Source organism: Anolis sagrei, chromosome 3, assembly GCF_037176765.1.
Source record: "Anolis sagrei isolate rAnoSag1 chromosome 3, rAnoSag1.mat, whole genome shotgun sequence".
Taxonomy (NCBI): Eukaryota; Metazoa; Chordata; class Lepidosauria; order Squamata; family Dactyloidae; genus Anolis; species Anolis sagrei.
The window spans coordinates 249,086,284-249,158,372 of NC_090023.1; the positions used below are offsets into that span (position 1 = coordinate 249,086,284).

General features: G+C 40.6%; 1 protein-coding gene across 7 annotated transcripts; it reads right to left on the bottom strand.

Annotated features, from left to right (window-relative positions):
• Positions 1–1,796: 1,796 nt before the first annotated feature.
• On the bottom strand, positions 1,797–45,662 carry SLITRK3 (SLIT and NTRK like family member 3). 7 transcript variants are annotated; one of them, XR_009631005.2, is made up of 4 exons: positions 44,920–45,662; positions 37,189–39,981; positions 24,961–25,047; positions 1,797–2,996 (listed from the first exon to the last, which is right to left on the bottom strand). XR_009631005.2 is itself a non-coding variant. In XM_060767581.2 (3 exons), the coding sequence occupies exons 2-3, from the start codon at positions 39,959–39,961 to the stop codon at positions 3,506–3,508; spliced, it is 2,808 nt and encodes a 935-aa protein (XP_060623564.1). In that variant the 5' UTR covers positions 39,962–39,981; positions 44,920–45,662; the 3' UTR covers positions 1,797–3,505. The 7 variants fall into 7 exon arrangements, 5 of the variants coding, with proteins under 5 accessions (XP_060623564.1, XP_060623567.1, XP_060623566.1 ...); XR_009631004.2 differs by having other exon boundaries at positions 1,797–3,540; XM_060767581.2 differs by lacking the exon at positions 24,961–25,047 and having other exon boundaries at positions 1,797–3,540.
• Between the last annotated feature and the right edge of the window lie 26,427 nt (positions 45,663–72,089).

Genomic DNA, 72,089 nt, shown 5'->3' on the forward strand with positions numbered 1-72,089 from the left:
GTGTCGGTATGCGTGGGGTGCCCTTTTATCCCCTGCCGGGGCTGGGCGGGGTTACCGCCAAAACTTGAAAAGTTTAAACTATAGAAGTTTCCGTTGGAGCCCGCGCAGGCGCAGTCTCTCCACAAGTGTGAATTCGCAGAGCACCACTCGAAGAAAGATGGTCACAGGTATGTAACCTACCATTCTATGTTCAGGCTTAGTTTGGGAAGACAATCAGTTTTTGTCACATAGTTGATTGACTTGTGTAGAAAACAGGGATTATGCCTCTACCTTTCTTCCTCTTAAAAGCCTTTTTATACAATTTGTCTTAGTAAATTTTAGGATATTCTTTCTGACCTTATGACAGGGGCACGATTTAAGAGAGGTTGAGCTCTACCCCACAGGGTCACTTTCTGTCATTGAATCACAGCCTTTCTGTGGTGAAGAACATTTATATTAGGAGCATGCTAAGTGCAGCCTAGGGACAGTTTCCCAATTAAGAAAAACTCATGATTTTTTTTTAATGGCGAGTTGTCCCTAAATGCTCCAGGGCATGTGGGGGGCAATTTTGTCACATCCTCTTGAACCAAAAGTAATATCTAAATTTACATCTAGTAATCCCAAAATTAAAACCCTATATCTAAAATAGCCCAAAGAGTACTGAAAAACTGTGAAATTGTATTTCATGGTCCCAACTAATCTTGGGACACTTCTAGAGCAAAATGTATTTTTCAGGAGCTGTGATCTGGAGATGCAGCTTTCCAGGGCATGCTGAGGAGGTCATGTATCACCAGACCCCAACAATTGCTGCCAATATCTGTGTTATCTCTGGGTTAGGACACTGTTTTATTCATGTAGGGCACTGAACTGACATAACAGTGAAATTCCACATCTCTCTTTCCATTTGAAATTCCAGTCAGATTTCAAAAGCTGGAAAATACCCCAGAATAAGTCTTCACAGTCATTTACTGACCCACTGCCAACCAGTTTGAAAGACAATCAGTTTGAAAGACAATCATACTTGACCACAAGTGATTGTCCATGACTCCACTACTATCTAGTGGTCATCTGTGAGTACATTTGCATGCAGGAGCCAAGCAGACATTACCTCTCACATGTACTGCCATGACAAGAGTACCAGCAGCACCAACTATACATACAAGAGCCAATGTGATTCAAATCCAACTGGTATTTTCTATTCCCTAGGAAAATGTTAGCTACAGGTATCTGTCATGCACAGCATTTGGAACACTTTCTACTTTTGTTGGACAATTTGTTAAACTAAAGGTGAGCAGAACTACAGATGATGAACCAGTTCAATCTTTCTTCTCTTTGACTGAAAACTTGAATGGGTTTAGTGATCCAGATCACTACTGTTCTCTTTGGTCTCACCCTACATGATACTTGGCTTACAGAAGTTGCATAATGAAGCCAGATAACCAGATTGCATGTAATAGGTATTGGCAATCCCAATGTGTCACTTTTTAATGTTCACTCTAGCTAGTAACTCCTACATTGTTATTTTGAATTGTTGCTATTGATTGAACAGAAGCACTGTTAGAATGAAAAAGAATAAACTTGTTTTTGGAGTGCTAAAATAATGAAGCTTGTAATTTGTTTATTGGCACAATTGTTTTACCTTTAATTTCATCTCACTGTCAAACCATAGAAAATTGATTGTGAATAAGTTACAGTTATTAGTACTAGACACACCTGTGAGACATGATTCTGAGTATCCATAAGCAGAGTTAAATTTAGAGAGCTAACTTCAGTCCTAATGAAATTGGTTCACTGCTGTGAATGATGCTACCAAAACATGCAAAAAAGAAGTTTATTGGGGAGGATCTTCTAATTTCCAATCAGTCAAGTTTCTCTCTTTTCTGTTTCCTGCAAGAGGATTTCTTACACTGACCCAGATCAAGATTTATGTCACTTCTTCCCAAATTTAATTCAGAGGAAGATGCAGTTTTCTGTTAATCCATGATCTTTCCATATGTGACGTTCTGATTGGGCCCTGAACAGATGAAAGAAAATTGCAATACTTGCAGACAGTAAGACAAAAATAGTATGGTACTGTTTTAATTCATAGGTCAATGTTTTCAACTGAAAGGAAATACTGTGCAAGCAGATCAGGGTTCCTCCGTCTTCCCAAGAATGCTTGTAAACATTGAGCCATTTCTTAATTGAGACAAATACCTAAGAGATATCACTTATTTTCTTCCTATAATCACTGATACCTTTAAATGTGGATAGGAATCCCAAGGGATCCAAACATTGGTCATATATAAATAAATATTTTAAAAGATATTACAATAATTATGGCCACCCATTGAGTAGTGAAATGACCATCGACGAGACTGGGTGACTTCAGATTGTCATTCTTTTCTAGAACTTGCTCAAATTACTTCTGAAGATCATGTGAAATGCAGTGATGTTACAATCATGAGCCACATTCACTTATCATTGCAGTGCACACATGCCACCAATGAGAGTCCAGAAGTCAGGCAGCTATTTTGATTCATGTACAAAAATCTGTTCTATTTTATCTCTATCAGGTATTGTCTAAAATTTGGGATTCAGGGTACTCACATTCCTCTCCTTTATCTATGTTTTGGGATCAGGTGTAGGAAATTGCAGCCCTTAGTTCATGTACAGACCCTAAACATGCATCCATTAATTCCAATTTTTATATTTTTCAAAGGCTAGGATTTTTTACACAAAAACATTGCCAGAAAGATTTGAGGGTAGGTCAAATCTACCTTAAAAAGCAATTGTAATTTGCCCTCAGACCTTCCACCCCCTCATTGATGGAGAAGTACCCAAAATGACACTAAAAGTAATGTTACCTCATTTCCTGCTTTTGTTTGTGTGAGGGATCATGGTAGATCATTGAGAGGCTCAGGGAGAGGGAGTTGTTTCCCACTCCAGCTTAGTATGTTCATCCCTCTCTTAGTTTCTGGCAATTAAAAAGCATCTGTGTTTCATCCTTGTAAACTTCAGGTTCCCTTGCATCACAGCTGAGATGTAAGAAACAAGAACATACTTTTAAAAATCAGTGAGAAAAAACTTGGGAAAGAGACTTTGATTCTTGAAAAGTCACAATTGTCTTAGAAGATGTTTGCCAAGGGATTACCTGAGCTTCTTTCTCATTGCCAATGGGGAAAAAACAGTATTTTGGGATCTCCCTTTTCTGAGTGTTTTGAATATTACCATTTGTGGTGATGGAAGATAACATACATTTTTTGTTTTTCCTATTGATTGTAAAAATCTGTTTTAGGGAGCTTATCAGCAATTAGCCAAAGAGATTGATATTGTTCAGGGACATCAGCTCCATGCAGATTTGGTATTATTAACTTTAATTACAAGTTGCTTTGAGGGCAATTTGTAACAAATGGCACAACAAAAAAGAAATAGAAATGAGTACATATTAATTTTTGAACTGAGAGGCAACATGGTTCAGTGCATAGGAAGTTTGAATCAGATTCAAATCCCTTTTCATCCAAAAGTTCACACGGCATATCCTTGGTCAGCTTGTTCCCCTTTCAACCTCATGTCCATCATCTGTGAAAACAGGAATAAGGATTGCTTACTACAGCAAGAAATACTGTGTGCATCCAGCCTGCCAAAGTTTATTGCAATTGTGCCAGTAACAGAAGCTACAGGGACTTGCAGTTCTACATGTAGCTCACTCCTATGCAGAACCTGAAATGCTACTCAAAGTAACTTTTCCAAGCTGAATGTCATATGCACTTCACAACTATTACAGTACTCTACCCTTTCGTGCTGCTCATTAGCTATTCTTAATTTCCATGATTATCAAGCTACTTGTTTAGTCTATGCATAACAAAAAATAGATGGCTGTCTATGCACTACCAAAAATGAGGACAGAGAGGATTAGGATTAGCACAAAATCTGAATATCCTACTTTATATGCATATCTGCAAACTCAAAATAATACAGGTTGTGCATCCCTTACCCAAAATTCCAAAATCCAAAGTGCTCCAGAATCCTAAATTGTCCACATGGCTGATAAAGTGACATCTTTGATTTCTGATAGTTCAGTGTACACAAATGTACTTTTATACACAAAAGTATTAAAATATCATATAAAAATACCTTCAGGCTATTTGCATAAGGTGTATACAAATCATAAATCAATTTTGTGTTTAGACTTGGGTGCCATCTCCAAGATACATTATTTAGCACATATACCCTAGCAATGTTCTGTGAGTTTGCTGAAAACTGAACCAGGACAACCTTCCCCAGTATGGTACAACAATGCATGTGAAAAATATCTTGGAGTCTTTGTAGACATCAAACCGAACATGAGCCAACAGTGTGATGCAGCAGCTAAAAAGGCCAGTGGGATTTTGGGCTACATCAAAAAGAGAATAGTGTCTACATTGAGGGAAGTCATGATGCCTTTGCATACTGCATTGGTTAAACCTCACATGGAATTCCATGTCCAATTCTGGGCACCACAGTTCAAAAGATATATTGGCAAGCTGGAAGGTGTCCAGAGGAGGGCAACTATAATGATGAAAAGTCTGGAGACCATGCCCTGTGAGGAGCATCTTAAAGAACTGGGCATGTTTAGCCTGCAGACGAGAAGGTTAAGAAGTGAGATTATAGCCATGTATAATATGTGAAAGGGTGTCATAGAAAAGAGAGAGAAAGTTTGTTTTCTGCTGCCCTTAAAACTAGGACTCAGAGCAATGGGTTCAAATTACAGGAAAGGAGATTCCGCCTGAACATTAGGAAGAACTTCCAGGCCGTATGAGTTGTTCAACAGTAGAACTCTCTGCCTTGGAGTGTGGTGGATGCTCCTTCCTTTGAAACTTTAAACAGGGGCAGGATGACCATTTGTCAAATATACTTTGAGTGTGCTTTTCCTGCATAGCAGGAAAGGAAGGAGGGAGGGAGGGAGAGAAGGAAGGAAGGAAGGAAGGAAGGAAGGAAAGAAGGAAGGGAGAAAAGAAAGAAAGAAAGAAAGAAAGAAAGAAAGAGAGGAAGGAAGGGAGGGAGGAATTGGAAAGGGGAAAGGTATGAGGGGAAGAAAGGAAAGGAAGATGAAAGAATGAAGGAAGGAATCAAAACAATGGAAAGGAAGGAAGAGAAAGGAAAGAAGGAAAGAGGAAAGTGTATGAGGGGGGAAAGGGCAGAAGGAAAGAAAGAAAGAAAGAAAAGAGAAGGAGAAAGTGTATGAGGGCAATGGAGGAAGGCAAGAAAGAGGCACAAAGAGAGCCTGCCCAAAGAGCCTTGTGGTAGGTCCTCTCTCGTTATAGTAACAACATGTAACAAATCACTCTTTAGAAACACTTTAGAAATGAATCACCAGTGTCCCCCAATTTTCTAATTATTTTTGAAACTTTTTTTAAATTTATCACACAGTCCTAGCGTATAACCTAAAGAGACCCTAATTGATATCAGATTTGGGATGGTAGTTAAATCTCTCCTATTCACTGGGATGAGATGAGAGGGAGAAGAGAAGAAGGATATATTCTCCCCCAATCTAGTAAATATGCAATGTTTTGTATTTGATAATACATCTACTATAGAATGCCATTCTCCATCAGAATAAATCTTTCAAAGGAAAATGTCAAGGTACATCTCTTCCTTTGGAAAGCATTTGGCAGAGTGTGACCAAAAGCCAAGTAATTTAATAAGACACAGCACTATTTTAAAGAAGAATTATGTCTTATTAGAATGAATTAGAATGTCTACAGCTGAAATTAACATCAGTTTCCTTGACTGTGATGACTATTATTACTGCGGGTCAGGAATATTCTGTTTTGTATTCCAAATCTTAGAATGGTGGGGAAGCGAATCAATGATGAGCATTCATTCCCATGAGTACAGTGCTTTTTTTTTGGTGAATGGTAAAGCAGTTTAAGTATTTGCTTTTCCTTCTAAATCCTAAGGAAGATGTCTTCAGAGGAGTAAGCAAATTTATCTACACTTAAATCATTATCATCCAGAAATTATACATTGATTTAAAGCATTATAATTAAAATGTGGGATGGGGGAGGAAAATGTGACAAGTGAGATTTATATTGCATGTGTGTGCATGGGTGATATACCTCCCACCAGCCAACCCAAGAAGACACTCACACAAAGATTTGGGATAAACCATGGCCACAACTCATTACTGATTCCAGGAACAAGGGTTGGCAGCCATGCATGGGTCCTGGATCAGGATCAGGCAGCCTGTTGCTGTCCAATCCCGCATAACACGCCAGGGTACCGCTAACACAATACCAGGCCAACGTAAACTTGGCACCCCTGTGACCACCAGACATCCTCCCTTCTTCTGGGGGGCATAAACAAGCCAGATTCAGGGCCCTGGCCACACACCACAAAAGGGGGGTAGGGTTCCCACCCACCCCCTTGCCGCCAACTCTGGTTAGCTGCACCCAATAAAGGAATAACCCCATTTGATAGAACCGTCAATCTCCAAAGTCCTGTGCTGTATCCAGATTCCTGCTTGCTCCCAAATGCCTTGGAGCTGAAGCTGAAAGAGGCCAGGTAAGCCCCAGTCCTCCTGAAATCCATCCATTCATGCATGCCGCAGCCGTCAAACTGTGCCCTCAGCTTTTATCCTCAGCAGCTTGACGCCTGGTTGCAGCTGTTCTGTGCCTGTTCTGTGTGCCAGGGGTTCCACTCCCGGTCCTCCTTTCCTTCTTGCCCATAGTTGCCATGTGGGTGTAAAAAGAAGAACAACCGGCAGTCTAGATTCCCTCTAGGAGAAGTCCTGGCCTGATATAAGAGGCATATGCCGAGGATATCCAGTGCCCCATGGCCTTGATTATGTCCACGGGGACACCACCCGCAGCAGCTGTGGTAGCTGCTCCAATCTTGAATGAGTGCCCTCCAAATTCAGCCTTTGGGAAGGCCAAATCCTGAAGGGATCTGTGGAAAATGGCCATAAACTGGTACCGGGTGAGGGGCCTTCCATCTCGGTGCATGAACAGTAGGCCTGGGGTTGGGCCCCAAATGCTAAGGAACTTGGAAAGGATCCAGACCGGGCACAGATGCCCTGACTCCAAGCTCTGGATGGAAAGTGAAACCCCCTTTCCCCTTTGGTCTGTTTTGGACTTGCAGACCCTGAGGGCCAGAGAGTTGGCCTGAATGGATACATTGCAGAGCTGCAGGGGCCTACCTGAGGTGTCCTTCTTAGAATAGGAAACAATCTCCCCCAGACGAAGAGGTGAAAGCAACAGGAAGCTACCTGGAAGCTGCCCAAGGAGGCCTGGTGGGGAGAGGGGAGAAAGAGGACAAGACCAAAGGAATCAAGGGCACAGGCCCGGGAGCAAACCCCCAAGTTGTTGCCACCACTGAGGTTGCTGCTAAAGGCATCGCCACCACGGCTGCCGCCAAAGACGCTGCTGCTCCTCCAAGCTCCTGCTGCCTCTAAATCAGCTGATTGCAATCAGCCAAAGCAGGCATAGTGCCTGCCGGGGAGTCTAAGGCAGCCTTAAATAGGCTGCCCGAGAAGAAGTAGAGGCCGGTGCCGGCCTTTCCAGCAGTGGGTCTGGGCCAGCTGGCCATTGGCTGGCTGGCCAAGTGGTGGGAAACTTTCCTACCGCCCAGAAGCCCCCTGTGGCCAAAATGGTGGTGGAGGATGCCCCACGCTTCAAAGTTTCTGGCCCGGTAAATCAGGCCATGCCTTTTATCTGACAAATACTAATGGATATGTGTTTTTGGTTTGGAGATCTTTATCTATGGGAACTGGAAAATAAATGGATCTCAAAGCAAATCCTGAAAAATGAGCACTGATATTTTGAGCTCCAAATTTGACATACTAAATTACAGTAGGAATTTCTTGCAGTGAATCCATATCATCTGATAATAATGGCAGTCGGTCATACATTATTTGGGATTCATACTATACTATGTCCTATCCCAGAAGCATTTGACAAATTAATATCTGTTGAAATACATAACAAGTCAACATTTAAAATAGCATATCATGTTAATCCAGTGGTCCTCAACCTGTCGTCCTTCGGGTGTTTTGGACTTCAGTCCCACAATTCCTAACAGCTGGTAAGCTGGCTGGGATTTTTGGGAGTTGATGTCCAAAACAACTCGAGTACCAAAGGTTGGGAACCACTGTGCTATTTCCACAAATACTTTCTACAAGTCTACACCTTCATGAGAATAAGCGAAGGGTAGGAAAGGGCTTGTCTATGACTTGTTTTTGTTGTTATATATGTTTTCTTTAAACTCCCTGAATCATTGGGGTCACTGCTCTACCCATTTGATTACAATTTTCGGGGTCACTGCTCTATCCATTTGATTACAATCTTCTAAAAACCTCCAGGAATGGTAGCTTTCTATGCATCCACTTTAATTTTTCAGAGTAGATTTCAGACCACTTCAGATTTGGTTTGGCTTTATTTTTTAATGCATTTTGGCACTCTCACAGGCAGAAAATTGGCTCCTGGAACTGCTGGCATTGCCTACTCTTGCTCCATGTACAATGTTTTTTGACTTTGGTGTTCTTTCTCACAACCCAGCACAGATGGAGGATATACATTAGCAAACAGTGAATAAAAAAGAAAAAAAAGGATACACTATTGCTTCAGCTTGGGGGGGGGGGGGGGCGTGTTATAATCAGAATTTCAACACTAGTGAATTTTTCTCACAGTGAAAAGAGATACTTCAGTTTTGGAAATTACAATAGTAGTTTTAAAAATCTGAAAGATAAGAAGTTAGCTTACAACACTGCAGGGTATGTAGTACGTTAGTTCATTTTTCCTGAATGCACGTCAGCATGGAGCTAGTGCTTTGAGATCTTTAAAAAGAGCTCTTTGCGTCAACATGCAGTTATAGCCTTCTACTATCACAGAGTGGCATGGGCTATTGTTCTATTGTTCCTGGCTGTGTTACAGCATATTTTGTCTCTTTCTCAACTTGTGTTGTTGGCAGTGGGCATAAAGAATAAAATCAAGGAATGAGAGGGGGTATGATTTGATGAGTGCCAACAGGTTTAAGTGTAATCAACAGATGGTTGCTGAGGGAATAATCCAAATGGAATAAGAACAATGCTTCCATTGGTATTTTCACACAATGTTTTGGATTATTTTTAGGATTAATTACAAGATGAGCTCACTACCTACATAAGGTTCCTCCCTTCTATGTCCCTGAATAATGCAGGCTAGTGGGAGGAACCAATGAAAGAATTGTGGCTGTCAAGTGAAATGCTGGAAATGGCTGGGAAGAAGCTTTTAAATGTTATCAGCAAAGACCAAATCTATTACAATTGGAATGTTTAGTGAGTGCTCTTAGTGATGGTATGTGAAAAAAAGTACTTATGTTCTTTCAGCCTCATACATTCCTTCCATGAAGAACTCTATCTCTTTGTCATGAAGTTTCACTCTACCTTTTTGCTTCCGGTGTGAGAGTATTGGCCATCTGCAAGGATGTTGCCCAAGGGTCACCCGGATGTTTTACCATCCTGTGGGAGGGTTCTCTCATGTTCCTGCAGGAGAAACTAGAGCTAATAGCTCACCTTGCCCCCCAGATTCAAACTGCCAACCTTTTGGTCAGGAGTCCTGCTGGCACAAGGGTTTAATCCATTGTGCCACCGGGAGCTCTAGAAGCAATTTGCAGTTTCTCAAGTCACTCCTGACATGAAAAAAGAAAATTCTATCTTTTGGCAAGCTTTAACACTCTCTGAGCAAGGAAACTTTTCTTAGAAAAGGCTTAAATTTGCATAGGTATGCAAGTATTTTCTTACTCCCCCACTTTGAATTTTCACAATAGTGTAAGGTGTAAATGAAGCTGGAATTTACTGCTCTGCACACAAGAACAAACTTCCCCCAAAAGTAAAGATGGAATAGGATTAGATTGGATCACAGAGATTTAATAAAATAGAACACATCCACAACACAAGGGAACTATATATGATATGATGAATGTGGACACCAGAACCTAGTCTTGCAATTCTGCTTAGTTGTGGATTCACCGAGTGGCTTCAATTAAGAAATCATCACATGGAAGAGCTTTGGGAAGGAATTATTTAGGATCTCAGAAGAATAAGTAGAAAGACCCTTAGTCACCTTCAGGCTAGTTTGCCACATTTAAGGGAAGTAATCTTTACCATCTAAAGATGATGTCTTTCTGCTATAAGGAGATGAAATTAATTGTGAAATTATCATAATTAACATTGATAAGGATTGTGGGTGCCCATCTAGAATCATAGAATCATAGAATCAAAGAGTTGGAAGAGACCTCATGGGCCATCCAGTCCAACCCCCTGCCAAGAAGCAGGAATATTGCATTCAAATCACCCCTGACAGATGGCCATCCAGCCTCTGCTTAAAAGCTTCCAAAGAAGGAGCCTCCACCACACTCCGGGGCAGAGAGTTCCACTGCTGAACGGCTCTCACAGTCAGGAAGTTCTTCCTAATGTTCAGATGGAATCTCCTCTCTTGTAGTTTGAAGCCATTGTTCCGCGTCCTAGTCTCCAAGGAAGCAGAAAACAAGCTTGCTCCCTCCTCCCTCCTTCCTTCAACGTGGAGTGAAGGAATCTACTTCCTTCACTCCACGTTGCCATAACAGTTTTTCATTATGTTCAGGTATAAAGGCCGCATAAAGCCCTTTTTAGAACTATGGTATGATTATAATAGGGAATGTGACTTCCGAAGCCCTGCTCTACCAATTTGATTACAATTATTTGATTCTAATAGATCTTTAATGACAAAGAAAATAACCATAGCAGCTTCAGGGCTGGTTTAGACTGTTCTTTCATTCTAGGGGCATGTGTGAAGGATGGAGGCGGGGGGGGGGGGGCATCTGGTACACCCAAGGGCCTCCCTGGAAACTCTCTGAGTGTCTCCATCCTGCCCTAGGAACCACTAGAGTTGTAGCTATAGTGGAATTTCCTAATGCTGGTCAAATGAAGGTTTCTATAGTACAAATGACTCTTTGTGGGTAAACATCTCTATCTCCTCCCACAGGGGATGGCAGTCACAGTATTGAATGACTCCTTAAACACTCAATCAGGAATGATAAATTTGCTCCCTGGATCAAGAATTATCTAAGTATTCAGTTTCTTGTCTATAAAATGGAAATGTGACTGCATATTTCTGAGAATATGTAGTGCTGTAGAATTTGTTTCCACTTTAAAAAATAGGGCACACAGTGAATGATATGTTTCAGCGATTTCATAGTTTGTTCATATATAGCCAAGTACAGCTACAATTTCCACATCTCACTTGTGATGTCCTCTTTAGCAGTTCATTTTTTAAAAAGACATTTGCGTGTGGGTAGGTGTGTGGCGTGGGAAGGAACTAGAGTTCTAAAATCTCCTCTTGGATATATTTAAGGTTAGCATCATGCATAAATGAGGAACTTCTGGCCCTTGGATTACAAGTCACATCATGTATCAGTATTAGATATTATTAGATTGCAAGCCAAATTCTTTACCAATCGCTGAATATGCCACTCAGAGCTGATAACAATTGCAGTCCAACGTCTAGAGAACCACACATTCCCCAGACCTACTTTACAGGTCTACTCAACAATTAATAAGCTTATCAATAACATTTGATTATGAACTGAATGGAGTCTCCATTTAAAGATGAAATATATTGTGCAGTAGAAGGTACTGGAAAAAGCAACATGGATAGTATGATGCTTACCTGATAATTCCTTCATGGTTTAATTTTATGTGTACAATTTATTATGTTTTCATAAACTTATTGGACATTTATACTTCACTTAAAACAAATATCACTATATGTATTCTTTAAAAGGTTCACCATCCCACTACCAACAGCGCTGAAGTGTATTTACCTAAATATGGGTGTCAGAGACCAATCCCACTGCTCAAGTCATCCTTTCTGAGCTAGACGGGGTGGTCTCAGAGTTGGCATTGGAGTGTCAGCAGCTAATAGTGTTGGGAGACTTCAACATCCATGCTGAGACTGCCCTGTCAGGAGTAGCTCAGGGCTTCATGGCACCTATGACAACCATGGGTCTGTCCCAAATGGTGTCTTGCCCTACCCATGCTGCTGGACACACTTGGGACCTTGTTTTCTCTGCAGGATGGGATGATGGTGTGGTGATGTGGAGGAACTAGTCACAGTTCTGTTGTCATGAACTGATCACTACCTGGTCAGATTGAGACTTTCTGGGACTCCACATCTCTGCAGGGGTGGAGAAATGTATAAGATGTTCCGCCCTAGGAGACTTGTGGATCCGGATGGATTTCTGACGGCTGTTGGGGATATTCCTGTCTCCTTGGCAGGTGATTCGGTCAAAGCTCTGGCTGACCACTTGAATGAGAAAATGGCCAGGGTGGTGGACACAGAGCCCTTTGGTTTTCCAAGGAGTTGGCAGTGATGAAGCAAGTGAGATGTAGACTAGAGTAACATTGGAGAAGAACTTGAAGTGAATCTGACTAAGCATATTTTAAAGCCTGCTCCACAGCAATGGAGGCAGCAGAGAAATTGCTGCTACCATTGCATCTGCACAGAACTGCCCATCTGAGCTGTTTGAATGGTCAGTGGGCTACTACATAGTGGTTGTCAAGGAGACATACCTGACCATTTGGCAGCTTGCTGTGAAGAATTTACATGGCATTTTGCATATAAAGTTGCTCAGATCCATTTTAACTTGGATGCTGTTATTGATACAGTACCAAATGATGTAACTTTGACTTCTGCTTGCCCAGTGTTGATGGATACCTTTCAATGTATTGTCGATGCCTTTCAATTTGCGTAACCTGAATATGTGGACAGGATCCTTGGAGAAGTGACAGTTACCACATATATTCTAGATCCTTGCCCTTCCATGCTGATCAAACAGGCCAGAGGGGGACTGGTAGAGTGGGTAAAGGTGGTGCCAATGCCTCTTTAGAACAAGACAAAATTCCAACTTGCCTAAAGGAGGCAGTTGTGAGATCTATATTTAAAAAGCCATCCCTGAACCCCTCTAATATGGACAAGTAATGGCCAGAATCCAACCTTCCCTTTCTGAGCAAGGTCTTAAAGTATATGGTGACCTCCCAACTCTAGGGATTTCTGGATGAAACAGATTGTGTAGATCCATTTCAATCAGGTTTCAGGCCTGGCTATGGAACAGAGACACCTTTGGTCACCTTGGTGGATGACCTCTGCAGAGAACTAGACAGGGAGAGTGTGTCCATGTTGGTTCTCCTGGATCTCTCAGTGGCTTTCGATACCATCAACCATGGTATTCTTCTGGGTCATCTTGCTGGGATGGGACTGGGAGACACTGTCTTACAGTGGCTCTGGTTCTTCCTGGTGTTGGGGGACTCCTGTTTGAACCCCTGACTATTGACCTCTGAGGTTACTTAGGGTTCCATGTTGTCCCCCATGCTGTTTAACATATACATGAAACTGCTGGGGGAGGTCACCCAGAGTTTTGCAGTATGGGGCAAAACTATATGCAGATGACCCAACTTTACTACTCCCTTCCACCTAATGCCAAGGTGGTCCTGACCCTAAACCAGTGTCTGTCATCCATAATGGACTGGATGAGGGTGAACAATTTGAAACCTGATCCAAGCAAGACAGGTATTTCTGGTCAGTCGGAAGGCAGACCAGGGAATCAGGATCCAGCCTGTGCTGGATGGTGATGCAGGTTCTCAGTTTGAGGGTCCTCATGGACTCAGTGCTGTACATGGAGCCTAAGGTATATGAAGTGGTCAGGAGGGCTTTTGCACAAATAAAACTTGTGCACCAAGTGTGTCAGTTCCTTGAGGAACCAGATCTGGCCATGGTGGTACATGCCTTCATTACATCCCATCTGGTTTATTGTAACAAACGCTACGTGGGAATGCCTCTGAAGAATGCTTGGAAAATTCAGCTGGTCCAAAGAGGAACAGCCAGGTTGCTAACTGGGGTTGGCTGCAGGTAGTGGACAATCCCTTGTTGAAGTAGCTCTACTGGCTACCAGTCTATTACTGGGCACAATACAAAATGCTGGTGATGATATTTAATGCCCTAGACAGTTCGGGTCCAGCTTATTTGGCAGACCGCATCCCCTTGTACAAAACTGCCTGGGCCTTGAGATCTTCAGGAGGGACCCTTCTCTCAGTCCCACATCCATCTCAAGCTCGGTTGGTGGGAACAAGAGAAAGGGCCTTCTCAGTGGCTGCCCTTTGACTCTGAAACTGCCTGCCCAGGGAATCCAAAATGCCCCTCTCCCTGCTGTCATTCTGGTGGCAGGCTAAAACCCTTTTTTTTCAGGCAGGCTTTTAAAAATGAAGGTGTCTAAGATCTAGTCAGGGGGTGCTGTGGTTTTTAACTGATTTTTATGATTTAACTTTGAATGTTTAATGCTTCCTGTGTTTAATTCTATTTTATTATTTACATATTTTAAATTGTATGTTAATGTTTTTATGTCAAGCCACTTTGAGTCCCCTTTGGAGAGATTAAGCGGAGTATACAAATATATATTATAAAAATTAAATAATAATAAAAGATTATCTTTTTTCCCTTACTTCAATGATTATTTATCCATTCTATTTTAATATAGAGCCCCTGGTGGCACAGTGGGTTAAACCACTGAGCTGCTGAAATTGCTTACCGAAGGGTCACAGGTTCGAATCCAGGGAGCGGCATGAGCTCCCGCTTTTAGCCCCAGCTTTTGCAAACCTAGCAGTTCGAAAACAAGCAAATATGAGTAGATCAATAGGTACCACTCCAGTGGGAAGGTAACGGCACTCCATGCAGTTATGCTGGCCACATGACCTTGGAGGTGTCTATGGACAATGCTGGCTCTTTGGCTTAGCAATGGAGATGAGCACCAACCCCCCAGAGTTGGACACAACTGGAATTAATGTCAGGGGAAAACCTTTACCTTTACTTAATTTAATATACATAACAAATAACTCATCAATAGCTCTCTTTAAGTATGAGATATTGAGAATAACACATAAAAGCAGTATGTTGAGAGTTCTTTTAAAATGGTAGCTACAAAAATAGAAATGAAATTTCCTACAAAAGCTTACCTTGGCACTATATATGCTATCTACTTTCAGCACATTCTCTGCATAAAAATGTCTGACATTTGTAAGGAAGTGACCTTTGTTTTCCTTGGATATGTCTGCCGAATATCACATTTATGCAAGAAGAAGAAGAGGAAAAAGTGTGGAAGGCAGCAGTTTGCAAGCATGAAAATCAACTGTTGGCAGATGATGTGTTAGCTCCTTTTTTGTTCATTCAAGCCTTATCCTTTTTCACAGGGTGATGTAGCTTAATGGTTGTCTTTGTGTAATTGAGAACCAATGATACTGCAAGGCATAGCCTTCAGGATATCACAAGGGATTATGGGGTTCTGGGTGGGAAGCTGAAGGACTGTTATTTTATCTCTCCTTTCATTTAAAGGATACTTCACAGGGAGGGACAGAAGAATAGTATAGGTGAACAATTGACTTCCCAGATAGTACTGCCAGGAATGATGTGGTTTCTTAGACCATGATCTGTGGTTTCATGAAGATGAGCTTCTGGCAAGTGATGAGTTGCATCTTACATCAATTGACAGGGATGTTTTTGCTAAGAGGCTCAGAAACCTGATCAGGAGGACTTTAAACTGAATTATGTGGAGAAAGGAAGCAGTATTCTTAAGGGCAGGAGTTCATCAGGTGCTGGAGATGAATGTTATCAAAAACTAGACAAATAGTATAAGCATACAACAGTGGGAGAAAAAAAATCAAATCTTAAATAAACAGCTAAGAGAAATAACCCATGGTATTAGGTGACACTACTCAAATGCACAGAGCATGGGAAAAACACAAGATGAACTCTGAACGCAGCAAACAAATATGATATAACAGGAATTTCTGAAACCTGGTGGGGTTTGTTTCATAATAAAGAATGTACTTATAGGAGGCATAAACCTGACCCAACAGGAAAGTAAGAGATGTAATATAGCATGCCAAATATATTTACATGTGTGAAGAGATCCATGACTCAAATCCTGAAAGTCACATTGAGAGCTTTTGTGTAAAACTTAAAGAGAGAAAACAGTAATACCATTGTGGAGGTTCACTGTAGATCACAAAGTGAGACTAAAGACTTGGCTGATACTTTCCTAGAACAGATGACCAAATATTCAGAAAGGAGAGATATGGTAGTAATAGGTAATTTCAATTAGCCTGACAATTTGTTGGAAGTCACTCTACTAAAATATCAGCAAACTCTGCTAAAAATATCCAAAAAAATTCCTCACTTCCCTTGCCTAGAAGATAGAAGATACAACAAGGGGATTGGCCATTTTAGATCTCATCTTAACCAACAGTGATGATCTGGCTAATGGGGTGGAAGTGGCAGAATTCTTAGGTGGAAATGGTCATACTATATTGTGGAAAGGAGGAGCCAGGCATAGTCAAACACGCATTTTAGACTTTAAGAAAATTGATTTCAGTTAATTTTGGGAAACACTGGGTGTGATCCCATATCTAAAAATTCTAATAGAGGTCATGATGAGTAGGAGTTCATTAAAAGTGACAAAATGAAGGCACAATTCCAAATTGTTCCAAGAAGGAAATATAAGGGGTGTGTATAGTAATCAGAATGCCTGTCTAAAGAACCTTAAGCTGAGGTAAGATTTGGAAGAGACATGTACAAGAGATGTTCTGGGCATCACAATTCAAGAAGGATATTGACAAGCTGGAAGTGTCCAGAGGAAGGCAACCGGCACTGTAAAAGAGCTGAAAACCATGACATATGAGGAGCAGCTTAGAGAATTGGTTATGTTTTTCATGGAAAAGAAAATATGAAAAGGAAACTTAATAGTCAATATTTAAATATTTCAATGTATGTTATATTGCAGATAGGGACCCCTGGTGGTGCAATGGGTTAAACTCTTGTGCTGGCAGGACTGAAGACTGACAGGTCACAGGTTCAAATCCAGGGACAGCATGGATGAGCTCCCTCTGTCAGCACTGACTCCCCATGCGGGGGCATGAGAGAAGCCTCCCACAATGATAGTAAAACATCACAAAACATCCAGGCGTCCCCTGGGCAACTTCCTTGCAGACATCCAATTCTCTCACACCAGAAGTGACTTGCAGTTTCTCAAGTTGCTCATGAAACACACACACACACAAAATATATTGAAGATGAAGCATGTTTGTTTTCTCTTGTTCCAGAAACTAGGAACCTCATCAGATGGGGTTTGGGAAGTATCCTAGAATGCTTCCCCGTCAATTCAGCAATAGATGGGCACATTGTCCATCCCGCAATGTCACTGGACTTCTGGCGGAGGCCTCATCCACAATTGGAGTGGAAGTACCATACAACACTTCCCTCCCAACATGGAAGACTGCCCATGTTCTGCTGGTTCTTTGCAGCTTGGGTGATGGGGAAAGAGTTGCTGCAAGGAAGAGGCACAAGGAGCAAAGGATTCACCTCCCTTCCCCTCTTTTTCTTCAGTGAAGCCAGGCAAAGCAAGACTCTCCTCCTGGCTCATGTGATAAGGTTGTAGGACAAGGGGCAATTGATTCAAATTGTAGGAAAAGAGATTCCACTTAAACATTAGGAAGAACTTTGTGAAGTTAAGATCTGTTCAACAGTGAACTATGCTACCTCAGATTGTGGTGGAGTCTCCTTCTCTGGCAGTTTTTAAATAGTGGCTGAATGGCCATCTGCTGTTTTGATTATGAATGCCTGCATAGCAGGGAGTTGGATTGGGAGGTTCTTATAGTTTCTTTTAATTCTATGATTGAAATTTATAAAGACACAATAAAGAAGAGTTACGACAGAAATGTACATTTCCAAGGTGGAAAAAATGAAGACATTTCAAACAAAGCCACATGGTGACCTTTGTTCAAGATTATCTCAAACAAACCATTAAAAAAAGATTAGTAATGAATCAACTGGAGATTTAGACTGTGATGCAGCTATAGGGGAGCTAAAAAAGGGCATTGCCCCATAGGAATTCTGCCCAATCAGTGAAATATTCCTACAGTCCATAGCATTTCAGTGTCACAAAACTAATTGCACATTTAGTTTGGGCATGCAGATAAAATAAATATTAAGAATTTTAAGTTTGGATGATTTTCAATATCTCACCATCTGTAATGTTGGAAACTTGGGGCCTGAGGGGAAAATTCATTATGAAGTAGAACCCTTATTGGCAATGGCTTTTCTCCCATAGCTACATCCCTGGGGATAGAAAAAAAGTTTCTGGCAAGTCTAACATCTATGTTTCTCAGACAAAATTTCCAAGTCTGACTAAGGACCATTTTTATACAGGACAGTTTTTAAGGAGTCAGATTCTTTCTTTGAAACCACTGCTATACAGATCAGGACATTCCTGGCCCTAGCAGAACAATCAGAGTTGTAGTCAACAAAAAGCTATATTGCCAACTTCTTCTTTTTTGTGAACAAAAGCTATATAGCAAATTCAACACTTAGAAGCATAGCAAATATAATGCACACTAATAAATGTTTTAAAAGCAAAGGGTGATGCATTTCACAATAGCAAAAGTTAGAAGATGATCAAAAGGGCTTGGAGCCAAAGGACATCAACCAGAGTAAGACTTTCCTAAGAACAGTATTATGCTGGCTGGTTGCCCTCAGTGAAAATGCTATTTTCTCCACTAGCATTGGCTTAACTTCAGTCTCTGATTAAGTATACAGGCAGGTTCATGTGGGATCTACTGATCCTTCAGTTAATCCAAGCCTAAAGCCTTTTAGAACTTAAAAGACTTGCATAAGTGGTTCTAATTGCTTTTATAAAGGACCAGGAAATATGAAAGTTATTGACTGCAGAATTTTACTCGCTGGAGCTGTGTTGCAAATGGAGCAATACAGTCACCCTGTTTGAGATGGGAAGGACCCAAGGCCTATCAAGGAAGAACGTTCCTCAGTCATGTCTCAATTCTAGCAGGAAAAAGCAATACAATTATATAAAGGATAATGATTTCCTTCTTAATATCTGAATTATGTTCTCTGAGGCAGTCACCTTATGTTGCCTCATCGTAAGGCTGATCCTTTTTGACAGAAAAAAGTCTTATGGTGAACTCAAGTATGAAAGGTTTGATATAACATTTTTAAGAGAAGGGGAATAAATAATCGTCATGGTAGGAATCATTCAAATTTAAATTTTGCTTGTTTCCCACACTGAAATGTACAAAATACTGAAGGGGAGAATGATTCCACCCCCTTCAGTCTATCTCCTGCTGTGCCACCCATCACTCCTTACTAATGGCAGAATGCCCAAGTGATGTTAGGTTGGCATTTGTCAGTTCATATTATGAAGGAAATAGAAATCCTGCTTGTTTCCTGCCTGCCACCCTACCTCACAAATCAGAGAAACCCAGTTCACCCTGGTGGCTCCACTACAGAACCTAACATTTCTTAATTCAAGGAAGCAAGAGTCTGAATCAGGAGTCCATGTTGCGATGACCTACTTTTAATCTGACAAAGCGTATGAAAATTTAGCGATCAGGAATCATCTCAAGTTATGCAGCCTAGGGAATCACTTACAAATGATACAAGTCCTCAGCATTTTTCCTTTGAACTGTTGCTGCTTCTTAGATCCTCTGAACTACCCGGTACACTTCACTGGATCCATAGCGATTGGGTTTGAAATCTCTTTGACATACCTTTGCTTTAAATGATCTCAAGGCTCTTTTCATTTACTGCATGAGCAAAATGATCACGGAATTCTCCCTCTCTGTGTTAATGTACTCTTCTGAAATATTTTTGCCACCAGCCGTACAAAGTAGAAATTTAAGACCCATGTCGGCTGCTGTTTAAATCAAGCAGAAAACAGTCTAATTTCAAAATAAGAATGCTTCCAAAATTCTCATCACCTTCAAATTATGACTGCATTTTGTGTTCTAGTTTTATGAACACTGGAAATTGCCTTATTCTAGATTAGATCATTTGTCTCTTCTGATAGCAAAAGCCCTTCAGGAAAAAAATAGGGTTGTACTCTATTCACTGACCTATAGTCCCTTGTGTTCACTTGCCCTTGGATCTAAAGTGAAACCAAAGGCTTAAATGTAATGTAATGCTGAAAGAGGAAAAAACAGAGTTGCACTCACACACAGGAATTTACCACTGCTCAAGTGTTGGGCCAACAGAGAATGAACCCAGGCTGTGCAATTTGTCCAATGGGACAGAACAGCATGTATATAGAATTTGTCTTCTTGTCCCTATGTTCTGGAGAAAAAAAGGAGTAAGAATAAAACACAAAGAAGAAAAGAATATAACAAAAGACAAAAGATTTAAACAATCCTTTGAAATGTTTGATTTGCAATATAAAAAACTGGCTGCACAGGGGAAAGCTGTGCTGGATTTCTCCATTGCACTAGCCCTAGGAGTTCATTTCTGCAAGCATAATACAATCTGCAGCCACAGTAATGATACAACCTGATTCAGAACAAAATATTAAGATTTTGATTTCTAAAAGAACACACATTTCTGAGTCTTGTGGATACAAGACTTTGCCATGCATTGCCTTTAACAATTGTCTATTTTAGTTCTGCTAATTTAGCAGCATGCATGTGTGCACTGATAGTACTTTATAAATGTACATATGGCCATGTTATTTTTATTTCTGATACATACTGAATTAACATGTGATCATTCATGAGTTTTTATGCTGGTTTGCCACTGATATGATTTCTTTGGGGTAAGGAGAATCCCACTTAAATGTATATTTAAATATTTTAATTTCATAAAATATTTATATATTTTATCTCAAGGTTTTCAGAAATTCTATTTCTGGCCCATGTTGATTTCACACATAGCCATTCATGAGTTATGTTCCTAAATTAAACTACTGTTGCTAATGTTCTACTTTGGTTTTTATTTTGTGTCCCCACCCCCCTCAGGGTGGGGGGGGGGGTAAGGATCATATTTAAATGCTTCTTGCAAAATACACATTTTTAAAAAAGTTAAAACAATAATTGCATGTTTGAATGAACCTATCTCTCTTTCTCCATTTTTGCCTTTCTGTATGAAGAACAGAAGAGTCCTGTATACAAATACCATAATCGGATTTAGGGAAATAGTCTAAAAATCTTTAGGAAATTAAATGGGAGATAATATGAACACGTGAAACAGATTCATCCAAGAAAGGCATGATTATTTTCTTCTGAGTTTTTCTCTCTTCTATATTTACGAAACTTCCAAAATGAATTTTGAATTCCCTTGAGGGCACCAACATACCATCAGGAGACAGGTAGGAATATTTATGGCACAGGAGTAACTAGGGCACATTCTACCTCACACAAATCTTTTTTAGAAATGCACCATTCAAAGAGGAAAGTTATTTTTTGCTAGGAGACAAATCCAAACTGGTTGGTTCTTCTGCAGTGCAATTCCTATGTTGTTTTTAAAGGCTGCTGTCAGCAGTGGCATTTTGAAGGCACACAGAGAAAAGACCAAATTGCTACTCTGCAGGCGTATGTTGCACTTAATACACAATATTTATAAATGCACACTTTGAATATGCCAGCTTGAAGTTTATGTTTAAGGTTTACAATCCCAAAAGCAACTGTGTTTCATTGACGAGCACAGTAGACTCTCAATTAACCGGCACCCATGGGGATTGCTAGATAACGGATAAATGTAGTTTCTGGTAACCTGAGACAGGCCCGTAGCCATGATTTCGTTTCGGGGGGGGGGGGGGGCTGAATTTTTTTCAGGGGGGGTTTTGGGGGGGGGCTGAGTCTGAGTGAAAGAGGGTCTAGCCTAGCAAACCTTTTGTATCATTACCCCAATACCCCCATGCATATGGGATATATTGAGTATGGTGATCAGATCATGGTATCAATAAACATAACAGTTTAAATAATGCACCAATAAGGCCTTTTCGCGAACCACCATGAAAATTTCGGGGGGGGGGGGGCTGAAGCCCCCCGAGCCCCCCCCCCCCCCCCCCCCCCGGCTACATGCCTGACCTGAGAGTTAACTCTTAAAAATAAGCCTAGCTAATACCACATCCATGCAAATTAAGACAAATAAAAGAGAACGTAATGTAAGGTAACAGTTTTAGTGTTTCACTGTATTATAAAAACAAGGGTTGTTTTTTTTTAAAAAAATATTTTCTTTGATTTTTTGTTTTTGGCCGGTTGCTTGAAAGTTCCCATTGCTTGGGTTCTAGTTAGCTGAACGCGGACCTACACTGCAGTTTCAGAATGCAGATTAAGTGCACTGAACTGAATCATATGAGTTTGCACAGCCATATAATCCAGTTCAATGCAATTAATCTGCATTCTGAAACGACAGTATACATCAGTGTAGATCCATTCTGAGAGTCTACTGTAGTTCTGTTCCTGGCTTTTAACTATGGCATATAAAGAATCATTGACTACATATTCCTGCATATCAGAGGCATTTTAATACTCAAAAGACAAAGTTGTGGTCTTTAATCTTCTGACCTGATTAGCCTCAGCTAGAAACAGTGAGATACACAATAGGGAAATGTTTTGATCCAAACATATACATCTTTCAGTGTTTAACCTTGAGCTGCATCCCAGCATAAAGAAGTGTCAAAGCCAGAAATGGATGCACATATACCTCATTTATGCATGCACAGAGCCCAAGATCTTTTGCTATAAAAGATAAAATAGCATCCACTCACCCCATTCTTCATACAGAAACCATCTGGGTATTTATGTAATCAACATTGACTTGGGCACTTGCAACTGCATAGAACTCTCGTCATATATTAACTTTTGGCTTAGTGGCCTACAAGCATGGATTCTAAACTTCTCTGTATTATTGCCACCCAATGCAAGCAATGTTCAGATTACATCAAGCCTCCTTGCCTTTGACATTTGGAAAGCATTACAGTACACTGGTTATCTGACAAAATGCCCTTTTTATCTCATGAACTAATGTGACCCTGCCCTAGTTTTAGCTGATTGCAAAGAGTTCAGCATGATCCCTGACCTGACCCTCTGCCTATCCACCCCAACCATTTTCATTGCTCTTTAAGCTCTACCGCACTACGAGTCAATTTGTCTTTCCACAATACAAAACAAAACAGCACATCATTTCTAACTTTCCCTGCTTTCTCACAAACTTGAAGTACTCCATAAGCAAGTCAACATGTTGGTTATACCTTACAAGACATAGACTATAAGACCTAATTTTTGTATGAACTAGAAATTCAAGAAAAAACTATCACCCTACAGAGACTATGTGAGAAGGTGATGAAACCCAGCTCAAAAGGAGAAAATTTCAAGGCCAATGTTGTTCTCCTACCTGAAGCAAAATCCAAGTACAAACAAGTGTTCTTGGCTGCCCTCCTCACCTCCTGTAAATCATTCTAGCCATTTAGGGATAGAAAGAATATTTGCATCTTTATAAAAAATGATGCCTTGACATGTACAGACACCCCATTCAAAAACCAGCAAGTTTTTGCCCTTTGCTTCTGTAAGAAAAAAAAAGACCAGAAAAAAGAAGAGAAAACCAGTACTTTTTCAACATTGGCAGCTATAACATAAAAGGAAAAGATGCTAGTGCAAAATGTTGTATTTTGCAAAAACATTTCTTTTTACACAAAACCTAACATTGCTGGAAATAAAGCCATTCCAAAAGTGTCTGCAGAAAGATGCCAAATTCCAAAGAAACGAAAAATTTGCCAAAACTACTGTTACCTTTTTCTGTGTGAAAATCTTTTGAAAATTTTCACTCACATATTAGAGCAAAATAAGCAAACAGCTGCCTTTTGCTTCCAAAACTGCCCTTTTCCTTCCCTCGACTCAAAAATAGCTGGCACTGCAGTAAGTCCTTGCTGTGAGTAAAGGTCAACTCATTGGACTGATATTATCTTCCTTTGGAAGAATTACAGATCTAACTGTCTTCTATATTTTAGAATACCATTTACTAGGGTGGTCTGATTATGTTATCAAATCTGAGTACACTTTACACTCCCTCCTCCTCTGGGCAATGCCCAATGAAAAATGCAAAAAAAAAAATCCAGTCCAAATCAGTGACAATTCTATGGCCCATCTAGGTGTGGCAGCTGCCAGGGTTTCTTACAGATGTTCACAATTTAAACTCCCACTTTTAGAAGCTTCTGAGAATGGAAATTTATATTCTCAATATATTGCATTCTTCATGCCACTGTTTTATATTAAAATATCATTTTTTTTCACAATTTGTTCTTTCTTTTCCTATTTTTGAGCATTTTTATACTTTCTGTGGCCCCTAGAGACATGAAGGTCAGAAAAGTGGTGCATCCCTTCAACATACTACCAACCAAAGTTGTGCATCCCTTCAACATACAATCTGTACATGACATAGAATGATATGAACATTTTTGATCTGGTAACCCAAAACACAGAGAGATGCCATATTATTAGAACAGACATTTTTAAAGAAATCATTCTAACATAAATCTGCTATATTGGTGTAATTCATGTATCTTTCCTGTTATAATAGTATAATTCTCTCTTCAAAAGAAAATTATCCATATTTGCAATTTTAATTTCAAGAGCTAGAATGTAGGTCATCACTTCCTTGATTACATGAAATTACTTGGAGTTAAATGTAAAAAAGTAGTATGAGTTATGTTGCTGAAGGAGAAATATAAAGAAAATCCAAATAATTGTATGACAACTTGACTCTCAAACAAGAATTTCTGAATGTGTAAGGTTTTAAATTTATTTTAAACACCAAGTATATTCTATGGTTTCTTTCAATTATAACAGACAAATCAGTGAAATGGCAATTTAGCAATTAGATGACTGCATAAGTTGCACTGACTCAATAGTGCTCCAGATGGAATACATTTCAGTTCATATACTCATGATTCTCTGTCATGGATCCTAAGCTACATTCATAAATGGAAAGGTGCACAACCAAGTGAAGGAATCCACTAGTGAAAATGGGAGAAGCAACCTTCACCAATTTTGTTTTTCTGTCATCTTCATGCTTTCAGCTGTAAACATATTTTGCCATGGTTTTGACTCAAATACAAACAAATGTTCTAACAGGAAATCAAATGGATTGTAAATGAAAGAGAAATGTTTTTACATACCAGCCTTCGCTGACTGCCATACCATCCTTGTGAGGTCAGCAGACATTATAGGCTATACAACAAACACAAGCTCCACTGAATCCCCGTCTGTAATGTAGAGAGATGTTGAGAACATATGTGCTTTTTAAAAAAGTGCTATCGCTATACTTCCCACAGTGAAAAGCCCTACAAATAATATAAAAATCAATTCACATGTGATTCCCCCCCTCCATTCAGGCATAAAATAGCTCTCCATCGCATGCAATTGAAGGGAAGTAAACTGTTTTCTTGACTCATTATGATGCTTTTTAATAAAGGCATCTCCATATAGGTGGTAGGCAAAATCTTATCTGAAATATCTCATAAGCCTGTTAACTGCTATGTCAAATTTATAGAATATCCAGACTTCCTTTTAAGCAACAATGTAAAATTCAGTTCAACAACAAAATCTCATCTGAATAAAGATTGTTTGACTTCATAAACCTATTTCTGCTCATGTACTTTCCCTAGTGATCTCTCTTTACAAGCTCAATATGTCAGGTTGTGGGACTTTGAAAAAATAGCCTAATAATAGATATTTTGGGTCAGGGTATGAACTGGTGCAAAACATTTATTGATTTACATTGCATAATATGTTGTCATAGATCTTTATCCTAGCCTTTAGTCTCTTATCTCAGGATAATTAATATAGTTGCCTTTTTGCATTTGTCACAAAAATCCTGTGAGACAAGTTAATCCAGGAGTGAATTCCTGGTCATAGTTCATTCAGTAAACTTCATGTTTGATAAGGGATTTGAAACCAGTCCTGTCTCCTCTAATAAAAAATTCTATGGACCATGATACAGTGGCATGTTGAGCTAAGCTGAGAAGAACAATAACTAATAGATTTAGACCATATGCATGCACACTTGCAAACTTGTTTACTTATGCATACTAGGCCTGGGTAACAACGGAAAAATTTGTTTCTAAAATCGATTCGTTTTTTGGGGGTTTTTGCGTTTCGTTATTTAAAATAATTACAAAATTTTCCTTTTAAAAAGTTCGATATTTACAAAATTTCGTAAATGTGAAAAAATTTACAAAACATTAACGAATCGATTTCCGAAACAATAACGAATCGATTCGTTAATGGCGGACGCGACCGCGAAATACGCTAAAAAACCTCCAAAAACTTCTGAAGCTTCCCTCTCCCTCTGTTGTTGACTGTTGGTGTGATATTATAATTTTTTTCACTAATTAAACAAAAAACAACCATAAAACTTGCCCCAGACATGCGGAAATAATAACGAAACGACCTCAAAACAATAACGAAACGAATACAGTAATGAAATACGAAGCATTTACAAAACTATTTAAAAATTTGTTTTTTAAAAAATTGCTCCAGAATGGTTCGTTATCATTTTGTAATTAAAAAATTAACGAATTATTAACGAATTACGAATTAACGAAACAAAACCGCCCAGCCCTAATGCATACACATACCTGAACACAAAATGATATCTGGATTACCCTTCGTGTATATACTGAATTATGTTTACACAAACTCTCTCACTTTGAGTTATGCTCCCCACCTACTTTATGAATAATATATTACTATATTTCAACAGCTGAAATTGCTTTGATAGCTATTGGCAAAAGAGAGGACAACATACAGATCATGAGCCATAAGATACAGATACAATTTTATGGCAAGAGTCAGAAGCACCCTGAATGCTGCTGTTGGCCAATCCTCATACCTCATGCTTGCTATAGCCACCATGCAGCTCCACGTTTCGATAATAGAGCTCAAGAGCGCCTCCCCTTTTACACATTTTTCTACTTATCCCATCCATATTCACAACCACAATCATTATTGTAGCACTCATATACAGGCAATCCCCAAGTTATGAATAAGATGAGTTCTGTAGGTTTGTTCGGGTTTGGGACATTTTTAATTGTAACTCCAGCCAACTATATGTATATTTTAGCTTTGGATAGCATAGGGGTTAACAACTCTGTGGCATTTGTTTTGCTGTCTGTGCCTTTGTTCAGAAGATTTCACCTCACTTTCTGGAGTTGGAAAAAATTGACTTGTTGTGGAAACAAGGGTTGGTGATAAAATTTAAGTAGAGAGACTTTTTCCCATGATAGCTCTTTAAGGAGTGAATTCCCCTTCCTAGAGGTAGGTTTCTCACACTTTGTGGTCTCACTTCCATTCTAAACTATGAGCCAATTGTAAGTTGGATGTTTGTAACTTGGGGACTTCCTTTATGCAGAAATGGTAGGTCCATGATCAATGTTTATAGAGACATGCATAATGTTAATGAAAATCAAAAGAAAACTTGGAAATATTGTTTTGGTTATACATTGATTGGTAGTTACACCAAACATTCACAACCGTATCCAGGGGAAGCATGCTGATATATAATTGATAAATTCAGGGTCATGGATATGCTACCAAAAAGCAAAGAAACATACTTAAAATAATACATACATTCACATTATATGATGTCAATAATAGTATGCATATGATAATTTGTCAACATCACAGCACTTAGATTCAGCACTTAGATTTCAGGTTCCAGTAACTAGAATTAAATGGGTAGCTTTGGGTTCATGTAGAAATCTGTATTGTCTGTATCTATCAGTTGCATGTCAGTGACCATAAAAGTAAATGTTTGGAAATACTGTGATGCACCTTTTCCTGGATCATAACATGTTGGCTTTCAGTTGAGAGTACTTAGTTTGAATGTCAAAGCCTTATTCTGAAGTAGTATAATCCGTGATATGCAATTTTCTCCTGATTTCAATTAATTCAAATATATGAGATGCAGAACTTTGAAAAGTTGCTTTTTTGTACCCTAGCTCCCAGAATCCCTATGTTGCTTAAGGAATTCTAAAAATAATAGTCCATCCATCCTGATATATATGTATCTGCTTTCTTTCAGACTTGGCGTTAAGGCAGTTCATAAAAAGGAAAAAAAACACACACACCATAAAAACACATATAGCTAAGAACATACAACACTAAAATTATAACAGTTATGAAAACAATAACAGAATTAAAAGCATTTAAAGGTTTACTTTAAAACAAAGATTGGTAACAGTACAGTATCACAGAAATCTATTTTCTTGTTTTTAAAACAACTAGTTCCAAAGGCTTAATGGAAAAGGAGCATGTTGACCTGCCAAGAAATAGACAACAAAGAGCCAAATCTGCTTCCATAGAGAATGAGTTCCCTCCTCTGTGGGAGCGGTCACAGGTAGTATCTTCTCTTGCATTTCCACCAGTTGTAACTGTGAAGATGGTGGAATAGAACCAAGTGCCTCTTAAAAGCTCAGTTAGACTCTTATAGTAAGATGTAGTTCTTCACATAGGTTGGACTTGAGATTATATAAGTCAAAGCCAACATTTTGAATTCTGTCTGGAAGCAATCAGTACAGCTGTTGCAATAAGGGAGTTGTCTGAACCCTGGAAACAGCACATGTTAGCAATCTGGCTGCAAATCTTTGGAACAGTTGAAGTTTTCAAACATTCTTCCAAGGCAGCTTCACAAAGAGCATATTATTGTAATTTGTCCCTGTAGCCCAGTGATTCTCAACCTTTTTTTCACTAGGGACCACTTGTCCAGGGACACCTTAATGAGGGACCACTCTCCAACATTAGTATCATAAGGGTTACAAATCAGTTTTTAGTCAACTTTAGATTCAGTTTGGTCATTTGGGGTGCTGTTTCAGAAAATTGCATTGGATAGACCATAGCAGCTCTAATTTCCGATACATAACATATGCCATCCAGTAGTCACCATCTGCTCACCAACAGAAAACCATATTTAGTAAGCCTCAGCACTACAAGAGGGTTTTGCGAGATCAGTCACTCTAGCTGCAACGGTGTAGTAATGGTGAGGCTGCAGACCATATTTTAGTTCTTGCGGACCACTGGTGGTCCATAAACCACAGACTGGGAAGTACTGCTGTTGCTATATCAGACATTCCAAGGAATGGGTGTGGCTGGTATAAAAATAGCACTTCTGGTTAGAGCATTAATTCATTTGGCTTCATTTTGCCTATTTTAGTTACTGCCAACTTTTTGAGTTCTCATAGGGATATCTTTCCCAGGGTGAGAATTTTACTCAGGAGCTGCAAATCATGCCTATTATGAAACTTGTGTATAATATGAAAGGTACTCTACCACATCTAGTTTCCAGTTTGTCTCTGTGAGCATAATTTGACTTGCATCTGAGTAAGCATTTTCAGTATTTTGATTCAAAAACAGAAATATTTTCTTCTGAGCTGTACACATTTTGAAAATCAAAATGTTTAGCCTAGTGAAAATTTAAATTTCTTAATATAAGCCACTATTTGCCACTATGAATTCAAAAGTGAATTAAATGTAGTTCAAATCAACAAAATAAAAATTAGGTAAACAACATATCTATAATCATAGTGATTAAGAAGTTTTTCTCTGTGAAATAAGTATCATGATTTCTTGAAAATAGGTGAAACAACCTAAAAACGAATGTTTTGCTTTCACAGCAAAAGAGAGTTTACAATTAACAGAACTCTAGCTGAACAAATACTAGTTAGCAAAATGGTTGTCGAGTAGTTGAACCTTGACTCCAAACCTGATCACGATCACAGCTTCAGCATTCCAGTGGACTGTACCTTCTGCACTTTATTACACTGATTAGCTTTTTCCACATCCATCTTATTTATTTATAGAATGCTGAGTCAAATATTAATTATCAGTGTTTTCAGAAAATGATCCTCAAAATATTGTTTTCAAGAGGTTTTCTTTAGGGTAAGAATGGGAAATGAATATGAAAATTTTCCCATGTACTAATAATCTTAATTGAAAAAAATGGATTCATATATCACTGTAGAATGTTCCAAAGAGTCTGCAAAAGAGATAGCAAATTCAGAGTTATTTTAATTGACCGTTGCTAACATCAAAGGATGAATCAGAACACTGTTTCCTGGGTATCTTTTCAATGAATGCAATCCAAACAACTAGAGATAAGTGAGATGTAAGGAGCCATCCTCTAGTCTAGTATAAAACAACTGCCACTTGACTCTTCTCTCCCAGAACTGCCTCATTCAATTGTCATATCACCAGAGTTTATTTCCTGTCTCTTTTCCACGATATCTATTGTTTTGAACCCAAGTATAGTTAAATTGTGACTTTCCAGATGTTGAACTTCAGTTCCCGTCATACTTGACTACGGACAATAATGATTAAGGCTAATCATGAAGGCCTAGATTATAAAGAAGGTTTTTAAGATCATCAAGGGTTGCTGTGATTTTATATGCTTTCAATGATGTTAAATACTCTTTTAATACTTCTATATTTTAAATTGTATTGCAATGCTTTTAGTTGCAAGTCGTTTTGAGTCTCGTATGGAGAGAAAAGTGGGATATAAATAAACATAATCATAATAATAAGTTTGTCAAGTGTCCCTCATTATAAGGAATGTCCTCTATTTGAGATCAGGAAACCCTATCCCTTATCAATCTGTCAGGTTTCCCTTATAAAAAAGGGTTGCCCTCTATTTGTGAGTGCGAAAAAATCCTTTTATGTAGACTTGACAAAATGTTGAAATCTCTTGACTTTTGTGGTGCAAATGCTTCATGGAGGCAGAAATGTGTGCACACTTATGATTGCAGACAATATGTTAATGTTACAGAAAAATCCATGGCTAAGTTCATGGAAATCAATACTTTCATTTGGTATTTAGGCAGAGTACCAACTTATTAATAGCGACTTCCTGATTGTCAACCCTGCATATCATGAATTCTGACTGTCCCTTACTGTTATACTGAAAACCAACAAGACAATGAGGACCATAATTGTTCCTTTGTTCCTCCTCTGTGGTAAGGATTTTTTTAAAAAAAAAACAAACCCCAATAACAACTGTGAACTGTCTCAAACACTGAAAGTAAATATAAAAATTTATATAAATTTAGTAAGATAAACCACTTTTGAAATAAGCTTTCATACATGACACTTAGGTTTGACCTTGGTAGATTCACATCAATTTCCCTGCACCGTTCTCTAAGTAACTCCAAACACCGTCATATACTGCAGACTTTTCCAAGGACAATATTTTCTCAGTCAGCCAGACAACAGATACTTCAGCATGCAGTGTGGCTTAAAACTGTACTACATCAACAGTCTATAGGTTATGTCAGCATTTCTACCCCAACATTAAATTAACAGCATTTTTGCACATGCTCCTCAGTATCCTATTAGAGGAGTGGAGAACCTAAACCAATTAATACCATTTGATTAATAATACTCATTATTAATTATAATATTCATTAATAATGTGAAACAGTATCATGATGTGTTTTTTTTAAAAAAAAATATGCTCACCTCCAAACTGATAAACATGTACTTTACGTATGTACTTTACGTATCAGATTATGGAGAACAGGGTTTGACTCCCCCACTGCCTGACTTTGGACAAATCACACTCTCTCAGCCTCACAGGAAGGCAATGACAAATCTCCACTGAAGAAACCTTCCAAGGAAATTCCATGATAAGTTCTGCTTTAGGGTTGCCATAGGTCAGAAATGACATGAAGGCATACAACAACAAACATTCTTGACTCACTCATTCCAAGACTGAGTTCATTTTCAATGAAAGTCTGTAAAAATAAGCAACACTGTTCTCACTTTCTGCTTTAGCATCCTTAAAATCTCAAGACATCCCCAGATGTTTTCCTTACATGCATGAAAGGCATTTGGCTAAACACATACAGAGATGGCACCCAAGGACTGAACAATAAAAATCTGATCTCTCTTCTCCTCCCCCTCCCAAATGTTAAAATTGCCCATGATCTTTCTTTCCATCTGCAAGTATTGATATTTACCTATCTAGCATAATACAAAGACATGTAGTTGGTAAGTAAAACTCCAAATAAGGACTCCTGTTCACATATTATGACCAAAGATACAGAAGAAAACAAAGATACAAAAATAACAGAATTTGGTTTCTGCTATAAAGCCATCATGGTCACAGCCAACTCATGCAACTGATTTGGAATTGCATTTTCCACCAATGTTTTACAAACATACTTAAAACAAGATGGGAATCTGCTTCGATGTCCCACCTTTAGACTCGATGCTGCCTGTACTTCTCTCTTACATATCTATGGTGATGAGGATGCAGGGATGCCATAGTTGCTAAGCAACTGACATTTCTCCACCACCCCCATCTGTTGACCAGCCTACACCTCCTCCCCATGTTAGGTTTATCACACATCCCAGAGGACATAAAATGAAGACAACACTCTAGAAAAACAAATTCTACAATATGATATTTAGCACAAGCACTAGCAACTTCAACTGTTTGCTGAAGAAGCATGTACATCGACATGTGCGCACAAACACACAGACACCTATACTCCTTCATTTCAAAACATTTTTCAATAAATGCATATGTTTTCGTTGCCCTCCATTTCCGACAATAAAGCTGATAGTGATAAATCATTTCCACCCTTCACTGATATTAATGATTCCGATACTCATTTTTGAGAAACGAGCAACGGCAGTTTTGTCCATCAGCAACTCAGTCTCCACAGGATTGTCAGCCAATAAAATCATATGAACATCCTCCTTACACACAGCATATTTTAGTAGTTTTGGAACACACAAGAGACAGAAACTGCCTAAGTAATGAAACAAAAATTGATATAACAACACATTAGCTAAAAAAGTATATCTTTTAATACAAAAAATCAATCTCATAAATTTATTTCCACTGAATAATTGCTTCACTATTCCAGGTGAAAACTGTTTCTTAATATTTCAGTTGTGATGCTCTTGCCATTGGTAATATAAACAATATATAAACATTATTTATAACATTTCTCCCACTTTTTGATATGTGCTATTCTTGAGGAGTGCTAGAAAATAATACTGTTTTTTTTTTCAAATGTGTTGAGCACCTTGACATGGTAAGATCTGGACTTTAACCTGTTCTCTACGATACTGGACAATGTTTACGCATGTAGTGTTGTAAATGCAAAAATAATTGCTTTTCAAAGTAGCTGCCCTTGCATTTTATGATTTATAATGCTTCTTTTAAAAGTGCATGCATGCTTGCCTACCCATTATATTTTTAAGTGCTTAATGTTTAATGTAAGAAGGAAATAGCATGAAAACATACTTGCTTGATATCTGTTTTATAACTTGATAAGATGAAAATGACTGAAAGATTTATGTAGACTTTTCAGTATCTTAAATTCAGGGACACATAATTTGTAGACATAAGTGTCAAAGACAAGGATCTAAACATGAAACATATTAGTATATTTTGATCCATCATCCATAGGAGCAATGAGGCAACACTATGCCACTTGACCTTCCAAATTATCTTTCCATAATTATCTTAATTCCTGTCTTATTATATTCCCAATATAATATATTTATACTATTCCAAACTACATTCTCAGTACTTCAACCCTCCTACATCTAGGAAGATGGATGCTATTTTTAAAAGGTAATTTTGAACTACCTAGGAATCTGACATGAGCGGTGTGGGAAGTTATATTTGCCTTAAAGATATGAAAGGTCCCTGGGTCACTACCTTAAAGTGCTTTTGTGGATGAGACTAAGTCTTCAGTAATCTACATGCTTTGCATACAGAAGGTTCCAGGTTAAATCTCTCATAAATCCAGTGATCTTGATAAGTAGGGTGGGGGGAAACCCTGGAGAATGGCTGCAGAATAGAAAATACTGGATTAGAAGGACCAGTGGCCTGAGCCTGCATTCAAACATAGGTCCATTCATCTCTCTGAATACTTGAATACAAGGCATCTAGTGTGGCTAGATCCCTGTTATAACAAAATTTGCATAATGGCCAATCCAGTCCTGATTATGGCCACAGTGTAAGAAACACTCACATTTTGTGGAGAATTTGAGTCATACGTGTGACCTTATCTTAGTTTGGTGTGCCCTGTGAGCAAAGTGTATTGGAAAGCTTTTACTTAAACCTAAATTTGACAAATATGCCAATTTCAAACTTACGGTCTGGGTCAGTGGATCCGAAATGTTAAATTCTATTGCAGCAAGTGAGGCATGTTTGTTGTGAATCCCTAGCCAGCAAAGATGAGACATTCTGGAAATAAACTGAATCAAGGTCAAACAAAGTTTTTTGTTTGTATTGGTTTGTGGATCATGACAGATGTGGGGATAGCTGCTTCTGTGTATCTTATGTATATACCAGCTTTTAAAAAATATTTATTTAAAAATGAACAAACTGTTTCCAATAGGAATGATTAGCACATATATGACATTATGACTTGGATAAATTCTTACTTTCTTTCAAAAGCTGACATTTATGCAGTGATTCCTTAACAAAACTATAACAACCACAGTATGATACAAGAGCATTGGAGGCAGCTGTATTTTCTTTTCATTCCTCTGCAGTAAAAACATTTCATTTTCCCTGGATAACATTTTTTTTAGTAAGACAAATAAATAGATTTTTTAAAATTTTAGTTTATTTTTAAATACATTTCCCTCTCTTTCTGTAGGTGTGTATATTTCTATCTCTATATAAATATAAAAATCATTGCTTGAAATCTTCAGAATATGGATTTTGCCCCATCACATCTGTACACACGAAAGGAGCTAATATCCACATTTCCCCTTTAATTTGATCTCTATCTCGATGTAAGGCATTAGTGACGTCTGGTGAATTACATTCAACGTGATGATTTTCTATTAAGGGCAGATTCGGGAGTCCAAGCGGAAAGCACCGGATGGGCTGTGCACAATTCAAAAGTAACCTCTGGTCTCTGTGCGGCAATTGCTGGAGCTCGGACGCCATCTACTGGCCATACTGGATGTTTTTCCTCCACCAAACAAAGCTTTTTCCTTCGGCTCTATTCATGTGTCAACCCAGTTCTACAAGAAACAAGATACCAGCTAGATACCTTGGAAAGGAATGAAATAAACAAACAATCCTCCCATTCTTCTTTGGTTTTTCACTCTAACCAAAACCATTAAAATATAATACTCTCTAACCAGCCAATTAAGCAACATCATATCAATTGCCAAATAAAAGAAAGGAAGGGAGGGAGGGAGGGAGGAAAGAAAGAAAAGACAGAAAGAAAAAACAATAAATTAAAACTCCACACCACACAGAGGAAAAACCATTTCATCATCTTATCCTTAGCTCAAATCTCCGTAAAACAAGTGGGAAAACCAAAAGGATGAATTTGTGACATTAGGCCTAATTTTCTTAATTGTTTTAAGTGTCATACAAAACATGCCAAACCACCACTTTCTAAAAAGATAGATATCTTATACCCACCATCCTGTACCCCTCTATCAAGAAACACATTTCTTTCTATGCATTTTTAAATACTGTACCCAATTTAAACTGCCCTGGGTGGGGGAAGGGGAAGAGAGATTTCCAACATTTTTTTCTCATATCCTTACAATGGAACATAAAAAAGCCTAAGAGTAAAATCATCATTTTTTTAAAAAAAATATCTATTGCATATTTTCATCTATGATGAAAAACTCACTAAGTTAAAAGCATACCAAATTAAAATGGGAAAAGGAAGGAGGGAGAGAGGATAGAGAAAGAGGGAGATTGGAAATTAATTTCAAATTCCAGAATGGTATTTTGGAAGGAAAAAAAATGAGCAAATTGTTATTTCTGTTATTATATCCTGTTAAACACCATAGTGGGTTCTACTAGTATTAATAAAATAGCATGGGGCTTAAAGAAAAAGAAAGGAAACATTGGTAGAAGGGTATAGCTGAAGTTTTAAGATTCAAGCTTTTTTATATTCTAGTATATATCTATTTTTTCCAAAATGTTTTATTAGGAAAGCTATACCAGACGCATCACTGTACAATGATTAAACATTACCTTTACAATTTATATTCACTTGAAAGTACAGAATAAATATATGCACATTTGAATTTCTGTGTGCGTGTGTGTGTCTGTTTGTGTGCATGTGAGCAAGGAAGAGAGAAAGAGGGATAATGTTAACAGTGTGTCTTCAATAGATATGCCTGTGATAGGTACCCAGTAAGTTTTCTTTTCCTTTCCCCACCTGTATGTTGCTCTTACGCCGGACTCTCCTTAATTATAAAGGCAGATATCTTCCAATGCCCTCCCCCCCCAAACCCGGCCCCATTTAACAAAATGCTAATGACCTTTCCTTTAGTGTAAGGGAGCCACAAGATTGAACAAATAAAGGATTTTTTTTCACTTAAGAAGCAGATTTCCGGTAAGCAGTAAGTCTCTAGCCTTACATCTCCAAAAGGAAGGAGAATTTACTGTGGCACCCATTTAAAGGGAAAGGGACAGAGAAGGGAAAACAGAAGGGGTGCAGGCAAACTGGAATGGCTATGAAGGAGACAGGGGAGGGCTAGGAATTTAGAATTGGGGTTATGTGGATCTGTGTGCATGGAGGTGAGAGAGAGAGAGAGAGAGACATGAGAGTGAGAACATTCAAAAAAGACCCCCTCCCTCCCCTACTGCAGTTTCCAGACATGCAGCAAACTGCATTTTTGTTGTCATTTCCCTTTCCCCTTTTGTTTTCTTTTAAATCAATGTACAGAAATCTGTGCCATGGTGAGAGGGAAAGAAGAAACAAAGCCACAAAAGAATGCTGTCTTTAAGTTCAACACCCTCCCCCCTCCCCCAAACGTAAAAAAAGATGAACGAAAATATTCGTATTTTCTGTTTTGTTTTTTAAAAAAGCCCTACAGCAGAAAAAAAAGCGCGCACGCAAGAGAGAGATAGCGCAATACACAATGAATTTACTTTGTCAGGATCAAGATGAAGATCCCCCATGATACTAATTAATATAATAATATTCTTATACCTTAGACAACATGGCACAGTCAAAGTCTCAGTTTTGTTTTCTTTTTCAGTATAAAAAATAATGATTGATTAACATCTGCTGGCAAAAGTCTGCAAAGGCACTTTTATCGATTAATGATCATCTGAGAGTTGGGCCCCTCCTCCAAACCAACATCTGGCAGGGGGAAAGCACAGAGCTGTATCCTCTAGTATCAGCATGCGGTGGTCTGGGGAGAGGAAGGGGAGAGGAGAGGATTGGGACCAAGGAAGGTGTGTGGAAGGGCTGGGGGCTAGGATTTGGCTGTAAAAGCTAGACATTTTCAAAACCTATAAGTGGTCTTCTCCAGGACTTCGAGGTAATCCGGCTTGGTTTGGAGTTTGGCCCTTAACTCGAGGTATTCACTTTGGGGGGGTTGGTGGTGGTCTGGGAAGCCCTTACCAGCCGAGAAGAGCAGGGTTTCTTTCAGCCTGGCGTCCTGCTGCAGGTCTGGGTATTGCATGCCAGGGGGATGGACGTGCAGTTCCTTTAATTTGGGCACTGTGCCGTAGAGGCAGTCCACAAAGCCCACTGTGCACGGAGGGGCTAAGGGTGGCCTCTCCCTGCTGTCTAGAACGGCACCACTAGGAGGAAACAGCACCACCCCACCATTCTTCTCATGATGGAAGACAGGTGGCACCAGTGCTAATTCCCCCATGAGAGGCAAACCTCCACCAATTCCCCCTCCAGGTGGGTGGGGGTGGGGGTGGGGGTGATGGTTGGTGGTCACTATGGTATTAAGTTGTGAACTGGACACAGCCAACCTCCACTCCTTCTCTTTCTCCAGCAAGGTCCTATAGCAGCTACTGCTCCCGCTGTCCTTGGCAGGGTCAGCAAATTGTTCCCCCGCACAGCTGCCACCTCCACCTCCCAGAAGCATGTCCCCGGCTTGCCCAGGCTCCTCTGCTACAACTTCGTCCTCTTCGCGTGGCTTGTAAATGGGATTGTTGCACATCTGGGTCACTGGGTGTGGGATGTAATCATAGACATGGCCCACTGGGGGTGCCTTCTCTGGGGAGGCACTGATTCCCACACTTCCTCCACCTCCTCCCTCCTCAAACAGATGGTGGCATTGCACTTGGATGCCTGTTAAATCAAGGGCCTCCTGCCGCTGCTTATTCCGGAAAGGTAGCTTCTTGCGCCGTCGGCGTAGGACAAAGGCAAAAAGGCCCGCAGCAATGAAGACTGCAGAGAAGAACAGTACGAGTAGACTGAGAATGAGCACAGAGAGAGGGACTGGGCCTCCTCCATCTGGAGGGAGCTCATAAGGTGAGGGACTTGTGGGGCTAGGGTGGCCAAATGCTGGAGGGGCTGGTGAGGCAGCGGCAGCATGCAACATTTCTGGGCACAGCATCTCCAGCTCCACAGAACGGATATCTCTGTTGGTGAGGTTCTCTGGGCTGGCACAAAGAACATCCCCCACAACAATGACAGAGCTGATGGTCTCGATCCACTGCTTGAGAGGCACTAGGTCACAGGTGCAATCCCAAGGGTTGAGCTTCAGGTCAATCTGTACAATGGCATTGAGGTGTTCCAGCACACCAGCCACCGGCAAGTACCGGAATTTGTTGTTCCTCAGGTTGAGCCTGGCCAAGGAGGTGCCAGCGAAGGCATCAGTAGGCAGGGTCCTCAGAAGATTGTCATTGAGGAAGAGTAGCTTCAGGTTGGGCATGAGACTGAAGGCGGCAGGCTGGATCTCCCTGATCTGATTGTACTCGAAGTACAGGTAATGCAAGCTCTGCAAACCTCTAAACATGCCTGGAGTCAGCTTCTCGATGTCATTGCCATTTAAGTACAGACTCTTTAAATTGGGCAGATTAATAAAAGCCCCATCCTGCACATAGGAGATCCGATTGTTTCCAAGATGAAGGAGATCCAAAGAAGAAAAATTCCAGAAATCTGAACGGTAAATTTTCTGTATCAAATTTCCACTCAGGTATAATTTCTTAGCATTGACAGGTCTGGGAAGGAGCTCAGAAATATTGTGGAACCCTCTTTCCTTGCAGTTAACAGTTAGACCCAAATCATTGATGTGCAAATTACAGGAGCAGCCAGTAGGGCATATGATGGGGATAGGAGGCCTAGTCTGATACGCAGCAACAGGAGCTTGGTTGGGCCCAGGGTACAGGCCTCGAGGTGTAGGGGGTGGCTTGTGTGCCCTGGGCTGTTTTGTAGGTTTGGGTTGTTTAATGGAAGTTTTGTATTCAACAGAGGAAGCAGTGAAGTGGAAGGAGGACAACATGGAAGAAGGCTTAGTAGGCCACGCATTCTCCTTGCTTGATGGCAGCTGAGGAACACCAATGCTGACCAGTTCTGAGTCAGATAGCATAGGACACAGTTTATTTCTTTTAATTTCTCTCAGGTCCTTACCATGGAAGTGGAAAGGAGTCTCACAGGTTATGTCTCCCACAAGGGCAGTATAAGGGATGCGCTCAAGCCAGCTTTTTAGCTGAACAATTTCACAAGTACAGTTCCAAGGATTCTCCTCCAACTGGATTTCCATCAAGCTCCTGCCAATATGGTCCAGCATTCCTCGGTAGGAAAGCACTTTCAATCTGTTTCCACGCAAGTCCAAGTGAGTTAAGGACACAGATTTAAATAAATTGGTGGGCAGCATGGGAATAAGGTTATCATTTAAGATAAGAACCCGAAGTTTGCTCAGATTTCGAAATGCCCCACTTTCAATCCGCTTAATGACATTATAATCTGCCTGCAGATATTCCAGACTTTCCAATCCCAGGAAAGTATCGTTTCTGAAAATGTCCAATTTATTTTCGTGCAGGTACAATCTTTTCAGAATTTTGAGCCCATTAAAAGCTCCTATCTGAATGTCTTGTAATGCATTGTTCCCAAGGTTAATAGAAACAGCATTGTTCAAATGGAGAAAACTGTTGGTGTATAATCTCCTCATAGAGTTTCTCTGCAGGTAAAGTTTGAAAGGTCTTGACCATGACTCCGTTATCTGACTAATATTTATAAATCCCTTGTTGTCGCAGTGTATATGAAAAAGGCTTTCTTTGACTTCACAGTAACAGGGATCAAAGCAAGGTTCCTCAATTTCCTCCGAGTCTTCTATCAAGGGAATAGGGGTAGTCCATGCTACAGCAATTGTGCTTAGAAGAATAATCCACAGCATCCTTCTTTTACGGGGTGGATCGGTTGTTGGAGACTTCATGGTTGTGATGGATTACAAAACTGCAGCAGGGTTTACAAAAAAAAAAAACACACAAATAGATTACAGTCAATCACTTTTTTTTTCAGGCTGATATATATGTATATCAACATTCCAAACTGATTAAGGGAAAATAAAATCATTAGATTACTTTAAAGTTCATTCAAAAAGCAAATTCTACATTGCCACACTTAACCTTGTGTGTGTGAGAAGGAAAGCGATATGGGGAAAACATTTAGCCATACACTGGATTCTTAACCCACCTATCCGCTCATCCATATTTAGGCTGTTTGATATAAGACCCCATAATGAAAATAGCAATAAAAACCTACAGGCCCTAGATTGTGAAAAGTATGACAAAAACCAATGTCCAAGGAACATAAGCTATGTAATATTAGTCTTACCTCTACTGCATAAATTAGAAGGGAAGGAAAGGGAATCAATGTATTTTATCTAGTAGAGATAAACACATCCAGTCTATAATGACATAAAAACAACTACACTTAACTTCCCAATTGTTTTGGTCCCAGTGGGGGAGTAGCCAAAGTGCCTAGTCCTATATTAGGCATTGTTGAAGAAGGGGACAAATAAGTTGGCAATGTTTCAGATCCCCAAAGAAATGTTCATAGCTGGGATTGGATAAATCTACTTAGTTTGCAGCAATGCTTGTCTCTAAACAGGAGGGAGGGGGGAGATGAAGAAGTCTCTTTTCTTCCAAGCAAGCAGAATGAATTAATGCAACTGGTATAGCAGCAGATAAATGCACACTCCATATTAGTCATTTCAGCTGATTAAAGCATTTAGAGATGATTAATCTTTGGAACGCACATGCCTGTGTTGTCCCATATCCATGGGGGGAAGTGACAATTGAAGGCTAAGGATTCAAAAGGCTGATGGTGAATGTGTGTGTTTGTGTGTAGGGGATTCTTTGAACTAGGATGTCTGGTGGCTGTAGGACTACCCATGAGTGATCCATTGGAAGAAAGGAGGAGAGGAGAAAGACCGAAAGTAAGACAAAGACACCCTTTATACAGGAAAAATAACTACCACTTTACTGTCAAAGGCTGACAAAAGAATCAACTTAGGGGATGTTGATTGGTACCTTCTGAGCCTACACGTCTTCCTTCATTGGGGGAAGGGATCTTTCTTTCCTCACTCTTTTTCTCAAATCATTCCAACACAAAAGGAGTAAATCACGGTTTGCTACTCGCTTTGCAGCCCTACTTGCTGTTGGCCATTCAAAGGATTCGCCAGAGTCCTGGCATTTAGTTCCTTCTTTGTAGCAAAGCAGCTTCACAGATATGGATTATCTTGCACTCTCTCCATGCAAGGGAAGGGAATTCCTCCTTCCCAGTAGGACAAAAGAAAACCCCAAATAAGAAAAGGACATATGTATGGGAAGATAAATAAGCAGGGAGAAGGTTTACATATTTTAGTAAAATAAAACCAAGGGGAATTAATCTGAAAATGCAAGAAAACCAGAGCAGTCGGTTGGAAAACACCAGCTATGCTTCAAATGAATAAGAGGAGAATAAGGGAAGTCTTATTTAGGCATTTGCTTTTTTTCCCTTTGTTTGGTTGTAGACACATATCTGCCCCTTAAGTTCTTTTCAGCAAACACACACACACACACGCATACACAATGTTCTATCCAGTGGAAAAAAGGGGTGGATGGAGAGAGAAATCCAGAAAGAGGTTGTACTTACCGGCTTGAAGGAGAGATTTCAGCACATTTGGAGAGGAAGGAAAAAAAGGCAAACCCATATATATGTATAAATAATATACATATAAACACACATATAGAAAATTAAGAGGATATCTTTTACAAAAAAAATGATTGCTGGTTTCTCCCTTTCTCTCTGTTCTGGTTCTATACTCCTGCTGAGGGCTGAGGCAAAAGGAAAGGGGGGGCGAGCAAGCAAAGATGAGACGTGCTAGGAATGCAATGAGCTTCTTTAGGATGCAGAGATGCTGCCTGGCAGAGTCAATGGAGGAGGGAGACGAAGGGGGCTGCTGCAGGCTCCTAGTTCTGCTGCCGCTGCCACCACCTTCCCTGGGTACCACCAGCGCATCTTCAAAAAAGGAAGGAGAGAAGGTCTGTGGCAGGCAGAAGACCCAGTCTAGGGCATCTCCCTATTTGCTGCTACTTCTTCCTCCCTGTGTATGTGTGTGTGTGCCTCTCTGTGTGCCTTGTTGCCCCTGGATCAGGCTTCTTGCTCCCCACGTCATGAATCCCAGCTTCAAGGAAGAGGAACAAATGTAGGAGGACGCGCTTGGCACCAGGTCGGGGGCGCGCGCATGGGAAGCCCTGACTGTACAGGGTTTGCCACCCCCTTCCTTTCTCTCTTTCTTTGTGAGGGGGAGGGGGAGGATGAGTTAGGGGGAGGGAGGGGTGGGGGAATCCAAGATGACTTGGGGGGAAAGGAGGAGTAGCCAAAAGAGAAGTGATCATTCATGGGTGAGGGTGGTCACATCCCTCCTTCCTCCTGTGAGTGAATGGGGGTTAGGGGGGGTTTATAAAGAAGGTATATATATCTATATGGAATGTACCCTGGGCTGGGCTGCTAAATGTGCAAATTTAGCAAATCCTTGAGAGCTGCAGCCATTAAGAGGAAGGATACCCGCCCCCTGTATGCAGCCAAGAAGGAGCCTTCTCTAATTTTAGGAAGTCTGAGGTCTAGTTAGCTACTCTAGCTCTATCTCCAGCCACAGCCTGCAGTTCTCCATCACACCTAATCCTGTCCCAGCAGAGGAAACAAAAGGAAAAGGCATCTTGAGGTGGAGCAGAACTTGGATAGGATGAGATCCTCTCTTCTTTCTTGACTCTCTCCCATCTACCCCACCCCCCTCTTTCTACTCCTCCTCCCAGCTGAAAAGCTTCGAGTCCACCTCTGACTCGACCTAACAGGCACCTGTTTCCTTGCAAGCGTTTTTTTTTAAGCTCCCAGCCAAGTGTCAGAAGTGCTTGGGTGACAAGGGAGCGTCTAACATCCCATCTTGCCACAAAGAAGAAAAGAGGGACGTGATCTTAACCCCTTCACTCCTTCACCAGCCCTCCCATTATCACATCTCCCTCTTTTTTCTCCTCCTCTTTTTGAATTTCCTTGCTCCCCCACCTGCCCACACCTTACTGGCTTCCATATATCACCTGGCACAAGACAAGGAGAAATCTACTGCTCTAATTTCAGCCTGGATCCAAGAAGAGGACAACAAAGAATCCCCAAAAGGTAACTGAACCCATTTTAATTCTTTCTCTAGAAGCAAAGGGTTAATTTTTTGTAAAGTTTGTAAAGGGTGGGTCATCTCCTCACAAGAGCCATCCTGAGGGACCACCAGAAGGAAGGTGCTGTCAGCAATCCAGGCTAACTTGGCAAGTTTGCTTAATGTCAGGTGCAGGTTTATTGTCCTCCTATAGGACAGGTATGAGCAAATTTTCACCCTCCATGTGTTTTGGACTTAGAATCATAGAGTTGGAAGAGACCTCATGTGCTATCTAGTCCAACCCCCTGCCAAGAAGCAGGAAAATTCCAATTCAGAGTGCCCCCAACAGATGGCCATCCAGCCTCTGCTTAAAAGCCTCCAAAGAAGGAGCCTCCACCACACTCTGGGGCAGAGAGTTCCACTGCTGAACAGCTCTCACAGTTAGGAAGCTCTTCCTAATGTTCAGATGGAATCTCCTTTCTTGTAGTTTGAAGCCATTGCTCCAAGTCCTAGTCTCCAGAGCAGCAGAAAACATTCTTGCTCGCTCCTCTCTATGGATTCTCCTCACATATTTATCCCAGCCTTCTCTTCTGGAGGCTAAACATGCACAACTGTTAGGAATTGTGGGAGTTGAAGTTCAAGAAACCAGGAGAGAGGGCCAAAGTTTGCCCATGCCTGCCTTATGAGCTTTCCAATCCACCCTTTCCCTCAAATCCCTTTGGAGAAAGGACATCCTGCCTCAAAAGGGGGTTGGACTGCTGGGTGGCCCTGGTGATCTCTCCCTGTTCTAGGATTTGAATGTTCCTCTCTGCTCTTGGAAACAGACTGTTAGGAATTGTGGGAGTTGAAGTCCAAAACACCTGGAGAGAGGGGCAAAGTTTGCCCAATAAGCTTTCCAAATCATCCTTTCTCCCCAAATCCCTTTGGAGAGAGGACATCTTGCCCCAAAAAGGGGTTGGTCTGCTGGGTGGCCCTGGTGATCTCTTCCAGTTCTAATTGTCATGCTTGCTCTTGGAAATGGGCTTCACTGAGAGCAGGCACAAAAGCGTGAGGGTGTGGATGTCGAAAGGCAAGAGCTCCCGCTTCAGGTGGTTTGGGGGGGGGGGCTGCTTGGCGGTCCCCGAAGGCGGGCAGAGAGAGAAGGCGACAGGCAGGTAGGCCTCCGCGAGAGTCGGCCGCACTCCTGGCGGGGAGGGAGCCCCGATCCCCATCGTGTGCGGGATGGCAGCCCGGTTGTTGGACGAAGAAGAAGGAACCTGGCAAGGGGCCGGCCAAGCCCCTCCTCCTCCTCCTCCTGGCAGCAATGGTCTGCCTTGTCGCGAAGGCGAAGCGACGCCAATCTCCTCCCTGGAAGCCGCGTTTGGGGAGGGGGCGCTTGGCTTCTCCGTCGGGGGTGATGATGGGTGCCATTGTGGGGGAACTTGGGAGAGTGTTTGTTTAGCTAAGCAGAGGGGTTTCTTTTGGGAGGGAAGGACAACAGGAAGGAAGGCAGGAGAATCCGACCAAGCTCAGTACCATCAAGGAGGAGGCAAAGCGTTTGGCAGCGAGTGCGGAGCTCTTTGTATAGTCGATTCGGTTGAGATGGATCCCATTCCAGTGGGGACGGGGACCTTCTCCTCTGACATAACACAACACAGAGGAGGAGGAGGAGGAGGAGGAGGAGGAGGAGGAAACAACCCCACCCCAACAAACAATCAAAAAACCAACCCCCCACCAGCTCATTCCTAAAAGCAAACGAAGGAAGGAAGGGCGGCGAATACCTAAAGCGAGGCTCCGGCTGCAAAGAAGGGGTGTCAGGGTCTCGTCGGGCGAGGCTCCGTCGCTGACGCAGCCGCTTCTCCTCCTCCTCCTCCGCCTCCTCCTCCTCCCTCTTCCCGGCCGGGAAGCTCCATCCGGAGGGAGAGAGGACCCCGGCGCCTCCGCCCGGTGCCCGTCAGCCTCGCCCGAGCCCCTCCGCCTTCATGCTAAGGGAGCCGCTCCTGCTCCTGCCGCGTGGAGGATGAAACCCGCTCCCCAGGCGCCTCGGATTCCCCGAGTTGGGCTCAGGAGGAGGAGGAGGAAGAAAGAGAAGAGCCCCGTCCGCGAAGGCACCGGCTGGGGGTACCAATCCGGAGCCCAGCGGGTCATGGCGCGTCGCGGAGGGCGAAGAGGCCTTCCCGACGCCCCCCTCTCGCCCCGGGCTTCCTCGGGAGGAGGGTCGGAGCCTGGAGGGAAGGGGAAGCAAGAGGAGGGGGGAACGGAAGGGGCGGCGGAGGAGGAGGAGGGGTCCCGGCCGCTCCCTCCGAAGGGCTCTCCGGTAGCATCGGGGCGGCGGGATGGCCGGCTTCTCCCGCGCGCTCCTTCTCCGGCGAAAGAGGAGGCAGGGAAAGGAGGAGGAGGAGGAGGAGGTGGGACATCGCCGCTCAGCCTCCTCGGCCTCCCGCACGGCGCCGCCGCATCCTTCCTCCAAGGGGAGGGGGGCTCCGAGGAGGAGGAGGAGAAAGAGGAGAGGCGCCGGCGAGGGGAGAGCCTGCCCACAGGTCCAGCTCCTCAGCCCCGCTTCAGAATGGCTCCAAGGAGGAAGGGGGACCCTGAAGAAGGAGGGAAGGAGGGAGGGAGGGAGGGAGGAGAGAAGGAGAGAGAGAGAGAGAGAGTTTGCTGCAGTCTTTCGTTGTGCCAGTCCAGCGGTTGGAAGTGAGGAAGCCTCCACACTTCTGCAAGGTTCTCCAAACTCTGCTCTTCCAGGTGTTTTGGACTTCATTGTGCTTGAAACAACCGTCTTCCTTTGCGACCCTCAGGTGGGCGGCATCTCTGGGAACCTCTACAACACTGAGAATTTAATGTAGTTTGACACCGCTTTAACTGCCAGGCCCAATGCCATGGAATCCTGGGAGTTGTAGTTTGGTGAGTCACTCTTTGGTGGGGAAGTCTAAAGACTGCCTGAAACTAGAAACCCCACAAATTCCATAGCATTCAGTCATGGTAGTTAATATGGTATCCAACGCATTCATTCTTCGGTGTGAATGCACCCCAAGGGCCCTTCCACACAGCCCTATGTCCCATTCATAGCCAATGACCAGGGATAGTGGGAGATGAAGTCATAGAATCATAGAATCAAAGAGTTGGAAGAGACCTCATGGGCCATCGAGTCCAACCCCCTGCCAAAAAGCAGGAATATTGCATTCAAATCACCCCTGACAGATGGCCATCCAGCCTCTGTTTAAAAGCTTCCAAAGAAGGAGCCTCCACCACACTCCGGGGCAGAGAGTTCCACTGCTGAACGGCTCTCACAGTCAGGAAGTTCTTCCTCGTGTTCAGGCCACCTGAACACGAGTCCAAACCACCTGGGAGACCAAAGAGCAGTTAGGGACCAAAAGGACCCTGCTCTGTTGTTTCTCACTTCCATATCCTACATCTGTGTAACTCACTTGGACCCTTCCACACAGCTGAATGAAATCCCACATGTTCTGCTTTGAACTGTGATATATGACAATGTGGACTCAGATAACCCAGTTCAAAGCTAATATTGTGGGATATTCTGCTTTGATATTCTGAGTTATATGGCTGTGTGGATGGGTCCTCTGTTTAGGGCACCTTCTTTTTTATTACTCCACCCTTACCTAGTCTTTGAAGTCCTCAAGTCAGTGATTTTCCTCCAGAGTTGGGTAAAGGGATCAAAATACTTCCAAGACTATTGGGTTGGTGAAATGATGGGATGTCACCAGAGGTGGCCCTAGGTAATTTTCAATGGTAAGCAAACAGTATTTTGGCGCCCCCCTCTTCCAACCAATCATTGATATATATTTTTTCTGTTCATCATGGGAGTTCTGTGTGCCATATTTGGTTCAATTCCATCATTGGTGGAGTTCAGAATGCTCTTTGATATTAGGTGAACTATACATCCCAGTAACTACAACTCGCATATGTCAAGGTCTATTTTCCCCCAAGAGCGCCTCAAGAGCACCCCTGGGCAAAACCAACTATACTGCGAATGCTTACTTTGCGTAATGGGTTGAACCGCCCCTGGATGTCACAGGGCTGTGGAGTTGGATTACTTGGGACCCTTCCATACAGCCCTATATTCCAGAATATCAAGGCAGAAAATCCCACAATATTTGCTTTGAACTAGGTTGTCTGAGTCCACTCTCAGGTGATGTGGGATTTTCTGCCTTAATATTCTGGGATATAGGGCTGTGTGGAAGGGCCCTTGGAGTGCATTGACACTGAAGAATGAATGGTGTTGGCTACCATATTAACTGCCATGGCTGAATGCTATGGAATTGTGGGGTTTCTAGTTTCAAGAGGTCTTTAGACTTCCCCACCAAAGACTGCCAGTGACTCACCAAACTACAACTCCCAGGATTCCATGGCATTGAGTCATGACAGTTAAAGTGGTGTCAAATTACATTAAATTTTCAGTGTTGTAGAGGTTCCCAGAGATGCCACCCACCTGAGGGTCGCAAAGGAAGACAACTGTTCAAGCACACTGAAAGTTTGAGGGTAGGACTGATTTGTTGTTGCATGCTTTCACCTAAGATGAACCTATCACGGGGTTATTTTTTCTTAGCAAGATTTGTTCAGAAGAGGGTTGTCATTGCCTTCCTCTAAGTCTGAGAATGTGACTTGTCAAAGGTCAGCCAGTGAGTTTCATAGCTGAGTGGGATTAGAATCCAACTCTCCAGAGTCAAAATCCAATGCTCAAACCACTCCACCATGTTGGCTCTCTTTCTACATAGTATTGACATGCTTCCCCTCCACCCCCCACCTGCCCCTTATTCCAAGTCGCTGGTCTTTCCTAGGTGAGGGGTGGGCATTACCCTCCAGAGGCAGTTCCACTACAGCTTCCAATTACCTATCATCATAGTCATTAACAATGATGGGAGTTGTGTTCCTACAGCATCCAAAGAGTCACAGTTGTCAATTCCTAAACTAGAACAGCATTATTTATACCAGGGAGAGCAACCTCTTAAACCAGTAGTTCTCAACCTGTGGGTCCCCAGATGTTTTGGCCTTCAACTTCCAGAAATCTTAAGAGCTGGTAAACAGGCTGGGATTTCTGGGAGTTGTAGGCCAAAAAACCTGGGGACTCAAAGGTTGAGAATCACTGTCTTACACTCCAAAGACATGGTGCACTGCACTCTCATGATTCCTCATCATTGGCTAAGGCAGGTATGGGAAAACTGCAACCCTCCAGGTGTTTTGGACTTCAACTCGCACCATTCCTAACAGCTGGTAGGCTGCTAGGAATGGTGGGAGTTAAAGTCCAAAATACCTGGAAGGCCAAAGTTTGCCCATGTCTGGGCTAAGGTCACTAGGCGTGATCGGACTTCCAATACCACTAGGATCTGGCAGGTCAGAAGCTGCCCATGCCTGATCTAAACTGAATTCCCAGCATTACCCAATGATATCTGGGATTAAACATTAGTCTAGTTTGGAGTGCATCTTCTAAGTGGTTGCTTCTTTGGATCCACCACAACTGTTCGGTCTTCTCAATGTGAAGCTGAGAGCTATGTTTGTCAAGTGAGCAAGTGTGTTTTCTTACCACTAAACCCAACAATCTAATGTAGATCCTATACCAACCCTATACCAAATGGTAGCGCTTCATTTAAAACTGCCCTTCCAACATCTCTAAATGTTGTTGGATGCAGACTCTTCCCAGCTCTAACCAGTATGGTCAGTGATGCAGTAAACCTGAAGGATCTATCTGCACAAATGAACATTATATATACTTAAGTGCAAGGGATATGTGCACAGATCATTTTTTTCAAAACGAGAAATGTACATGAGTCCACATTTTAAACTTTGTTGTTGTTGTTGTTGTTGTTGTTGTTTTAGATTTGTGTACCCCCTGCAGTTGGAAAGGGCAGAAAATTGTCCCCTGACCTTGCTGCTATTGCCAGAAATTCTCCAAGGTTTTAAATGGGGGTGGGGGGTAGGTGGCCCTATCAAGCAATGGTAGAGGGAAAGGCTCCTTTGCAAGCTTAGCATGTGCTCTACCACTGAGTGACAGCCTGTCCTCCCCTGCTGCCGTGGTGAATGTGATTTAGATATGATCCCTCTTTTCAAAATCATAGGATGCAGGTGATGATTTACCCAAGAGGATACTCCATCTGTCTGTCCCCAAGGAATGCTCAACAGTATAATTACATGGTGCTTGCTTGCTGCAAGTTCAAGCTTTAGATCACTCAGCTGTAGGTTGGATACTCATCCTTTTGTTTAGGCTATTGAATCATACATGGGGCTGTGGATATTGGGGGGCTTCCTAAAAGTATATTATTGTTGTTGTTATTTCACTACTGCTACTATTATGTAACACGCACTACCTCTTTCACAGAGTTGTATGAGGCAGAACAGATGATACTGCTATCAGTTTTTTGCCCTGTGGTTTTCTCCTACTTTATCTATCTTATTTACTACCAAAATGGGCACTTACAGAGAGAAAGCTCATATTATTAAAAACCATTGTACGTGTACTTTGACATTTTTCTTTAGTGTCTTTTCTCTGCTAAGAAAATTGGAAAGTATTGGGAAAATATGTGAGGGTCAAAAGTGAAAATGATGATTTCAAGAACGCCTATACATTTTCATCAACACGACAGTATAATTGCACAGCAGAAACTGTGTTTGGATGCACTGTCAGATGGAAAGAAAGATGAATTAGTTACACAATGCATTTTCATTTTGGGGGCTAGTATTCCTCTGCCTTGAAGTACCCTAGGATTTAGAGACACATCACTTTGAGCAATTCTTCCCCACCATTAGGGTTGGGCCCAATTAGTACTTACATGGGACACTATCAGGGAATGTCAGAAATCTCCAGATAGGCAAAGAAAAAAATGTAATATGGAGCAATGAAGAACTATGCCAGACTTCAGAGGACTCCATATGTGTGTATATGTGTGTGAGATACATCTTTTACATCAGTGTACTTATGCTTGGTTTCTTGAATTAGTAGGCCTAATGTCTAATACCTGAGAAAACAAGATTCCCTGGAGTGTTCAAATAGATTTCTTACTTTTTCAATATATTTCTCCAGAGAAGTGGAAATTGTTATTTACTTTGGATATATCAGTGTAGCGATAGTATGTATACCTGGAGTACTTAGCGTAGAGTAGATATAGTCCTTCTCAGCATGGTCCTTTGTTCTGGTTTATTTAGAGAGGAACCATATTTTGAATTCAACTGAGATGAAGTTGGTAATGATGTGAGCAAATTGCTCTCTTGTGAAGCAGACATTGCAATGATTTCTGAATTTTAGTCCCTAGGTAAGCCCCCTCCTTGCAGCCAGCCCAGTGATTAGGAATTTTGGAAGTTCTCCAATAGCATTTGGGAACACACAATTGGGAACCGCAATTAGCGTGTCAAACTGGTGAGATCCAAGTTCAAATTCACACTTGGTTGTGAAGTTCACAATGCCTTTGGGCCAGTTGATACATGTCAACTTAACCTTCCTTGCATGGTCATTCTGAGGATAAATGTGTGCAATAGGTGGAGCCTTTTATACTGCTTGTTTGGTAGATAGATAAAATATATATTGCAATTTGATTTTGTCAATAATGAAGTCAGTTCCTATGCCCAAGCTTTTAGTTTTGTCCATAGAGTGGCTCCTTGTTTCAGGAGAAAGAAGATCACGTGCATAATATGCAAGGAATAAAACACTTAGGAAGAGGTGACACTTGATTTTTAGATGGTCAGTTTTCTTCCCCAAATATATGGTACTGCCTTCTTTTCTTAAATATGTAGATAACATAAATAGGAAGGTAATTCCTGGTAGAGGTCACGGGATGAAGAAGAATCTTTCTTTGCACAGCATCCTATTTTTCCCCCAGAGTGTTTTGTTCAAATGTAATCTCATCAAAAATATTCATGGTAAAATGACTGAGCTTGGGCTATATGAGGAAATGAAAAGAGCCTAGGAGATATTAAGCTACAAAAACATATCACCTTAGCAAGGGTGATCTTTAGGACATTCAAATGTACAAAATGCTGACCTTGAAATATTTTCTTATTGATGTTGCTATTACAAACATTGTTGTCATGCCACACAATTCTTTTCTTTTTCTTCATCTGTGCTTTGCAATTTCACCCCAGCCTGTCCATCTATCCATCACTGAGATTTTAAAAGCTATTGATTGTTTTACAGCTTTTCTTTCCATATTCCTAAGTGTTGGCTTGAACTGTGGTGGACAGAAGAAGTGATACATATAAATAATGTATCCTATGGTAGATTAGCATTAACAAACATTAAATGGTCAGAACTTTTTTCCCACATGAAGTCACACTGGAATAAATAGCTTCTTTTCTCAGAAGAAAGGGACCTACTATATTCAAGCATAACTTTAATTATATGTATAATAACATTTTTAAATTGTGACATTCTGATGTTTTGGTTGACTGCCCACCTCTTAAAAGCCGTACTTCATGTCATAAACCTTTTTGCACAGATCCAAACTGCCCAGGAAATACCTCTTTCTGAGAGCATTAGCAGAGAACATTGTATTTTCAGGAGAGGCTACTGTTAACCTTACTGCAGTCTTCCTTAATGCGGTCATTTAATGTTCCATTCAATCCGCTGTGTAAAATCTACTCATAGTCTTTTCAAATCAGTCCTCCCTTGATACTTCTTTGGAAAATATAGATTATGAAAAAGGCCACCAGTCCAGCAAAACTGTTCCCACTTGCGCAGATCTCAAATATGTTCAATAGCAACACAAGAAAATTCTCAGTTTACATGACCCACTGTACTCAAAGCGCCATGATGGAACTAGTAGTGTTTTGTTGCAGATACATCAATCAAATGGATCTACTGCAACTACATGCTTTAGCTTTGTAGAGTTCAAAAGACTGTGCCCAAATTATAGGCATATAGACAGAAAGAAACAGAAACAGTCCCAACAAATCTTCACTCCCTTCTCTTATTTAGGATTATTTTTTACTCAGCCAATGAGACAAAAATGCCTTGTGCCATTATTCTGCGATTGTGATGCAGCAAAGCAAAAGTGACATGCCCTATTTAGCCCCATTTATGGAGGACATTGGAATTCTCAGTGGGTTCAGGAAATTCAAGAAGTGGACATTTAATCCTAACCATAATGATAAACATTTTAATTTCAGCGAGACTAGAAAATGCCCCATGATTCACTCAATGTAGTTTTTTATCCTGCTGTGTGTAAATTAAGGCCAAAAAAAAATTCTAAAACAACCCCCTTCCCATCATCTTTTCCAGCTTTCTTCTTCTCTTTGGGAATCCTAGAGATATACAATGAAGGAAATAGCACTCTCCTGCTGTTGAAGCCCTGCATCCAGTATTCAGAGGTATACTAAACCTCTGAACTTGGCTATTACAATAAGTAGTTATATTATTTTATTGCCTCATGTGCCACCTTTCTGTTAAAAAATGGCACTCTGCTTGCTAGCAACAATGTTAAAATCAAATTATAAACAAATGAGATGATGGAATAATTAAAGTATCATCACAAAGTCATTTAAATCACACTAATAATCAAAACACTTTAAAGGACGTATTTGAATAAATAGATCTATAGATTCAGCTATACCTTTAAAACTATTTAAGTCAGTAGCCTCTCTAGATTTTGGGCCAATGCTTCCATTTCTTCCCACAAGATTTCTTGTAATGCAAATATTTGTAATTGTTTATGTAAACCAGAAAATGTTTAGATAGTGATTATGATACAACAGCCTTACTGGATCAAAGCAAAAGTGTTTTATGTTTAGCAGCGTCCATCGCACAACCAGATGTCAATAGGAAGACCATTTGCAAAATATGAGGGCCATGTTCCTTTTTCATACTTGATTTCAAAAAAGCTATCTATGTTAGCATTGTTGTTACTGGGTACATTCCCAGAGCACATGAATTCTTATATGTTCTGAACATGTACGGCCATGATTGAACTGGTGACCTTGCTAATACTTATGTCTTAGGCAAATTGGATTCAGTAAACCATATTCACACAGAGCTCTCAAAGAGATATTTTGTTGAACACACAATAATCAAGAAGAACAATAATTGCATTGAGAGGAATAGCAGATATCCCCCCCCCCCCCTTACACTCCATAAATGGCAAATAGTGTATGCAGAATACATACAAGCATCAAATACTGCAGAGTTTCCTTAAGATGAGAAAATACTGACTCCCAGTGATCAAGTTTGCAAGTTTGAGGGTTTACAATTTAGCAATGTTGCTAAGTGGAGGAACTGATGAGAGAAAGAACGAGGTTGAAGAGTAAGGACAATGCAGTACCATCCTAAAATCTCACACACAAAACACACACCAGAGAATTCGGAGACATTTTGGGAAGACCCTGGAAAGGAGAATAGAAATGCACCCCCATGGATTTTAGATATTAAAAAATATACTTCTCCTTGGTTCTGTTGAACCTTCCTTGGAGAAAATCCAGGGAACTTTGGGTGGAACAATTTATAGAAAAGAAGAACATGCTAACCAAATTCTTCTAAGCCAGAGCCAGGCCTTTGAGAAAGAGAGTGAGCTAATTACCTTCTCAAAATCCCAGATTCTTCGAGGGAGGGGGCTGAAAGAGTTATTTCATCTTAAAAGGAGAAAATCCAAGTTTTAGCAGTGATTTTAGGAATGGGTTTTCAGATAGAGGAGCTAGATCAGGATTTTTGGTTGATGTTTGAAGTGCATCCCACTCCCAGAACCAGCAACCTTTGACTTTTTGATGCTTTTAAAACATCTCCAAAATGAAAGTCTCTAAGGCTTGTACTGTCTCAGGATATTTTCTCATTTTGCAGACTAAAGTTCACCTGAGACATAGTACTACGCTATCCTTGCTAGCAAAGAGGGAAGTGTCAAGCTGATCACCCTGTGTTGCAGAAGTGATATCCCCTTTCCCTAATGCATTTCCTGATGATAATGCTTTGTTTACTGACCGCAGGGCAACATGCTGGGACAGAGAGAACCTTTTCAGAAGGTATTTGGTTTTTCAATAATTCTTAGTACACCTGGTGGTTATAAATAATGGCATTCAGTAAAGATTTTAGGTATCAGTTTGGAATGGAGAGGCTTTCCAACTAGCCATTCTTTCCTCAGGTGGTTAATTGAAAAGGCTCCATTTTACAATGTATAGATGGGGGGGGGGGGGGTGTGGATTGTTGACTTTTCCCCAATATTATGCATATAATCAATATGACTGATAGTAATTATTCCATTAATTTTCTTTTAAAACTGTCTAACAAAAGGTACATCACCAAATACGGATTTAAAACTCAAGATGGATGCAGAACTACACCTACAATGGTACAGATAAAAGCAATTAGACAGCAAAAATATTGGATTTGAAAGAGAACAATCAACATTTGAAAAGGAATCATGTACTAACAAAGAACACCTTATTGGAAACATATTAAAAGTATTACTGAAGATAGAGCCAGAATTGATAAAGGAATGTATGATTACATGGCCACAAAATGTCAGACACAACATAGAATTAGATCAATGGAGAAAATATGTACCATTGAGTTAAAGAAAATTTTGTGTTATGACCTAAGGAAAAATTAATAGATGGTACCTGTCCTTAGCAAAACTTGAGGACAGGTACCATTGTTAAAATGTATAGGAAAGAAACAATAATTGGTAAGGCCCCTTGAAGGCGCAGGTTCGCAGCTTGGGTGTGATCCTGGATTCATCATTGAGCCTGGATCCCCAGGTTTCAGCGGTGACCAGGGGAGCATTTGCACAGCTCAGGCTCGTGCGCCAGCTGCGCCCGTACCTCGGGAAGTCTGACTTGGCCATGGTAGTACACGCTCTGGTCACATCCCGCCTTGACTACTGCAAAGCTCTCTACGTGGGGCTGCCCTTGAAGACGGCCCGGAAGCTTCAGCTAGTCCAGCGCGTGGCAGCCATGTTACTAACAGGAGCGGGACGCAGGGAGCACACAATGCCCTTGTTGTTCCAGCTCCACTGGCTGCCGATCTGCTACCGGGCCCAATTTAAGGTGCTGGTGTTGGCCTACAAAGCCCTAAACGGTTCCGGCCCAAAATACCTTTCTGACCGCATCTCGGCCTATGAGCCCACGAGGACCTTGAGATCGTCTGGGGAGGCCCTTCTCTCGATCCCGCCTGCCTCACAGGCACGCCTGGCGGGGACGAGGGATAGGGCCTTCTCGGTGGTGGCCCCCCGGCTGTGGAACGCCCTCCCTGTAGACAGCAGACAGGCGCCCTCCCTTATGACATTCCGCAAAAGACTAAAGACATGGTTATTTGAGAAGGCGTTTGAGTAAGTGCTACAACAATTGGCAGTGATGACTGGAACGGAATATGGATAACGAGATTGGTTTATGATTCTACGATGAGGCGGCGCGGATGATTTAGTGTAATTGTATTGCTGATAGTTATGTTGATATTATTGTTGTGACATTCCCTTATTGTAAACTGTTTTTATATGTTGTACACCGCTGTGAGTCGCCCTAGGGCTGAGAACGGCGGTCAACAAATGCAGTAAATAAATAAATAAGGTACAAGAATAAATAATAACTATTACAAATAGTTATTATTTATAAATTGTACACATAACTATTACGCTAGTTTGAAGAATAGAAAAATATTGTAATAGGAAGGAAGAACAGAATTATACATGACTGTCTATAGCCCAAATGATGGGATGTCACCACAGCAGGATTGATGGGATTCCCTCCAATGATTGTCAAGTAAAATCACTGTAAAGATGTTAGGAAATATTTCATTCTGTGAAGAATGAATGTTCCTCCAGCTCTGAATTTTGTCCTTGCTATGTATAATTTTTGAAACTTCTATCATATCAATATAAAGCCACAAGCACTTCTATCTTTCTGAATGGAAATCACCCAGTTTTGATATTTTATTTCTGTACCTTTTATGGTTCTGTAAAAGGTCTTCTGTAATAGGTCAACTGGAACTGTTCAAAGTTTTCCATATGTAGTGGTACCATGGATTGTGTAAGAGTTTTTTCTGATGCATTTCAAGTTCAGGGAGATTATAGTGAGAAACTTTCTTTAAGTCCAACAACCTATCACTGAATTACAGCAAATACTATTCATTTTGTGAAGAAAGATTATATGTGAATGGAATTTCAGATCAGTGTTGACTTACAACAGTTCTTACAAATTTGGGGCTATTATATTTGAGCCATAATTATTATTGAAGCATTGTGCTGATACCTATTTGACATCTTTCATTTTATTTTAATTTGCAAAACACTTTGCTGTCTTTTTTTTTAAAGAATCATTCTCATAGTAGCAGGATGAGTAGCGTGGGCCTATTATTCTCATGTATCATGTAAAGAACTAAAACTGATAGAAAGGAAGTGAGATGGTTCAAGGCAACATCATGAATCTGTTGCAGAAGTGGATCATGTCCCCAGGCTAAAAATAGAAATGACTGGACTAGAACTTAGACCTTTGCACTCCATGGGTTAGCTCCTGTTTAATCTTTAATTAATAGATCTTGCCTCATACAATCAAGCCTATTCTAGTCCTATTTGTGTATTAAATCTGAATAGGGCACATTCATGAATGGGTAAGGACACTGAGCCATACATAACTTACTTGCACCCCCTCAGTCCCTGATTTTTCAAAATAATACATGGTGTGAACATGTGCAAAACTCCCCTTGTAATCAGGGACCCCTGTGAAGCAAGGTTCATAGTCATGCTGAAGATATTCTCATGTTTGACAATATAATTCCTGTTCAAAATTCAGAAATTGAAAGGGCAGGGCTATAGCCCACTTGACATACGGTCCCTACTCATGCCCCTACTCTGCATTAGTGTGCTATGTTTAAGCATAATGCCTAATAGGGCTTCTCTAATTTGCCAAAATATGGTAAGCATGTAACCCAGATGCAGAGTTCTCTGACATCAAAGATGCAAAGAAAATAATAGAGGCAAGCCATCATTAAGCAGCAGCTTCCACTGAACCTTAACTAGAAACGTCATACTGAGGGACAATAATGTTGTGAGACTATTAAGTCAAAGGCTATGCTCAAAAAGGATAAGAAAATATAGGCTTGGAAGGAGATGAGCCTCATGCGTCCAATGCAGCATTTCAAGTTCTATTTGCATTTCTAATAATATCCTCAGAACAAGCATGAATATGTAGCTTTGCAGGCACGTTCTATGTGGAGAGAACAGAGTGGGTTCAGTTCGGTGGTGAGATGAGATTCATCAGAGCAGGCAAACATGTGGCAATTCTAAGTGGGAGGGTGAAACACAGACAAGAGAATCGTGAAGCTGATTCATTTGGTGAAGTGCAAATACTTTGGGAGAAATGGATGAAGTCCAGAGAATAGTCTGAATGAGAAGAGACTCAGGGATATAAGACATGGTTTATATGCAGAGGTACCCAGGATCAGGTTCTCGTGTCACTAGTTAACTGAGGGTATGTGGCAGCCGTCTTGTTAAGGCTAATCCTGTTCGTGATGTGGAATCAGTGCCCAAAAGCAGCACTGAATCACAGGTACACTATTTTGAACTGGAGCCCCTGGTGGCACAGTGGGTTAAACCCCTGTGCTGGCAGGACTGATGACTGACAGGTTGTAGGTTCGAATCCGGGGAGAGGCGGATGAGCTCCCTCTATCATCTCCAGCTCCTCATGCGGGGACATGAGAGAAGCCTCCCACAAGGATGATAAAACACCAAATCATCCAGGCATCCCCTGGGCAACATCCTTGCAGACGACCAATTCTCTCACACCTGAAGCAACTTGCTGTCTCTCAGGTTGCTCCTGACACGACCAAAAAAAATATATATCTTGAACTTGCCATTTAATTTAAAGTGTGAGTTTTTTATATTACTAAAAAAAGTGCATTTAACTCATCTTGGCAGATAGTTGTAATTATTTGACATTTATAGACTGCTCAGTTCAAGAAAGCATAAAGTAGTTTATTATGATTTAAGCAAGCTTGTGCTTTTAAAGCATCTATAGATAACCAGGAACAGTATCCTGACAAATACATGGAATTTAATCTCAGGGATGTAAATTTTCTTTGTTGCATCCAAGAAAAAAACATTTTCTCTCAGGAAAATTATGAAATAAAATAGTGCATTTTTTCCAGTGAATGCTCATATTTGAAGATTTTCTTACAAAATTTCAGAGTGCTTTGGTGACAGAAAATAAAATATGCTAGATCAGTAGTTATCAACCTGTGGGTCCCCAGATGTTTTGGTCAACAACTCGCAGAAATCCCACCGGTTTACCAGCAGTTAGGATTTCTGGAAGTTGAAGGCCAAAACATCTTGAGAACCACTGTGCTGGAGGAAAAACATGTTTTGTACATTTTGCATAAACCCCCACCCCAAAAGAAATGGCTGAGACCCTATATCACACACTTTACAACACAATGTCTCCTGACCCAGCTCCACAAATCTACCATAACACCCAATAGCTATACTGAGCGACAGTGCTAATGATTCAGGCACAGCAAGATGACATTTCCAACCTGTGACCAAAACTGCATCTTGTAGATCATTGGTGGGAAGGGATTGAAAACACCTTGCTGTGTACAGTCACCAACAAAATAGGCCTCTATTGGATGGGATGGCAGGTGGATGTTAAGGTATATTTGGGACATTTTTTAACATGCTAATAGTACCACAGTCATAAACATGAATACCAAACAAATGCATATATCTAGCACAAACATCCATAACTGCTCAACAGGATGCCAGCCAATGTTTTCTGCAGTGGGATTTTTTCACAGAATTTTCATCAGAAATCCCAAGGCAAATGACGGTTTTCTGGAAAAATATGCCTTGGTGTGTTAAAAGACACCCTATTCTTGTTAAGGACAAAAAGAAAAAAAGATAAAAGATTACTGACTTCTGTAGATTCTATATAGGAAAGTATGTGGGCTAGTGGATAAGATACTGAGTGTCCATCTCTTCACTGCATTGAGTATGAAAACCAAGTGGGCTGGGAGAAAAGGGAAGGTACCTCCTCTGCAGCCCACATAGAACATACAACTGAAGTATCTAGCCCTTTTCTGCCATCAGGCGAGCAAAAAGTATTGCATGCTAGCATCATTTGTGGGTTTATTAGCACAGGTGCTTTAAATCCAGGAGAATTAAATTAAGATAGATCGTAAGGACATTCGAAGTCCTTTACCATTATCTAATCACCATCTATTCTTATGGTCTGTTGAAATGTACATGGCTTTTTGCTTTGGTGAATTTTTAGGATAAAGAAATTCGTTACCTTTGAAAAGGAGGAATATTCTATTAAACCAATAATGTCTGGCTGTTCTGAAGTCAGTGGAGCTTCAAAGTAGTATTAGTGGAGAGTTACGGTTCTGCACCTTTAAATATGGCCACTGGCCAGACACTGGATGAATTCAAAGCTCATAGATGTGAAAGCTTCCAGGTGCCACTGAATTCAAATGACTTTCTCTGCCCTCTTTTGAACTTGAGCTTTATCCGTTTTAGTTCCTAAGATGGAAGAAGGGTCATATATAGCCACATTTCACTAAGAAAAAGGAACATTCCACTTAACACACGAAAAGGATGGAATAGGATTTTCTGCTCAATTGTATCACTTTTGAACATTCCTTGTTGTATGGTTCAAGACAATTATCTGACCTGTGTGTAGAAATGTGACTTCTATTTTTATATCTAATCTGTCGCAATATTGCTTAAACTTTCATTTATATCCTATAAAAGACCCCCAGCCTTGGCACTCAGATTTTTGTAGTATGGCTTCTACTACCTTTACCCAGTAGTATGTCCTCAAGTCCCTTCAGCTCTCTGATTCTGTAACCTTTATTTGTGCTGGTTCAGAATATCATAAGTGGAAGTGCAATAAATTATCAACATTATTTGTAGTTTGTAGAGGCCTTGCTATCTTAAGTGTTTTGCTGTTTTGTGTTATAGCATTCTCCCCAGGTGCCATTTCAAACATATGAATATAGAGGTAAATGTATTTGTGTTTTGGTGGAGAAGAATCCAACCTCAAGGTGAAATTCAAGTTGCCCTGAAATCACATTTCCTGTCCATCTCTCTTTCTGTTCAAAGCTGTTCCTTTTTCAGTATGTTCAAGTGGGGACAGGCATGAAAATCAATTTCACCATGTTAGAAAAGTTTAACATACAAAGCCCCATTATGGCAGCGACCAGCTGTAATAAAAGCCAAATAATTGTCCTAAATTCCGGCTAATCTGTTCCAGTTTAGGGCAATGATGGGCAATAGTGGCAAATCCAGGGATTATTTTTCTTTTGCCTCAACAACCTTTGGGGTCCATGCAAACTCTTTAAAAATGTTTGGAAAGTGTCTGGACATAGACTTCTGGTTCTAAAAAAATGAGATATGAAATTGTGGAAGGTGAATGTTTTTGACCTATTTTAAAGGTGAATCAATCCTCTTGGAGTCTTCTAGAAGAGACCAATTAGGATGGGTGCCTGGGGTCACAAAACCCCACATACATAGTGTGTGTGTATGTGGGTTTTTTGAAATATGTCAAATATATTTTAACCTTTAAAGTGAACTTCTCTCGGGTCTACATCTGATAGCAGAAGCAAAATTATCTGGGTTTGTTTTTTAATATGGGAATTTGGAGGAGTAGTCCATATAATAATACAGATTGTTAGAAGAGTGAAATGTCATCCTTTGAGGCTTCCACGCAGCTGAAGAAAACTTTGTAGAGTGGAATGATTCACAGTTGATTGTGTATCAACTGTGAATCAAGTTAAAGACATCACTGGTACAGATTAAGCAACTCTTATCTTCCAAAATCCAAAATACTCCAAAATCCAAAGTTGTCTGCATTCATTCCTGAGATAATGATGTCTTTACTTCCTGTTGGTTCACTGTAAACTAAACTTGTTTCACACACAACATTGTTTAAATATTGTGTATAAAATTACCTTTGTGTATAAGGTATATATGAAATGCAAATGAACTCTTTGTTTAGACTTGGGCCCTATCTTCAAGGTATCTCATTATGTACATATAGGCAAATACAGGTATTCTAAAATTTGGGGGGAAAACCACTTCTGGTCCCAAGCATTTCAGATAAGGGACAATCAACCTGTAGTATGGCATAGTGGCAACATTCTTCCAAAGTGAAATGGGGACAGGAGTAATCAGTCACTAGAATAAAAACTCCAGTGGGGTGCATAGGGCATTCATCATGTGATAATGCCTTGGAGTTAGTTATGACCTGAAATAGCTTCTAACTACTGACTAAGAGATGAAAGGCTTCAAATCTGATTACCAGACTTCTGAGCCATTCATGTTCACTGTAGAATGTACCTAAATATGTATACATATTTCTAGTTAAGATAAATACATTGAAAACTGTTGATCATACTCAGGTTTATTATTCCTCCTCATCCTGACATTTGGGACATTGTTATTTTAGACATATTAACCCTGTTTTGTAAGAGTGAAAAGGTCACAAATCAGCATGGAGCCAAAAAGGCCATCTGTGTTCCCAAAGCCACTTCCACACAGATCAGTTCACAAACCATGAGCTGTGATACAAAGGGGAAACACTACAAATAAGAACCCAATCAACTGTCAATGAGTCCTAGAAGCAATTTCAAGTCTGTCATCTTTTAAAGAAATGACCTGTAGTTGAGTGGTAGAATGTAAACTTCTCCTATGATCATGGTTCCAGCTTCAATCTCTAGTAAGGCCATTCATGTAATCAGACAACTTCCACTTCACTTCAGTTAAGATTCATAGTGGTCTGACTGCAGGGTGTGAAAACCAAACCTCAAAAATATCAGGCAAGAATTCATTCAGGCTTCTACCATTAGCTCTGATGTAAACATCTCGTAAAATTATATGATGAGTGGAGAAGCTTTGGCTCCTTACAATAGCCCACAATAGCATGGCCAACCATGATGAGTGTCAGAGTTGTACTCTATAGGATCAGGAGAAACAAAGAGTGGGAGGAGTTTGTCCCTGCAGCTGTTTTAGACAAGAGTTCCCACAATTCCTTATTATTGGCCATGGTGACAGGGACTGATTGGAGTCGATTCTAAAACATGGCAAAGGCTATGTTTTCTGTACCCCAAACTAGATCACCAGCTCAGGCAATGGGAATGTATCTTGAGTTGTAACAGATAAAATACAGATTGTATGGCCATGGCATGCCTCTACAAAACTGTTTCTGCTCCCTGCTTCGGTTTGGACTTCTGCTGTAGATGTATCTTCTAGCTTTAGTATTAGATACTGGATCTACAATTTCTATTCTGTCATGTGAATTATCAAATTTGGACATAGTTTGCAAAGTGGTATCAAACTGTCAGACAGGATGGTTGGTAATAGAATTAGCACTGTCTCTCAGGCAGTTTCTACAGAGCAGTTTTATGCTCTACTAGCTAAGACTCCTAGCCATACTGTGTGTGTTCTCCAAAAGTAACCTTTCTAAGGTCTACAGCAGCTACAGTTCAATTGTAAGGTATATGTGATGACCATAAGGCAATGGGATTAGTGCTACTATATAGTTGTTTTGGAAATGCTGAGTGTTTTGATTTGAATATTGGAATAGCAATAAAAGATTGTTTCTGTTACCTTTATTTTTAGTCTTTTCATCCACCACTGTCAAGCTTTACCTCACTGAAACCTTGAACTGGACTTCCCGGTTGTGTGGTTTATTGTTCCACCATGCATAACTGAAAGCTCTACCTGCTCCGCATAATCATAATACTGCAGGAGTTACCATCATTAAATTTTTCTTCTATACTCTTCATCTGATCTGGGTCAATCCCTTTGCTTAACAGGTGCTTAATGCCCCACAAAAACTCACCTAGACATTACCCCAAAGGTATTTCTTTTTGCCCAGGTCATTCTCTCATGATCGTCAAGCTGCAGTGATGGCAAGTAAGCATGTGTCTACATTGCTGGAGTCTCCTCCTTCCAGACTTAGAGAAAGTACCTCAACAGAGATCTATATCTTAAACAGAGATAACAATACAGGCAGTCCCCAAGTTACAACAAGATAGGTTCTGTTGGTTTGTTCTTAAGTTGAATTTGTATGTAAGTCAGAACAGGTATATTTTAAAGTGTACCTGTGTGTGTTTTGGATAACATAGGAAAGGCTTAACACTCCTGAGGTGTTTGTTTTGTTGTCTGTGACCCTGTTCAAAAGATTCCATGTCACCTTCTCTATAATTGAAACAAATTGAAAAATGTGGCTTGTTGTGGAAACAAAGACTGATGATAAAGCTTCTAATATCAAGACACCTTCATACTTCTTAGAGGGGTGAATATCCCTGGTAGATTTCTCTCACTTCCTGTTGTCTCAATTCTGTTCATAACTATGAATCATTTGTAAATTAGATGTTTGTAGCTCTGAGACTGTCTGCAGTGTGGTCTGGGACAATACCATGCAAAGATAATTATTTTATAACAGAATGATAGCAGGGCAAAATATCTTCATTTTTAATGCAGGTAGCGGCAGACCTTTGAGGATTGTGAGATTACAAAATTTAAGCATTGCTTTATAAACTTTTTTAAATTCATAGGGCTGCCATAAGTTGACAAATGACTTGCAGGCATATAAATACACCTGGAGTGTTTAGAGCAGCAAAATGTATCGTGTGGCTCTTCTAAAGTGTTGAATTGTAATTCCCAGAATTCCTCACCATTGCCAGATGAGGCTTCTGGGAATTACATTTCATCAACACCTGGAAGGCTGCACAGTTCTCATCTCTGGTATGTGTATGATATAATTAAAATCTGAACCAGGTGTACTTGCATTATGAGTCAACCAGGAAAATTAAACTGATGATGTGATGCAATACAGTATAGAACAGATTGAGAATAGATAATGATGAGCAAGGAATTGGGAATAACTCACCCATAATCCGTGAAGGGAATTTCAGGTACAAAGGGTCCAATTACAGTGTTAAGAACCTGCACAGATTGACTTTTGATTGTAAAAGACACCACAGCAGGATTGTCAAGGACAGATGGTTACATACAGGTGGGATATGAAATATAACCTTATCACATGGGAGACTCCCTAGCAAAACAACAGGAATGAAGGGTGACTCTGCCATCCTTCATTGCGACAATGCTTCACCATTACACAGGGGAAGCATTACTAAAGCAATGCTGATTCATGGAGGCCAAAATAACACGGGAAGGCTCCTGTGTTGCAAGGGAACCTTCATGTATCACTTCCACAGTTGTGGGTGGGACCTCTACTGGAGTTTCAGAGACATTGTGTGATGGACAGTGCACCCATCCGTCACTGAACTGGCTGGAAAGCATCCTTGGATGCCCTGTGTGATGAGGACATTCAAAGTAGCTCAGTTGGGAGAAGGTTAGGAAGACCATCCGAAGATCCCTAATTTAATCTAAGACTTTTTGAAAATGTCCAAATTTGTTATGGGGTAGTTTACACTACCAAGGTTAGCATTCAAAGATTAGTAGCTGAACTGGACTTTGCATTCAAAAAGTCCAAGTCCTCAAAATCTCCATTCAAAAGCAGGCATGAATTCAGCCCCTTTCCCGGTTTCAGTTTTCAATATTCATTTTCTTGAGAAATTCATGTCTGTTTTCCAGTGCTACTGTCACATGGTGGTTTCCTAGCTTGTGTATGTGTCTCTTCCAATTGTAATGAAAACATTAGTTACTGACAATAAGAGCTTTAAACTAACATATAATGATATTTAAGGTCTCCATTCTTTTTTCTAGCCCAGTAGTAGAAGGTAACCTCTGACAGCTTCTCTTAAAGTGTATTCAGTCTTTGGGATGAAAGAGGTTTCTCACTCTTGACTTTTTACCTCTTCAGATGAGGTAAATTTCATGGCTACTCATAATTGTCTGCCAGAGAGCTCTTTTGTTGTAATTCAAAAAAGCACATTAGACTAGCAAATTACAAATTCCAGAATTCTGTAGATGGGAGTGATATTTTGTGATGGAGCCCAATGGTTCCCATCCCACAACGTACAGCTACTTCTGGCAGGGCTCCGTTGCAAAATTAAAGAGGAACTGGCATATGCTATCACAGCAGCATCAACGGGGCATCATTGGGATTAACGGGGTGAAGCTAAGTGGTAAACACTCCCCCCGATGGGATGAGTAGGGGGGAAGCCGGGCAATGCAGGGTGTGGGCTAAGGGTTTCCCCTGCCAAGCACTGCTCGATTCGCCATGATCTGTGGCAATTCTGGTGGCACATATGATGAGGTCACAGGTGAGACACTTGCCTGAAAACATGGAGAGTCATATTTCAGTCAAAACCAACAAGATTGGTTAGGTGAACTGGCAATACAAGACAGCTTCATATATATTTGTTATGAAAGTAGCTAAGGCACACCTCTGAAAATGATTGTACTTTCTTTCCCCAAAATAATCCTGCTGAGCATAATTAGTATATCTAGAAAAGGTTGTCTAGCTTTCTCTTAATTTTGTATGTATATATATTTCCTTTTGTATGGGAGAGCTTTCAAATGCAAGGTTCCCATTGGAGAGCTTCCATTTCATTTTGAGAGCTTCCATATCTAGACAGTACTGTCCCATCTGATTACTATCACATCAGCCCATTCCAGAAATTAATATACAGGGTTAGTCAAAATGCATAGGCCAATAAGCCATTCAATTGAATGGCTTATTGGCCTATGCATTTTGACTAACCCTGTATTTCATGCAATTATAATTTCAAGAAGAGGAGTGAGGGTGGTACTAGCTCAGTCCTTCCCTCACTTTCCCTTCTCATATGAAGAGTGGCTTTCTGAAGCAGGATTTGACTTTGGCATGGCTCCATGGGGTATGGATTTTTTTGGAACTTGTAGTTTTAAAGTATTTAGATTTTTTTTAGAGAACCTGACTGCTGGAGTGCACTTGAACTTTTGAGCAAGAATTCTGAGATCCTCATCAAACTATAAATCCCAGGATTCTCGAGGATGAATCCACTTAAAATGGTCTCAGTCTGCTGTAGCTACGTATTACTAGCATCCTGGATGTATCCATTCTACAAAATTATAGCAGTTTGATACCTCTTTAAATATCACTCCCATCTACAGAATTCTGGGATTTGTAATTTGCTAGTCTAATGTGCTTTTTTGAATTACAACAAAAGAGCTCTCTGGCAGACAATTATGAGTAGCCCATGAGACTGCAAATCCCAGGGTTGCATGTGATGAGACCATGGCAATTAAAGTGTTACCAAAATGTAATATGGATACATCCCAGGAGGCAGCTAGTCTTACTGCAAATAGTTCAATGTATGTACAGATGGTGGATTCTGTTCTCCCTGATCGTCTTGGAGATTTAGAACAGCTGAAGGGGACTCTGTCAATTTCATAAATGACTACTTCCTGAGAAAAAGTGGATATAAATCTGACTAGTCCATTGCAGACAAAGTGACCAGCATGCCATGGTTCCTAGATTACAGCAGTCTTATCGGAGCAATTAATTTTACCCTGCATCCCTCTATTCTCACTTTCTTGTTTTCTCTCTGGCTGAAATTCGCTCAGCTGTCACTGGCCCCATCTATCATTGGGATACATCTGTACCCATTGACTCAGAAAGGACCCACTTCCACTGAGTCTTTGCTCCACATATTGTCACAGCCCTGAGGAACAATCTGTTACAAACATAAATCTGGTGGGTTTTTTCATTAGATCATTTATCACATGGAGCACAGTTTAAATTTATCCAAAATGCTCCCACGAGTAAAATTTCTCTCAGAATCTGACTCATTGTATTTTACATTTTTTTTAAAAAAAAGGGGGGGGGACCCACTGGCTTCAAAAAGCAGCAGAACTGGCATTCAAACCGCATTCAGCAACACAGAGATTAGTGGACTGTTTTTGATGGTTGGAGGCATCTTAGATCAAACGAGCAGTGACATCTTTGTCAAACCAATGGACAAAACTTACATAATTCTTCACAAGAAGGATGGGAATTTAGAAGCGAAGCACGAGGCAGTTCTTTGGCAAACTATAGTGGTTTTAGGATGATAGTGGCATGGGTCAAGGCTCAGCATGCTGACAGGATTAAGGGGAAGCATCAAGGAGCATCTGGTATTTTTCTTTGGTCTTGAGAGGTTTGTTGAGGCACATTAAAGCTGTACCTGTCTCCATGCACAGATGTCTGGATATACATCTCAGATGTCTCTTCAAGCTTTCACAGATTGCACTGGGGTAGCAAAAGTGCAAAAGGGATTGTGCCAGAAATATCAGAGGTCTGCCTTTGAGACTGCAGATAAGAGATAACTGTCAAAACTAGTACCCGTTGATAGTCTCATTCTACATGAATGTAGGGGTCATGGTGCTATGTAGGATATAGCAGGAGGGGATTTTTCAAGAGGAGGGAATAAGACTCAGTTACACCCAATGACACACACTAGGATTTTATAAAAGCTGCAGGGAAAGCTATGCATTTTAGAACAATGCTTTATGTTGGCTTACTCTTTTTTTAGGACTAGTTAATATATCCAGTGTTACCCAGGCATGGATATTTTAATGCTATTTTTTTTAAAAAAAAAATTACTCAATATTAGTTTTACAATTTTATCAATGATCTCATTTAAAATATATACTGCTATAATTTTACAAAACCAAATACTTGATGAATTGGAATTCCCATTAGCTCAAGCTTCGGTGAGGCTACAATTCCCAACAGTTCAGGGTATGGTCAGTGTGAACTCCTTTCATGCCTAGGTCTGATTCTCATCAACCCCAGATCTGGCCAGCTTTAAATCACATCAGGCTGGGTTGGAACTGACAATGACACAGGTCTCTAGATGTGTCTGGACTCCAACTCACATCATTCCAAAACAGCTCCATTCTAAACCTTGCCTGTTTTTTCAAAACTTGGATCACAAAGTTTGGTCCAGATTTATTGTGGGTGGAATTTACATGGCTGTCTGGATATGGCTGGATTACAGTGGCCATAATCCTCTTATCAGCCCCCACCCCCACCCCACCAGTAGTTTACATTGGATCATGATGGGTCTACATACCAAATTTGGTAAAGACCTATTGTGGGTGGAATTCACATGGCTCTCCACATATGGATGGACTACATCTCCCATTGTCCTCTTTCAGCCCCCCCCCCCCCTTACACACACTCAATTTCAATTGTTTTAAGTTGGATGATGAAGAGTATTTTTGCCAAGTGTAGTCCATATCTATCAAGCCATGTAGGAGCCTTTGTGGCTCAAACACACACTCTTATATATATATAGATCACAGATAGCCTTCTACGTGTTCTTGGGCTGCAGGTCCCATCTGACTTCTCAACTAGCTGTGCAGGTCAAGGGTGATGAGAGCACTAGTCCAGCCACACCTTTGCCACCCTCTTTTTGTTGTTTCAACCTAGGATATTTGCAGTTTTGGCATGCGTACTTACATGGGTGGACAAGCTGTGGTTGGAGGGAGATCTAAATCAGGATAGGGTTCATCTGCTTGCTACTGGTGACTCCCATCTCCTCCAGGATTTAATCTGAGCTTTAAAGGAATGATCTAAGAGATCTGTAGAAAAGGATACGGCACTTTTGACATTCAAACTAGATTCACCACCTCACATACATAAGAGGACCATGGAGAATTTTTCCCCATCATTTGTGTAGGAGTCATTTTAAGTATTATAACAATAGTCAATGTGTAGAATCATGGATCTGGCTACTATGTCTCAGGCCTTGAACTGAAATTTCTTGAGTTAATTTATTTCCAAAGGTCTCTGGGGAAGAAATCAAATCTCAGAGTGAGGAATACATTCAGGCTTCAGGATTACTTGAGCTATTCACTCCATCTGTCATCAAATTACTGTCAATCAGTTGTCAGTCCCTGCCATGGGATACATTGGGCAAAAGCAAAGCCTGAAACAGTTACTTAAAATAGAAAAACTGGATCTGTTCACATAGCCACTCTCAGGCTGAAACTATCTTTTTTTTTGGGGGGGGGGGGGGTGTCACAAAATGAGGACATTCTCCCCCATAAGAATTCACTCCCAAATTAAATTTTCATTCATTCCCCAAATTTTTGTAGCATGATTACATGATAAAACTTCAGTATCATCTTTAGAAATACAATTTAGACATCCAAAGAACAAGGTCAGTTATGAATGAAGGGAATGCAAAAACAGCAAACAGAAGTGGGACAATGGCTTCAAACTACAAGAAAGGAGATTCCACCTGAACATTAGGAAGAACTTCCTGACTGTGAGAGCCATTCAGCAGTGGAACTCTCTGCCCCGGAGTGTGGTGGAGGTTCCTTCTTTGGAAGCTTTTAAACAGAGGTTGGATGGCCATCTGTCGGGGGCACTCTGAATTGGAATTTTCATGCTTCTTGGCAGGGGTTAGACTAGCGAGCCCACGAGGTCTCTTCCAACTCTATGATAAAAAAGCATTGAACGTGTAAATTATTTTTATAGTTGGGTTGCTGTGAATTTTCTGGGCTGTTTTTATTGTTGTTGATATCGCACCGTCAATGTTTGTAGTGCCTTACAAATCAAACAACCAAACACTGTGGGTCGGCCTAAGTTGTAAAATCAAAAATATATGTGTATACACATACACAGAGGGTAGGAAGGAATAAATTGTAAAACAAATGATTCAACAAATAACAAATGATCTTTAATATTTCACTTTATTTGATGTTAGACATTTGAGGCTGAAGAAATTTTCTTTGAAGGGCAGAAGTCTTATTTGGCATGTTTTGTTCAGCCCCAGCCCCCAATAGCTACATCTTTGACCATTTTTCATTTTCTCTTCTTTTTTTTGGGGGGGGGGAGGGGGCAGAAAGGTAAAAAAACATAGACTTAGAGGATCTTTTGACATTGCCTCCATCTTAGGTCTAGTGATTTACTCAAGGTCGCACAGTGGATTTCAGTGGCTGATGGGAAATTTGAGTCCTGGCCTCATAAAATCTCAATCCAGTACTCAAAATAACTATACCATGCTAGCTGCCTTTGACAACTGAAGTCTCAAATAATAACATTTTGGTCTACCCTGGGCAATCACATTTTTATTCAGAGCTCACAAAAACCCTGCATTCTCTTTTGCTGTGTGAATGTCTCATTGACCTTTATTAGGGTGATATATTGCCATGGTTATGCAAGCGCAACTTCTTTGGATGGGGAAAGGAGTTTCATATGTGGATCAAAGGAAGAGTAGGTCCCTGAGGGAATTATCAGACATCTTCCCATCAGAGCTGTAGAAATTATCAACTTCCTCTGTTAGAGTGAAGAAATTTAGTTTCCTGTTGCTGTTATGCTTCACAGACCTGACTGGAGATGGCTTTGCCTCTAAAATATAGTATCCCCGAATGCCTTTAAGGAAAGACATTTTTCACACAGTGCCACTGTGAACATACTGATCCTTGAAGAATGGATGAGCTCCCTATATATTCTTTGATAAAATGACATCTCTGAAAGGTTTCCATTCAACACATACAATATAAGGAAGAACGATGTAACATGTAATGCCAACTTGAACATAATTACTGTAATAATAAAAAGACAGAGACCCCATTTCCTCCATCGATCTAGAACTGGGAAACTTAGAATACCTCCCAAAAGAATAATAGCTGTTCCTGAAAACCCCAAAATAAGGTGGTTCCTTGAGCAAGGTGCATATGTCATACCTTTTAAAACTTTTTTTAAAGTTCGAGAAAACAAATTTGAAGGGGCAGGACTGTGCCCTGTAGGAAAGATGCTATATAATCCAGATTATCTGCCTTGAACTGGATTATATAGTAGTGTTGACATGGATAAACCTGTTCAAAGCAGATAATTTGGATGATCTGCTATGATCGTCTGGATTATTTGGCAGTGTAGAAGGGGCCGAGACAAATGTTGAGGCTATCAAGAGAAAACTAGATACAGTGATTTGTTTGTTAAATATATATATTTGTGAAAAAATGTACTTGTGTCGTTTGTACAAAAAAACATGTTTTCTGGCTGAAAATTCACTTACTGTATGAGAAGTCAGGTTTACTGAATTGAATGCGCTATAAAACTAAAGGTTACGATAAATGCCTCCAAAGTCATGTAGCCAGTATGACTGCATGGATCACTGTTACCTTCCTGCTAGAGTGGTACCTATTGATCTACTCACATGTGCATGTATTCAAACTGCTAGGTTGGCAGGATCTTAAAGTGGGAGCTCACCCCACTCCATGGATTTGAACTGCCAACCTTTTGGTCAGCATGTTCCACAGCTCAGTGCTTTAACCCGATGCACCACTGCGGCCCCACGGAATGCATTATACCCATTGCAAAAATCACATTCGTTGTATAAGAACACACATACAAAATCTTGTGACAATTTCTTTAGAAATACTAAAGTGCAAGAAATCTCACAGAAGTTTTTATGCTGTTTCTGTTCTTCAGCAGAAAACCTCTCATTTTGTTTGGAAACAAATAATTATGAATATAGTTAATAAGTAGCTGAACACCCGGATGTTTGATGTTTTACCATCCTTGTGGGAGGCTTCTCTCATGTCCCCGCATGGGGAGCTGAGGCTGACAGAGGGAGTTCATCCCACTCTCCTCAGATTTGAACCACTGACCTGTTGGTCAGCAGTCCTGCCGGCACAAGGGTTTAACCCATTGTGCCACTGGGGACTCTTCTTTTCTTAGGGTGAAAAGCATCTTTTGGAGAATAAGGATTTTTCCTGTTAGCCAGTGGCATGGCAGGGGTGCAATCAGCAGCCATATTCTTCCCCATTTGCCCCATAACAAAGTAGGGGGGGGGGACCCTGTACACATTAAACACAAACATGCATTACATCCAGTTGCGTTATGTTACCTGACAATTGACAAATGAAAGAAATTTTCAAAAAATAAAGAAACCTATTGCACTTGAGAAATACTCTAAGGCCATGTATAACTCATGATCATATTCCCAGGCTAGCTCCATCCACCAAATCCTGAGATTCCCATTTACAAATCCCAGAATTTTTGGCAGTTGCATAAACCCAATGCTAAAATAGAGCAGCCTGAAACCTGTCCATTTGATAGTCAGTAAAAGGTTACTGACTAG

Coding starts and splice junctions, on each gene's coding strand:
- SLITRK3 (XM_060767579.2), bottom strand. CDS start 39,961: ATGAAGTCTCCAACAACCGATCCACCCCGTAAAAGAAGGATGCTGTGG.